The sequence below is a fragment of the Corythoichthys intestinalis genome, chromosome 7 (genome assembly GCF_030265065.1).
Source record: "Corythoichthys intestinalis isolate RoL2023-P3 chromosome 7, ASM3026506v1, whole genome shotgun sequence".
NCBI lineage: Eukaryota > Metazoa > Chordata > Actinopteri > Syngnathiformes > Syngnathidae > Corythoichthys > Corythoichthys intestinalis.
In genome coordinates this window covers 7,489,993-7,562,081 of record NC_080401.1, presented here as the reverse complement: position 1 = coordinate 7,562,081, position 72,089 = coordinate 7,489,993, and positions in this window count along the sequence as shown.

The window sequence follows — 72,089 nt, the reverse complement described above, 5'->3', positions numbered from 1 at the left end:
CCTGTGTCCTTAGACTTCTCACTGCCCCTGACCTTGCCTACGCTAGAACTGTGTCTTTGCCAGAATGTAGTGTTGGTGTCCATGATGCCCGCCAATGGACGTGCTCCCCCTGCCAACTGACGTGGAGGTCTGTAGCTGACTGCAGATATGGAAGATGAATGAGTGTGTGTGCTTCGCTCTGAGAAACATTAACAAAAGTCCAAACACTTCTGGTTTTAATGTGCTAAGTGCAAAGTGTGCATCAAAAACACGCTCTAACAATCCACAGCACTTACGGTTTTATGGAACTTGTGTCAAAATAAATGCATGTGATTCTATCAATGCTGTATGAACGGGGTGAAAGTGGGCCAGAACGGTCCAATATGCTATTCCGGTAAAAGATTCGGGGCCGAAATGGTGCTTTGATCCCAAAAATAGGACGGCAACTGTCAAAACCTAATGCTAAAAAACCTGCCTGATGCCACATAACCATCTCGAAGAAAACAATCTACTAACATTAGATTTGCATACACAAATGTTAACAGGCAGCCTTATAAAGTGATTGTGTAGCATAATCCGTTTCCACTGAAATATCTTATTTATTCCGCTGAGTTTTGTCTGTCTCTATCTGACGAGTCACGTGGATGTGCGCAGTAAACCAATCTAGACTCAGTTTTCCATTCAATTGGCTGAAAGACTCATGTGATCAGCACCGATAGTTAGCAAAGAAGAGAATGGAAGAGGCTTATTTTATTTCATTTGCTCTGATGGGGAGGTTCAGAACATCTTCACGGTTGATGTGCACATTTGGACTTATTTTTGTTCATTTCTGTTAGGGTTATTTATTTCCTTATAATTTAAAAAAAGTTTGTTTTATGTCATTTAAAAATATTAATATGTTTATAATAATATATAGTGTATTATTTCAATGTGCATAATGTAAGTCATTTGTATTTTTTTAAAACCCTTTAACGCGTGAGCCTATTTTGTCCGAATTTGCATGCCTTAGATTTTGCCTTTATATTTTAAAGAAAATTTGTTCACAATGGCCTGTCTGGGGCACTTTTTTTCAGGACACCATAAACTTCATGTCCAAACTGTTGTTTTCGTCACCGACCAATTATAATCAACATTTTGGATCCAAAAAGACAAAAAATCTCCAAATCATTTCACGAATCATTTCATGCTCCACGAAACGTTTTGAAACTTGATAATACGTATTCAACTTGTTTGGATAAACATTAAACAGAAAAAAAGTAAGACTAAATAGTTTTATATTTCGACAATTCAACACAAACAGCAGGTATGCTATAGGCGTTTTTGGCCTTTACACATACTATGGTCAAAACAGATTGTATACAGTAGACCAACAGTGCAAAATAGTGAAAATATACAGTATACATATACTGTAAATACATACTAGTATATATCATGTAACACAAAAAGGGTTTGGAGAATATCTCTTTGTGAGGTTAGGTATTGTACCATCATCTTATCAAAAGTATATACATGCAATCAAGCTTCTCGAACACACATCTATATACAAATTGAAAATAATGATAGTGAAAAAAACAAATCAAATACAACATTGAAGAAAAGTATTTTCAAAAATATTGACAATAATCTTGTTCAGTTCCATTTTTTTCAGGCATGCCACTCAGTTCCCCCATCACATACTCACGCAGCCCACTCTTCCCAACTTGCCGACAAATCCAAAGAAAATAACGACAAATCTGGTCCATCCTCTTCCTAGAGTTGATGAAATATTGCATTAACTTGTGCTAAATTTAGTTTTCTATTCATTTTGCATGTTTCAAAGTCGCTGGCTCAATCCAACCGGCTGTCGCTTGCTACCTCGCCTCCCTCTCCTTAGGTGGCGCCTCGCTCAGCAATTTATTAAAAAAGGTTTACAATACGACTGTCCTCCGTGACCTCACAATGGCTCCTGGGATATGTAGTCTTTCGCGGTGCTTTCAGCTTTGAAAAAGGACAAGAAGTGATTGAAATATGGACATAAACACATTGTCCATGCAGCGTTTTAATGCATATTAATGAGGACAATAAAACTACAAATTACAAATGAAATTATCTCCCGTTTTACATGGTCGATTGACTTAAGTAAAAACGGGCGTGGACCTCAACTTCAGCACTTTCAAATGAGACCAACCAGTGGCACGTGGGTGACGTAATTACAGTTTGACAAGGCTTCAAAGATGATATGCGTAAACGTGTCACCGCCGACAAATCCGGTGTTAAAGGGTTAAAATATGTTACTTATTTCCTTATCATTTAAAATAATCAAATAAATAAAACAAGTCCATGTTTACATTGTCTTCAATTTTAATGTGCACCCTATGTTCTTATGTTCTAATGTAGATAAAATTGAGGTTTTGCATTTAGATATGAGGGGAAATAACATTTAGGAGATGGACTGCTGTTTTTGTTAACTTATTTTGCACATTACTGAAAAAGAATTTTGAATAAAAGTCAGATTCTCGTGTATGCCTTGTTAAGTGTAATGCAGTCGTCTAATGCATGTGTAAAACCTGCTTTGTTTTATTGTGTTTTATTAGGTATAACTGTGCCTCAAGCAGTTTTGTTTGCATTTAGATGGTTTTAAGAGGTCTACATTATACAGTATATTACAATACATTATAGGCATGGAGTGTCACATTCTGCTGCTGCTCAGATTTTGTTTTGTTGCAGAGCCGTCTGTGGGGGTGTTGCGACGTCGCACCTGCATCTAATCCCAGCTCAGCAACAGTTTTTTAAAAATTTATAAACGCAGGCTACCCAAGAGAAGGGCGCCGAGATATTATCTTGCTAGTCACCATTCGACACTTGAACTTTCGAGTCGCTTTGTATTTTGGTAACTTCGCCCTGCCTTGGGTTTTGGTTGTCCGCTGCTTTCATTTTGAATTTCTCTACCTTGTGCAGGTATTTGAGTGTATTTAGTTGTTTTTGGCTTTCTGCCTACCACTTCGGTTTACCCTCACGTTTATAGTATTGATCCCCGTCGACCTTCTGTCACGGACCCGTTTTGTTATTTCCCCTTGTTCCGCAATCGCGTGTTTGGTTTTTTTTTTGGTATTTAATAAACCCCTGGAACGCATCCCTTGGTTGTTTGTTGTCTGTTTTGAGGTCCAACTAAAAAACAAAGTGATAAAAAGGGCTTCACTTCTGTTAATCCAGAATAGCGTACAGCATGAATGCTATTTTTAGTCACCATTGTAAACCGGAAGGGGGTCATCATAGAAGCGTGCTCGCATACAACCAATGCTAGTACTGCTTGTTTTCTCCCGGTAATCTTTCAAAGAAGAGTAAACACTGCTGCTATTGAACTTGTCGAAACGACTCTAGACATTAAGACCGTCTAGATATGAAGGATGTTTTCTTCATACGTTTCCCGAAGCCGAAAACTGTGAAAAATGTGAACAATGGATTAACATGTGTAGATGTCCAAAAGACCAGTTTAACGCCAGCAAGGTTAAGCCATTCACCTTTATATGCAGTAAACATTTTGTTAGGAGCCAATGTCCTACGCATTGACAACCCTGCTCCGAAGAGGTAAGCCATTTTACTTATTTTTAGCGTAGCGTTTTGCCGTGCTGCTCCTTTCTGACAATGAATAACCTGAAAAAAAAAAAAAAAAAGGCATCTGACTGCCACTGTTGTTACCATTTCTATTGTAAAAAAAAGAATGAAAAAAAACTACTTTAGTATAGGTGAAATGTAAATAAATTATAGAATAAAGATTTGTTATTAATGAAAAAATTCAAAGTGTTCGTTGGCTGTCACTGAGTGGTATTTTGCGATCGCTACACAAAAATAGCAATATAAATGACCCCAAGCAGAGGCATCGCGTCCTATTAGGCAAACCAGGCAATTGCCTAGGACCCCCAGCCAGCAGAGGCCCCCAGAGGGCCAACAGATTTAGCACACGCAGCTTTACTGCACTGTCGCAGCGGCAAGTGTAGGGAGTGTTTCAATACCATGGAATCATTTGGCAGATTATCTAATGATTCTATGATCAATCCCAATCAGCATTATCTATGTCACATAGATTATAAATGTTTAAGAAAGGCCAATCAGCTATTGATACCACATGATTGTTTAAAGAGTGACTCACCAAGTACTCTTTGCAAAGTCCTTGCTGAGTTGTTTCACGTTGATTTTCACAGGCCACCTGATTTTTTCCCAAAAAGTCTATTAATGGGTCTATCGTATTCCTCGTCGAATACATACAATGTAACATATATGCATCTGAAATAATCCTAAACGATTTTATTAGCAATTTTAATACTCCTTTTGGCAAAGTTCCTTGGGTATGCGTACGTTCCCATAGCAACCAGTCCTGTTATTGTCCTACGCCACAAGAGCTGCGTATTCTGGGAGCGAGAATAGGTGTAAGGTGCGCATTTCGAGCAGAGGACGGCCACCTGTTAAAATGTGTGCGTCCATGAACGAATGTAAGGAAGGAACTTTTTTTTATTTATTTTGGTTATTTTGTTGCTCTGCGATTGGCTGGCAACCAGTTCAGGGTGTCCCCTGCCTACTGCCCGTAGTTAGCTGGGATAGGCTCCAGCACCTCCGCGACCCTCGTGAGGAATAGCGGCATGGAAAATGAATGAATGAATGAATGGTTATTTTGTTATATAGCTTTTAGATTGGATTTTAATTTTAACAGCATTATACAGCACTTTTTGTCGACACCTTAGAAAAAAGCTGGGCTCCACTTTTGCACTGAATATAGAGAAGCGGTTGTGGTTACAATAGAAGCTTACATCCACTGAGTGTGGAGTGAATGAATAATGCAATGGGGGTGTGCACTTTGAGTGTTCTAAAAAGCACTCTATGAGAGCGAGGCGTTATTAGACTTTTATTAAATATGCTATTGCTCCAAGTCCAATTGTCCCACTTACTTGCACACGCTCGAAGGGCCCCATGTTGCTTGTTGCCTGGGGCCCCCGGGGACCCTTCCTACGCCTCTGACCCCAAGAACGGTCAGAGACGTAAGACAAACAGGATGTAATATATTAGACAGACAGGGGATATGGTGGTAAAGGATAGCTTGTTGAAACAGGAGAATGTCATTGTCAGTGGCGTGAGGCAATGCACACAAGAAAAAGCTGTCATTAAATAAGCTACCTCTGCATCAGGTCGGCTCTTTTCAGCCCTCGACACTCAAGCCATCTCCTTAACTGAACATTTGTATGTTCTTCCACATCATTTTCGGACATAATTGGTAGGTTTAGCTCAACAAACATCACGTTTGTAGACTATTTATACGCATCTAGCATGAGGTACAAATGAAAGCTTGACCCCCCCTAGCAACAGTTGCTAACGTCATGAATATTAATGAGCAAAATTGACGTGTTGCGTGCTGGATGCTATAGGAATTTAACTATTTGGGGTCACCATAGTTGCACGTTACATTTAATAGATATTTTTCTGCTAATTTTTGGTTGAAAATGTGGTGGAGGAAAGCATAATATTTTTTCTCGTTTCTTCTATATTCATAAGACAGCAACATACCTTTTTATCAATAATTACTAACAAAACAAAAAAAAAAAAAACAGCTTCTCAGAGGCAGCATAAATAGACTTAGCTCAATACAACATTTTATTGCAATAACAGAATACGCCTTGAAGTATACGTCCACAAATATCCTCTGAAGTTTGTGTTTCAAGTTAATTCCAGAAATAACCCTGCCATGCAGTGCAATAAATAAGACTGCTACAGATCAATTCTTCCAGGAAAAAAATACATTAAGCTGAGCACTCACATAGTTGTACATAGGGGGCTTGGTTTACTAAGATCCCAAATCTTGTGTGATAAATTGCGTGCCCGCACACTCAGATTTTATGCATTTATACGGTTGCAAAGATGGTTTTGCACTTCAGATATCTCTGATGGTTTTATAATACCAAAGTGGGTTAACAAATAGATCAAAATGATGGAATTGGAAGTGTTACTTCAAAACAACCACATATTACTGAGCTACAGAAATAAATATATTTGCTCTGAATTTGAGCTGTCCAGCAGGCTTGAAAAACCACTCTGACAAAGCCTAGCACCATACAATTGTCACAGCGTGCTAATATGCAAAGTTAAGTTTCGTGATAGGCACCTGACATGACTGCTTAATGGGACTGGCTCAAAAATCAGTGCTTAGTTGATTTAGAAGCTCCATAAATGCATCAATTTCCCCTTTAAAGAGCTCTTCAACAACATTTACAACATTCATTTTTGCAGATAAAAATATGCTCATCTAAACAGCCCAGCTGCTTTGGCAAGTAAAGGAAAAGTGTGAGCACCTCCTGTTTAGAGACTGCCATAGAGGTGTGGTGTTTGTCGACTTGACCCTCAGTAAGTGACCTTTTTACAAGCCTGGGGAGCATGCCACAGAGCAGACAAAAAAAAAGTGAAGGTTGACATAGAGGTGCGGTGTCAATAAATGTGACCCTCAGTATGTGACCTGTGAACATGCCCTGGGACCATGCCACAGAGCAGAGGGGAAAAATGATACAGTGCCTTACCCCTCTACAGATGCATAATGGAGATAACCTGCTCAATCAGAGCCATGACGCTTACTCACTAAGATGATTGTAAATGAAAAATATTTTGACCACAGGCATGGTTCTAAATGTAGTTCGGAATCTTACCACACAGAGAGATACAGTAAATCACTTGCCCATTTAAAAGGTATGAAATAATTACCAGTGAGACATATTATAGCCAATTAATGTATCCAATTTTGTAATCGTGCCATTCTCCCAATTTTTATATACAAAATACTATACGATAAACAGGTTTAAAATTACAAGAAATTTCAATATATCGAATACAGTGATCCCTTGCTGCTCCGCGCTTCAAACCACGCGCCCTCAGTCCATTGTGGATTTTTTCCAAATTAAAAAAATATAAATACAGTATTTTATTTAAAAATGTTAAGATATATGCACGTACAAATCATTGTTTTCTCCATATATATCATAATTATCATATTTGCAGTGCTTACAAACCATTTATAAAAATATACATATAAGTTGGTGTTTTTTTATTGTTTTTTTGGGGAAATTATACTTTGGGGAACAAAGGGAAAAAAACATCTTATATTTACCTCTTTCCATTGCTGTTCAATCTGAACAAATACACTGAACACACACACACACAAATAATGATAATGTGAAAAAGCTCCGCCTCTACTTTGTGGATATTTGATTTTCACGGTCCCCATTAATCGCAAAAAATGAGGGATCACTGTATATTATCAGAACACATTATTGTCATCGAGCAGATGCCCTACAAAATTAATATGACAGCAGCCATCAAGGACAGTGCAAAAATAGTTAGATAATAAATGTAAATATAAGATATGTAAGTAATAATGATAAATGATGTATGATTCAGAGAATATATTAAAAAGTGGCCTCTTGCCAAATCTAAATTCTTCATTATAATTGTGTGGTTGTATTAGACCTTGGCAATAAAATGATATACTGTAAGTAAATAATGAGGTTTTTACTGTAGAAGATTGAAAGAAAACAATTCAGATTTTGCCCTCTCGTTTCACCTCAATGAAAGGTCCATTACACACCAAAGGGTAGCTGCTTTTTTTCTTCCCTAATATAATATATGTACATAATTGTCTATTACTTTACAGTAATAGCCGGCAATTAAGCAGAAGACAAATACACACAAGTGAACACTCAAGATGACCATCGAGAGCAAAGTGCTCAGTAAGACTGTAGTTAAGAAAAGTATGTATGCAGGGAAAGGAAAAAAAAATGCTCATGCGCCCATCTGTCAAATAGGAAGAATAAAAAGTATTTGGTACAAACACACACAATTTCACGCATAAATTACATCGAAATGACAATGTGATCTGGTTACATTTGTCTTCCACAGATTTGATTGCAATCCCTTTTGTAAATTCAAATCGGTCTGCAAAATGAGCAGATTTGTGATGTCACACAATGCCTTATGATGCAAGTACCTGCTTGTTTCGTGCTTCCTACACACCCACTCATGGCCAATGGCAATGCAGGAAACAGTTGCCCACTGACACACCCGTTCGCCAACGGCTAATCAGAGCAAAGAGAATAAAATAAAACATTAAATATTCAAAGTTGACACACTCAGTCAGATGTAAATGATATTCCCGCTGTGTGCAGAGGCGATCAAAAAGGAACAAATTATATACAGTAGCTCAGAAAACAGGACATTCTGAACATTTGCAGATTAGATTGTTTTGTAAACATGATAAAATGACATCAAAACTATGAAAATTAACAAATAAGCAGCTCGGAAAACGAATGAATGCTTAAAAAGTAATGCAAGATCACAATTCAGAAGTCAGGAACATTAAGGAATGGGGATCAGGCAAGTTATTCATTGGTTCATTGGGGTCTGAAGTTTTTTTTTCAGGCTCATTATCACTCCTGACTGATGAGAGTACAGGGTCGAGTAGGCCCACAACATAAAATTGTAGTACCCAGATCAAAATGACCAACAGCAGGGTCAAATAGAAATTACTCGATTGGCACAATTATGGCTGTTTCACTAGCGGCAGCCAGTGTGAAAGGGTGCGCGACAACCCATTCATTGTATATGTAAGAGGGCACTTCCTGGTGAAAGTGAACGGTGGCGGACGTTTTGGAGGGAGCAGCAAGTCTTACGTGAATTTTCGCCGAGGGGCAGGACCCAAAATGGAAACTTGCCGTGCTGGCAATGCATCCAATAGCTGAGGGCAGGCGTACTGATGTCTATACTATCAGGCTATTTCAGATACGCATATATCACTGTTGAGGAAACCTTGATAATGCGCTTGTTTTTTTGTTTTAGTTTCCCTGACCTCTTGGACACAGGAAATATAGATCCCACACCTCTCTTTGCTTAGATTAATATCATGATTTGCGTTGAAATGTAGTTCAGAAATAAAACACGCAAAGAAACAATTCACCTTCTCACCGAAACGGGTAAAACTTTGTGGAGACAAGGAAACGAGGAAATGTAAATAGTTGAAAAGTAACCAAGAAAACACAACCTGAGCTGGTTGCAAGCCAATTACAAAGCACATGTAGACAAACAACCTTTGACACTCACAATCACAGCTACATGTAGACAAACAACCTTTGACACTGACAATCACAGCTATTGAGAAATTAAGTGGGTCCAATCAGCCTACCATGCATGTTTTTTGGGGATCTCAAAACTAGAGGGCCGGGAAAAAACCTACACAAGCACGGGAAGAACATGTAAACTTCACACAAGAAGCCGGAGCGTGGGATTGAACCTTTTATCTCATAACTGTGACGTGCTGACCACTCATCCACTGCGCAGCTTACACTTAAAACAAACTCATCATAAATCAACCACCCACTACTTTTTTGATGCAATGAATAAACAAAATATTCGTTGTTTTTGGAAAAACTGTTGTATGTAGTATTTTTTTCTCTCAAAATCATATATATTATGATGAAAATATTAATTGCCATCATAGGTAATAGAAACATTATACAGCAAGTATATGTGGTTTGCTGTGGATAAATAGTTCATGTCATTTTTTAGGGTAAAATAAATTCCAGTCACTTGATTTATGATAGAAGAAAATTTCATTTCACATTATCACAGGCCATAAATTATTAAGCTGTGATATAAAACACTTATATATGTGGACTTGGCTGGGCCATTCTGCCTTCACTGCAATTGCATAACTACGAATACGAAGGGAGATAAGTAGGAAACTGTTGAAAAGCATCCAACATTCCATAATAAGAGTGAATACAAGCAAGTGTAGTGGAAAAGGAAATTAAATTAAAACAATTAGCCATGACCAATGTCTTATGTTACTAATGTCTTTTACCACGCAAAAGTATACATTTTGTGTTAGTGTATTATGTAAAATATGGCTGAAGATAAGTGACAGACAATAGCTTTTAAAGATTCTTTCTAGGTTTTGAAATTCGTTACAATGTGACGTCTCATTGTTCCTTATTATGCAAGTACCTGACCTCTTCGTTCGTTCTACATGCCCACTAATAACGTGAGTGCTCAGCGCTGACCACTGGGTCCTCCCCAATTTCTTCTTCAAAAATGGGCCAAACACAGTAGGGATTCACTTGCCGGTTGAGGAAACCGTTTTAGGCCAGAACTGGCCCAAAGTAGCATAAACCACAATGTATGGCCCGGATAAAAAGATTACTTTTTTGAAACAAGCAATTCCACATTAAATATGACACAGTTTTAGACTGTAAACAACATATATTATTTTTTAAGGTTCTGGGGTAATAATGGGGGACCAAAGCAGAGCGACGGGAGGCAAACTACCAGTGGTAACAAGAGCTTATTGAAAGTTAGACGTAGTAGCAGATTGGGTTGGAAGAATCCGGTGGGCAGTTTTGTGATAGAACAGGTGTAAACATGAATGAGTTCCGCATCAAGATCACAAGACTCTTTGTTAGCTGAAAGCTGGAGTCACAAACTTGTGAAGTTCAGTTGTTGAGCTGGCAATGATGTGAGGTCAAGTAAGCTGCTAATTATGATCATCAGCACCTGGTCCCAGGCTCACTCATATGTTCAATTATGCGATAAAGGCAGTGAAACACATACACAAACACAAGGAGGATGAGCGGGTTCAGGGTGCAGTGCAGTGGTCCTAACAGTATTCCAACAATGAACAATTTACAGCAAAGTAAAGTAAATTTCTCCCTCCATATGTTGTTCTGCAACAAATTACAAATTACTCAACTTGCAGACATGTCAAAAAACGTGAATACACCGGCCATTAAGGGGAAAGCTCAAAGGTTTCACAAGATATCGAACAGCGACAGGTTCTAAGCTGTAGACCTAAGGATGCCAAATATTTGTGATTACATATGATTTAATGATAAAGGACTATAAAATAAAATAATGAGTTGTGGACCGTATAAACACATTACAGTATGATACATTGAACAAAATGGACCCCAAATTTAATATTAAAAACAGTTTTGATACAAATCTGGCCCAGTGCTGGCCCAGGTATGGCTAACATGTTTTACATATCTGGCCAATAATGTGGTTTCTGCTACTTTGGACCAGTTCTGGCCCAGACTGTTTGTTGATCTGGCAAGTGAATCCATACTGAGTTGACCCATTATTCGAAAAGAGACTGGGGTGGACCAGTTTAATTTCAGCGAAATTTGAAGTACATATTGCCCATGTCAGCTCCAGTTGTATTTTGCTACCTGGGTAACGTTAACGCTCGATTGAATAACTCGTTTAACAGTCAAGCAGTGACTTCAAAATGCGATTATGATTTTCAATAAACCACTCACTATTAAAATTTGCCGCCTACCAAGATGTTGGGTCCTGACTCCTGCATGTTCTCCTGTTTAGTGTCACACTGCGGATGCCCGCTTTCGGGGTGCACGCTGTGACGTCACACATTGACTGTCAAATACAGTTTCTGAGCACATCCGGTCTGCAAACCCCGCCCTGGAACAGTGCCTAACCTATCATTTGGACTGTCAAATTGATGATCATGGCCGCATGTAGTGCAATGATGTTCAGCGGGCGTAATTGCTATGTAAATCTGGCGAGCTGAGGCTGGATCCGGAACGCAGTCACCTGCTATAAGGGTTGGAGAACCCTTGCAGAGAGGATTAATTGTCTACTTTACCAATGGAAAAGTGTAAATGACTGTTCGGTTCAATTATTTCTCATCTGATTCCAACTTGGTGTTGCCGTACTAAAATGCAGTGGTATTTGAGGACACTGATATTTAACAATTTTAATATACAAATTGGAGACAGCCCCATCCAATTCCCACAATGGAGGGATCAGGGGATTAACTTGCTTGGTTATATATGTAATGGTAATGGCTTATGCCCGGGGTTTCAAACTGATTCCACAAATTGATACAGTGGGTTCAGGTTTTCATTCCAACAGATCCAGCACAGACAATTTAAACAATGAGGTTTCTGCTAAAACAAGCAGCACCTGACTGAAATCATGACAAGCAACAAAACTCACAAGGGCACTTAAAACGACAGAAAGCCATAAATTAGAAATGGACTGCATGGAAGATTAAAGGGAAGGTGTTCGGCGACAACTGTTTAGAATAGCTAGGTATGTGGAGGAAAATGTTCAGTTGACCTACATTTTATGGCTCATGGAGGATGTCAATGAAAGACTTGGCCAAATATTATCCCCCAACGGTAACATTTCAAGTGTCCTCCTGAGTCTCATCGCTCAGTTGACGTCACTTTCCTCCAGGTAAGCTAGAGTAATCAGTTACTGACGACTATTCCTAGTTGGAAAGCCCTTCCCAACACCATTTGATTGACAGAACATTGTTGGTGGTAAAAGCAGAGACAAAAGGCAAAGACCAAAGAGAAAAGCAAAGGCATAGAAAAAAAATGCCATTGTTTTTTTCGGTTTGTGTTTTTCGATAACAAAAGTAAAAGTCAATGATAAAATATACCTTTTTATTTACATTTATATATTTGTTAATTTCGGCTCTCCTGTGATTCAATATTGCAGGGGTTACGCCTGACGGTAACTGAAATGACAGCCATGTGGTTTCACTAAGAAGGGATAGATTTTGTTGGCCATGGAACTTATTTTCAAAAACAAATGGTAGTTTCCTCTCCTCAATTTCTTCCAGAAACCTCAATACCGGTACTTCTCTCCCTCAACTGCTTGTGTAAACTTCACCTTCATTAATCCCAGTCTTGTCTCTTGGAATGCACATGTGAACTGCCACTTAAAGCTGTATGCCCTCCAGCTATTTTACAATAATGTACATTCAGCTGATGACACAAACTAACATTACGTCAAGGCAGTAATGAGAAAGATGGCTGATTAAAGTGAGGCTGAAATTGAAAACCCATGTAAACATTTACAGTTTCTCTCAGTCACTTTATTACATTTCTCACGGTTCGAATCAGAATTGAAATTCTCAAAACTACTCATTCAATCTCCATAACACTGTGTCACTTGTGCACATCATAAAAGCAGTTTCTCATTTCTTTGAAGAAGTTTCAAATAAATTGGTACATCCATGCAAATTATTGTGTACAATTCTCTAATGTTTCCTGCATTATCGATTGCTTATGTCACATCGTTCAAGAGAGTCCTTTGAAAATACATTTTGAGCAGTCTCACCTCCCACAATATTTAGGTGTTAATTTATTGCATAAGTCTTTACAGGAAAAATGGCTAAACATGTTTTCATCATATGTGTTTTACGAAATTCCTTTAAGCAATCAAAACTCTTACCGTTGACAAGCGGGCGGAGAGCCGACACCCCAGTCGAGCTGCAGGGGAATATAGGCCGAGCGATCTGTATGACATCCACGGGGGAGGGAAATATCCCCGGCTTTTATAGTGGTGCACCACGTGAGAAAAGAGATGGCCAGCCTCTTCCATCAGCTGACGAGCCACTCGCCCAATGGTATCGTTACCCATGTTTTGAGATTCAATGGTTTCGTTATACGTGGTTTGACACGTTTTGTAATCACACATCATAAAGACGTCAAAGTGGCGAGGAAAACAAGGTAAAGGGAATCGTGCATCATAAGGACGCCAAAGTGGCGAAAGGTAATCATCACACTACAGTCACTAAGGGAATCAACGCAATATGCTGATTCATTCCGGGTCATGTTATATTTATCCCATCAATATGTCAAGCATATCCCAAAGCATCCTTCTCCTTTTATTCGTTATTTGTTCATTTTTTGGGGGGAGGGGGGTGTTGGGGGATATTGTTATATTTGTATTTATTTATTTTCCATATTAGTGTTACGTTTACAGGTGAATTGTTTTCGAGATTTTCATTGTCATATATTTACCCTTTTAATTTTTTTTTTTCTTTAATTTTCTTTCTCTTTGTTTGGATCGATTGTCATCTAAAATATTGGGGAAAATGCGACAGTAATGAAAAAAAATACAATTAAGTTATAGTTATGAGGTAGATATCCGTGACTTTTTTACAGTCGCAATTTTTTTCATTGTGACGTAATTTGTTTAAAAGTTTAAAATATGCAAGTGAATAATTTTTCTAAGTCTTTTTTTTTTTTAAAATAAATATTAGATGTCAATTAATGATTTTAAGCAAAAAATGACTGACATTTCGAATAATAAATACGATTATTTACCTTTTTTTATGGCTAGGATGAAACAAAAGCGGGTGCACGACATCTGTAAACGGGGGTTTCCAGGGTAAAACGGACAAATTAAAATTAAAATGCGCCATGAATCTGCTATGGCAGCATATGGACATATTGTTCTATCAAACACAACAGTTGTCTTGGTTTAAAATACAGCAGTTTATTTTAAAGAGGGGTGCAAGAGCAAAAACTGCTTTATCAGCCTTGTCTGTGTTTTCCGACGTACTGGACTGTCTCAGAAAATTAGAATACACAATATTCTAATTTTTTGAGACAGTCCTGTATATATACACAGGACTGTCTCAGGAAATTAGAATACACAATATTCTAATTTCCTGACTGTCTCAGGAAATTTTCTGAGACAGTCCAGTATATATTTATATGCTGTATTTTTATATTTTATCATTTTATAATCTGCACAGCCCCCGCCCCCTCAAAAAAAGGAAAATAAAGGGTGTCGTCTAGTGCCTTTTTTTGGGGGGGGGGGGTTTGATGTTAATTGTAACTACAACAATTTCAAAAAAGCCTATTAGAACATCTCAACCTTATTTGGAGTTAATCAGAGGCACTTTGGTGGATGGTATGTGCTGACTCCCATTTTAGCATGAGTTTGAATGTGATTGGTTAATTGTAAAATTCACAAAAACTTAATTTAGAATGAAGAACTCTTTATATGCACTAAGCTGTAGTGCTCTCACCTCAAGGATAAGAACTAAAAAAATCAGAGGCTGGTGTGTATTCCACAAACTGCAGATTCAGTTAATCATCCTATTACAGTGGCAGGCACAACAATTTTATCACCTCTTTTCTCATAAACCCTTTCACAAGGTCAGGAGAATCTCATTCTCACTATCTCCATGACTGCTTTTACCAAGAACCTAACTCTGGCATGTATCCTAGTTAACTCTATTTCTGTCTGAGACTCAGGTCATCATGACATTTGTGAGTTTAATACAATTTAAAACCCGTCAAAATTGAAGCACAGTTGTATGAATTGATGTGGAATTTGTTTATACATCTTGGACTTGCTCGGCTTTTCGGTATTTTTACTCACTGCTCTTTCTAATCTGCATGTGACACCTGTGGTAATGAAAACTACAATTGTATTAAACTCAGATAACATAAGAAAGTGTTTGGGAAAACAGCTCAAAAGAATTTACCCTTATGAGCCTGTTAAAAGCAGCCAAGAGCTTATGTTAGAAGCAATAGTAGCAGTGGCTCAATCCAGAGAAATAACCTTTGCTGTTACAGACGTCAACCTTGGGAAGCCTGTGTTGCCAATCTGCATTGAAGTCACAGGGGTCATCATCTTTCCTCAGGATATGCCACAACTGCCTTCTTAACTGTCAGAGAAGATCGAGGTTCCAAGTCACTTCGGGTCATAATGAATCATACATTACTATACAATGAGCCAAGCAACCATGTTACTTATCTCATTAAGATTCATTTGTCTCCCTTTGCAAAGCACTGTCTTGATGGATATTTACTTCAGTTTTTTTTTTCTTTTTAATTGAAGTAAGTTGTTTTAAGGTCTTACTGTTGGAATGTGTGAATACATTTAGAAAACAACATTTTGCAACAAATCATTGGTTGTATTAGGGCGATGACCATGCAACACATTTTCGTCACTTTTCTAATCATATTAAATAAAACAATTTATTAACTTTACAATCTAACATTAGAAATTGTCAAAGTATCATGTCCCCAAAGAAAAAATGTGATACCATCATTTTGATAAATACATAGGCTCAGAACTCATACATCGACAACCAAGATTTTGATTGCATAGCACAAGTCTGAAGAAGATATACATATATATGATATGCATACTAATATAGTGGCATATACTGAGAAGTTGTTTTTTCATTTTTTGCCTTGCTAAGCTGTGGTCAAAAGGAGAATTTGTACTTCAATTAAAACCAGTACCAGTGTTGTTTTCGTCAACGGTGACAATAATGAAAATATTTAGTCGACGAACACTTTTTTCATGACGACGAGATGATAACGAGCTAAAAACATGTTTTGGAAGACTAAAGGGCCGTTTACATGGTGACACTCCGAGAATACGACAAATTTCAAATTTGCCTTTACATGGTTCCGTCTCCATTCGAACAATGTCGCAATTCCGCGTGAAAACGATGTAGTATTCATGTCAGGCTCTAGGTAGTTCAGATTAACAAGGCGACAGCTGATGATGCACTTTGACACCAACAACCTCCTCAGCCCGGAAGACACCATACCCGCCCACTCCAAGCAATGGCATTTTCCTTTTGCTCCTAAAGGCACAACAATGGAAACATTCGACATATTTAAATTAAAAATATTATAAAAACAGTCAATTAAAGCCGACATTCCGCCATATTTGCTGTTTTTAATGTTTAGTACCACCACTGTGCACGCCCAATGTGACGTGTGCGGGTGCTGACGTTATCAGCGCCAGAGCTTTCCATTGATATGGATGTGGCGCAAGCCCCCTCAAGGCTCCGCAATCAAATCCTTCCACTTTGGAACCTGGATTCAAAGGTTTGCGTCTTCGCCTTACATTTTCACCGACACCATATAAAGGCGAGGCCATTCCGCAACACAGTCATTGCGTCTTGGTGTCGCAGAGTCGCCATGTAAACTGCCCCTAAAACATAACAAGCCTAATGCCAGTTTTTCTTCTGACCGAGATGAGAGCGAGGCGAAAATGGGCAATTGTTTCAGTCCCATGTTAACAATATGTGACATTTAATGTGTAGTTAGCCTGCATTGTAGTTGTCTGCTTGTGTCACCCTTGTGACGTCCTCAAACACTAAATGTAACTCATACCATTAGCATAGCATTTGCGTATAGCATATGTAAAGATCATTGGAGACAAATTAATACACTTGCATGAAAGCATTTGGGCAAAAGCTGACAAAATTCTTTTTAAGAATATTTCAACCACATATTAATACAGTGCTTCTCCCAGGACCGTTCCTAACCAATTTGGTACACTAAGCAACAAATTTGTTGGCGCTCATAGCTATTTTCACCACAAATATTTAAACACTCACATTAGAAAAGTACATTAAGTACATTGAAAATGCTCTAATAGCTATTCAAAAACAATCAAAAAACACCAATCAAAAACACTTAAAAACAAACAAACATAAATAAATAAAATGAATTACAATTTTTATTACAATATGATTAACATCCACCCGCACAAACCTATATAAAGACACTGTTTTACCGTAACCTATAAACCTACTCGCCGTGTCTTCACTGATGCAAAAGCATCTATTGCCCTATCATCTGATAGCTGTTTTTGGAAGGTGCACTTCTTTCTCCACTGGTAGTTTGTGTGTGGGAAGTTACTGGACTTGGCTGGCTTGGACTTGGGGCTGATGTGGATAAGTTGGCTGTAAAATATGGCCTGGGATGTACAGAGGTGGAAGGAAAATATTTCAGAGGAGTATCTACAAAGAGAAGAAAGTGGAATGTTACAATATAGTACCTGTTGATTGTGAAACCAGCATAACATAACCATAATGGCACCTAAATTCTTGCAGTCTACTGTACCTGTCTACTATCCAGCCACTATCTATGACAGGCGTAGTTAAAAGAAAAATAAATTCTTGAAGCACTGCAACTACACAGGACTATCCAATAATATTGAATTAAATAATATCAAATAGCAAATAAATTCATTGATTTTTTGTTTTTTTTTTACATGAACACGATTGCCATTTTAATGAATTAATGACACATTTAATAACAAAGGTTTTCATTTAAATCCATGGCACCTTTAGTCCCCCTTATTACAGAACTGTGAAATTATTAATTGCATATTTGATGGTGTATTTATTCAACTAACCTCGGCACTTTTAGGCAAGGCAAATTTATTTGAAAAGCACAATTTAACACAAGAAAAAGTGGTTCACATCACATGAAAATCAGCAAGACAATTTTAGTCCCCCATACACTTTGTCCAGCTTTCTCTAAAATGGGAGGGGGAGTAAATTTAACTGAAACTAATCCACAGCTGGCTGGATACTGAAAATAATTCTAAAACAACAGCCTGGCTAATGATAGAGTAAAATTTAGCTTGATCAGTATGTCGCATAAACGCGATGGAAATAATCGCTGGCTTGCAGTTGCACTAAGTATACGTGCTTATGCTGTTGAAATGTTTTTTTTTTTTTTTCATCATAACAAACCTCTCTTTCTTTACTTTTATGCTCCTCTTCTTTTTCTTCTCTCTAAAATGTGACCATCACCGTAACATCGCTCAATTGTGGAGGCTAAAAATAGCCCCTTCAGGTAGCTCGTTGCTTTACTGGGGGGGTGAGTGAGACTATTCTGTGGTGAAATTATCGCATCACAGGAAATAGTGAAATGGGCATCATAACTGTAAAGATACACTCAAGGTACATTTTTTGAAAATTTGATATTGAAAAATAAAATGTAATTCAACAAATAAATAATAATGAATTCAAATTGATTAGCAACATTAACTCATAAGGACAGTATGCCAAAAAATTTGACCGAAAAAACAAAAATTAATAGATTAAAAATGACAGTGTCATTGAACAGAGGGACAGTTTTTATTTTTGCTGCAAGCAGTATCAGCTCCTTTGCTATGATGTGGGGGTATACTGTAATGCTAACAGTGCTCGCTGGTTTACTGATGTAACATTGACAAAGCGGGATGATTGATGGCAATATTCGGCACTTTTTTGTTGAAAAGAATCAAGCAGCTTATCAATGTGATTGAGGTCTAATGTCTTTGAGTGACATCTTAATTGATTTGGCTTCTTGGTGTCCGCTGCAACCATTTTTAGACAGAGTAAAAAGACTGGTCTTAACCCATCTCCCACTGTATTAAAAGTATAAGCGATACGCTAAATACGCTTTGTTATATTTCCTTGTCTTAGCTCTTCATATCTACAGTGCTCTTTGCTGTGTGCTTTTTTTTTTTTTGTGCACTCTGAAAATGGGAGAACCAATGAGTGGATTTGCAATGACACTTTATTCTAGTACGGCAAAAAGTAGGTTCCCTAAAATCACATTTGCCATCCCCAGCACCACTCTGCGCACCCCTGTGGAGAGGTGCGCTTCACTATTTGAGAAGTATTGGGTAAATCTAATTATTCATTACATAAGTGTTACATAAACAACCTTCAGTTTTCTGACAGACATTAGTTTGTTCATTGATGAGTAACTGTTTAATGCCACCGTCAGCGGCATTGATTTATGTTCGTTCATATCCTGATTTATTTTGGTGGGTTCCTCTGTTACTTTGTGTTCACGATGTCAGCTTTTTTTTCGTCCCCTAATTACCTGAGCACCCACACCTGTTTATCATTAGCCCTACTCCTTAGGGCTACGTCTACACTAGAACAGATAATTTTCTATTTTGCCGTCTATTTTTATACCTGTCCACACTTACGTTTAAGGTGCGTTTAAGGCCCGCCCCCCTCTTCTGCAAGGTACGCCTGCATTTGTGCAAACTACGCATGCGTAGAAAGGAGCAGCCTCATATGTTACGTCATCGCCCGCGCGGTTTACCTCTCAACCGGAAACTCATTACTCGCCGGCGGAAAGTTTCGAAATTACCACACCTTCTAGACTGTCATTATTTTGTGATCAACGTTTTTTTTTCGTGAACGCAATTGAACGGATCACGCAGGAGCCAGATTGAAGGGAGTGCACGCTCGGCTCTTATAAGCAGTCGCCGAGTTGTGATTGAAATAAATCTTTAGAAAACAACGACAGTCTGACACCGTTACTTGGGATGTTACAATCGGTGCTCAGTTGCTCTCTTACCACTTGGAGAATAACAAATAGAAGCATATGGTGTGGCATTGCTAATATTTCCTGGAAGCCGCAACCAGGAGTGTTTGAGCATAACAGTGGGGATCCTGGAAGTGGCGACAGTTTTGACAGGCAGAAATGTCATGAAAAAAAACTGATCACGCGCCTCTTTGGCTGGGGGTACCACGCAGGTTACTTTTCGGGGTTTAATTTTCCTGTACGCATTATCACAAACTCATGTTCAGTCGGCATTGAGTTGGGGGGGCCAGTCCTGCGGCTGGCTGATCGGAGACAACGTGAGCGACGAGCTCCCTAAAAAACGCTCATCTCCGTGTCATCCGCGATGGGAGGACCACAAATGGGCACTGAATTGAAGCATATTATTGCAACGTAGTTTGAAGGTTCAACAAAAATGTGTGGAAAAGCAAAGAGGAGCAGGAATGCCACGTCGTGATCATCAGCCTCCATTTTTTACGATGCCATCATGCCACTCTAAAAATGGTGACGGCATGAAATCACTTCCTTAGTATACGATTGTTGTACGGAGACGTCAGTCCATATTAACCCTTTAACACCGAACGTTTCGGCAGCGACGCGTTTACGCATATCGTCTTTGAAGCTTCATCACGCTGTAATTATGACACCCACGTGCCGCTGGTTGGTCTCATTTGAAAGTGCGGAAGTTGCTGTCCACACCAGTTTTTATTTTAAGTCAATCGACCAAGAAAAACGGGAGATAATGTCATTTGAGTTTTATAGTTTTATTGCACTCATAAATATGCATTAAAACGCTGCATGGACCATGTATCTATCTCCATATTTCCATCATTTCTTGTCCTTTTTCAAAACCGAAAGCAGCACAAAAGACTACATATCCCAAGAGCCGTTCTGATGTCAAGAAGGACGAACCGAATGTGATCATTTTTAATAAATTTCCGAACGAGGCGCCAACTAATGAAAGGGAGGCATGCGACGCAAGCAACGGCCGGTTGGTTTGAGCGAGCGACTTTGAAAATTGCAGAATGAATATAACACTACATTTAGCGCAAGCTAATGCATTATTTCATTAACTCAAGGAAGAAGATGAAGTATTTGTCGTTGTTTTCTTTGCATGAGTCGGCGTTTCGGCGAATAGAAGTGACGGCAGCACGCAAACGGCGAAAGAGTAGGCTGTGTGATGTTGTGTGTGACGCAGCTCTGTGACCTGTTCAAGCTTTATTGAGTGCGCAAAAAAAAAAAAAAAAAAAAACTTTATTGGGTCGCATGCCTGAAAATTTTGAATTGAACTGAACTACTTGTCAATATTTTTTAAAATACTTTTTTTCAATGTTATATATATTTTTTCTTTACTATAATCTTTTCAGTTTTTATGTAGATGTGTGTTCGAGAAGCTTAATTGCATGTAGGTATATACTTTTGATAAGGTGATGGGTACAACACCTAACTTCACAAAGAGATATCCTCCAAACCCTTTTTGTGTTAGATGATATATATTTTTTTTTTCTCACTATTTTGCACTGTATATAACCTGTTTTGACCATAGTATGTGTAAAGGCCAAAAAACGCCTATGACCATACCTGCTGTTTGTGTTGAATTGTCAAACATAAAACTATTCAATCTTATTTTTTTCTATTGAATGTTTATCCTAACAAGTTGAATAAATATGATCAAGCTTCAAAACGGTTGGTCAAGCATGTTTGGTTGTCAGTGGGACGTCAACATTGCAAATTTTGAAAAAAGATTTTGGGATTTTTTTTGTCTTTTTGATTCCAAAATGTGGATTAAAATTGGTCAGTGAAGAAAACAACAGTTTGGACATGAAGTTCAAGGTGTCCTGAAAAAAGGGACCCAACTTGGCCATTGTAAACAATTTTTTCTTTGAAATATAAAGGCAACATCAAATGCATGCAAGTTCAGCCAAAATAGGCTTAGGTGTTAAAGGGTTAAGCGGCGAGTAATATTACCCGCCTACATTATCCGTTTAACAACTAATCCAGATAATAGACATATTAGTGTAGCCAACATGCCGTATAGTCCAACTAATTACACGCGGAAGGTCATTAACCGTTTTAGTGTAGACATAGACAAAATGCCCCTATTGTTTCTTGTCCTGTGCCAGTGCGTTTTCTTTTGTTGGAGAGCAGTAAGAAGCTATGTCACCGACTTTGTTTTTTGCCTTGTGATGTTTTTATTGGAACTTTGAAGATGTCCTGTTTGAATAAAACATTCACTGGAATGTGCCAATCTTACTTGTCTCGTGCATTTGTGTCCAGCAGTGTGTGCACCCCATTATGACAGTAAAACAAATACACATGGAATAGTTCAAATCTGTCACACTTTATCTTCCTTCTAGCTATATTTTGAGTCATTTTAGCACCACTTCAAATCCCTCTCGATTTATCCTTTTTGGATGCATTTCTTATCTAGGGGACGTCAAGCTGCTCATATTTGTAGCATGGTTAAAACATATCCTTGGTTTAAAATAATATCTACATATTACAGTTAAACTACTGTAGTAAGGCAAAGTTAAGAGTGGTGAAAAATAACAGTTTGGAAGTGTGAAATAAGAGGAAAATACACAACACTGACAACAAGATCTGATATTCTACGGTCAAAAATGTGATGTCCATAATGACGTATGTAGTGTAAAAATGGTTTACGATAACATAAAATATAATACAATTCAAATTCCATTGCTGGGACGTTGACAAAATTATATTGTTTTTTGGTCTACACTGGGTGTCCAAACCTGTCCTCAAGGGCCACTGTGGCTCCTGGTTTTTGTTCAATCGAGCACAGACAGTTGTAACCAATGAAGTTTGTGCTAAAACAAGCAGCACCTGACTGCAATCAACTGATTACACTTGTGAGACACCAGATTGGTGAAAAGATGTCGTAGGAATGAAATCCATCACCCACTGCGGCCCTATGTGGAATAGTTTGGACACCACTGGTCTACATAATACCAAATTGGATTTAAAATTAAAACAGATGTATATCAAGTGAAGGGATTCCAACAGTTTGTGATTAAAATGTGGCCCCTACTTTTGAAAAGGGGAAAAAAGTAATGGAGAAATCGGCTGCTCAGTCATTCCATAGCTGTGTCGGCACTTGAAGTCATTGATGTGACTGCTGACAAAAGTAGCAAAATGAATACTGAAATGTTTTGGGCATTGTCTTTTGATATTAAACCAACAGCTTCAGAGCAGTGGATGGATGGATGGATGGATGGATGGATGGATGGATGGATGGATGGATGGATGGATGGATGGATGGATGGATGGATGGATGGATGGATGGATGGATGGATGGATGCTTCAGAGCACATTGGACAGTGCTTTGAAGTGCAGTTAATGATACAATGGTACAAATCAACAACTAATGTCAATGTTCGCTCATCATTGAAAATTACCAAATTTACAGTACATGAACTCTACTTCAGTCACTGGTTATTAATTGGTACATTAATGTCAAGAAAATCTCTTATCTGAATGTGACTATGTGAAGTCATCCTTTTATACAGTCATTGAGCGGTTTTGATGACAGGCATTGGAACTAATGATTGAAACAAACTTCAAAGTCTTTCTAGAAATAGCTGCGGGCCATGCCCTCATCTTGAATGCAGTTCTGCCTGCTCGGCACATCATAAAACAAAGGGACACGTTCCAGTATCTTCATCCATATGTATATTATCCTTTGAGCTCGATTTTCCATGAGTTATTTCCCTCAATACCTCAGTTATAAATGGCAATTAATTATTAAGAGAGAATACCATACTGGCAGTACTAACACATACCAATGACAGTATCAATAAGATTTCGTATAAATCAAGGAAATCACAAAAGGGCAGAAAGACACACGGTTTTGACCGATCAGGACAGAACTCAAACACACTTTACTGTCATGTCGTGATGTCACGAGGTGCGCCGAGTCTTCGAAGCGTGTGTCGAGTATTGAGGGGACTTTTCCGCGAAGCGCGTACTGAGGCTCACTTCATTCAGGGGAGGTTCCGAAAATGATGACGTCCGAAGCCTCGCTGCCAAGCTGTACCACGTGATCGCTTCATGGAGTGCTTTAGATTTGCTGCGTGGTTTGATAGCTCGCTTCCGTCTATCAACACCTCTGCCTGCATTCAAAATGTGGGTGTTAGCAGGAGAGTTGTGATCAGGTGAGAGTTTGGATAATTTGGAGGTGGTTTGGAGAGTGAAAAGTTTAAGTGAGTTGAAAGAAGGGTACAGTAGTTGATACTAGGATGAAGCCAGCAAGAAAGGGGACTTTCTCTCTGTGGAAAAAAATAAAATAAAACAATGAAAATCCCCACCATCCCGTCGCTACATCAAGGTCCAAATTGCACAAGCATCATCAGTAACCTTTTTCATGTTCGAACATGTTTACTGTTTTCTCTGATTACGTGTAACGGGTTCACGCAAGTCCGCTGTGGCGAAACCTCCCTTTCCTCATGTGGCTGCACTGGCAGGCAAAGTGGGTAGCCTGGACTTCTGGCTTGGTGGTCAGATGATCCGCCTACCGTGCTGGACGCGTTTTGCTAGTGAGTTCGAGTTCTGTCCTGGGTACGGATTGCGTCGTGCGGCCCGGATCCACGCAACACCGGCGACATACGCACATGTGATTATCAGAAAAAATAACATTGCACAACCTACCACATTATGATAATGCCATTAATGAAATTATTTTCACACATACACAGACTACATTAAAAATATTTACATATATTGTAGGTTTTACATCATGTGTGACATATGAGACTTTCACTGTATGTGGCAACTTCTCTTACTGGACCCAAAAGTTCAAACTTTTATATGTATAATTTGTTGTACGTTGATTTTTGGGGAGCTGCTTGGCACTGCTGACCTACAGGAGACATCATATCATATAATTTATTATGACTGTTTTTGTTTCATACGTATAGGCCCCCCGCCCCCCATAATTCAGGGGGTACTCCCCCCCCCCCCAACCGCCATCCCCCCATACATCATGGTCACTCAGGTTATGAGTTTGATCCCATTGCTGAAGATGTATGCCAAATTTAACTTCTGTGACTGGAAAACAATGAGAAGAAAGTTGAAGAAAAAATATATACATTATACTTATGTGATCATCTATGTACATCGAGACTTTGGTCAGACAATATTTTGCTAAATAATACCTTCCCAACAGACACGCACACAAAAATTAACGAATCCCTCATGTGGTTGGGAGACAAATGATTGTTATTATACAGTTAGCCAGTAGGTGGTTCCATGGACACATGAAGCTCCAAGAAATGAACCCTTTCTCGAACCAATTGGCTCAAGTGGTGCAGTGCCTCATGAGGCTTCATCTCACCATCACTACTGTCATGCCTTAAGTTCTGTTAGGTTTGTGCCCTAGTGTGTCTTGTCATGTGATTACCCGTTGATTTCACCTGTTGTGGCCTGCTCCTTGTGTCTTGACCAATCCGCTGCCTCTTGTAGCAACCACCTGTGTCTCATTGTCTCATTACCCCATGTCTGTATTTAAGTTTCCCATGTGCTTTCTGTTCTTGTTGGGTCATCGTCTATCCAATGTCTTTTCATATGGCCAAACCCTAATGTTCAGATCCCCTGTTAGAGTAAGTTTTGATTTGTAATTTGTGTTTTTGTTAATTAATAATTAACACCATCAGCCACCTTGCAGTCCTCGACAGTGATGGTGAGATAAAGCATCATGAGGCACTAACCCACTTGAGACAATTGGTTCAAAAAAGGGTTTGTTTACTCGAAGCTTCATGTGAGCACAGAACCACCTACTGGTTAAGTGTATGATCACAGTCCATTGTCTCTCAACCACATGAATGAGTCGTTGATTTTGTGCATGTGTGTATGCGTGTCTGTTAGGAAGGAACTAATTTTCAAATTATTGTTTGACCAAATCATCTATGTACTGTACATAGATTATCACATATGTATATACAGTGATCCCTCACTTATCACTGTTAATGGGGACCGGAACCAACCACGTAAAGTAAAAAAAACGGAAAATAGCGTTACACCCAACACCCCCTCCCCATTTTTGACATACATTTTTTGTGTATCTACAATATCAATAAGTGTATATAAAATCTAAAAAATACATATACAGTGGTACCTCGACATGCGATCGCTTCGACACACAATCTTTTTGACATTCGACGTATAATTTGACTCGGCATTTGTTTCTACATGTGACGACATGCTCTAAATACGACGATCCATGACAGCACCGCAGTCTCTTTGTTTTCCCCGCAAGAAGGACGCACGCATATTTTCTTGCGAGAGAAATCAACATTGGTTCCAACCATGTTAGTGCTGGTGGTGAAAAAAAGGAAAAAAGTGGTGCTTACCAATGACATGAAGATGGATATAGAAAAATATGAGCGTGGAGTGCGCATCTGTGATATGGCTCAACAACAAAGCCGTAGATGGTCTTTGATCTCGGCGGTCCCCACCTCCGTTCACCAGTCTTTACAAGTTAATTATTATTGTGGTAAAATCACCAAAGAAATCGTCAGCCTTGTCAGGTTTCTAATCATTTATTCCAGCAACATGTACAACACAATAGGATTCTGTCCCCCACTGCAAATAAACAAAACGAAAGTAAAAAGGCTTCGTCGATGCGTTCAGGTACATAAAAAAGCAGCCGCCACATTAGAACCCGGTTTGTTTATTATTATTATTATTCCTATTATATTATTCTTCCAATTGTTATTAATAATTTATTTGTTTTGCTCTTTGTAATTGATATTTGAAATAGTAACATCAATATTTATTAAGAATTTAGTGTAGGTTTTAGGGCTGTGGAACGAATTAATTCAATTATAATGTATTCTTATGGGAAAATCCTGCTCGACAAACAACCATTTCGACTTACAAACAAGGTCCTGGAACGAATTAACTTCGTATGTAGAGGTACCACTGTATTATCATTAGAATATTAAAGAAGTTTGAGACATAAATGAAATATTAATAAAATAAATAATATACACAATGTATGAATAATACATAATGTACATTAATTCTCTCATAGGATACGTGTAACGTGTGCGGGGGTGTAAGTGTGTCACACTTAGACAAGATGAGCGGACTCAGATGCAGAATTCAGTCTTTTAATAACTTAAAATGGTCAGAGGCAAGTACAAACTGAGGGCGCTCCAGTAGAAGGAAATAACAGGCTATGAAACAAAAATAATAAAAACGAGAAACAAGAGAGCAAAATGCTCTGGAGTATACAATTACAACAAAGGGCTATGCATGAGGCACAAAATAACAAAGAGCTATGGCAGAATACTGTGAACAACTTACAACTTAGAATATCTTTGGCTATGGACTGGCTTTGGTGGCAACGAAGGGCGAAGGCGCAAGACTAGGGAGTGACAAACAATTTAAGCACATGAGGAATGGGGCACAGGTGGGAACAATAGCTAATCATAATCAGAGACAGGTGAGACACCAGGAAGGGTGAGTGGTGGAAACAGGAGGTTGAGCCTTCAAAATAAAGCAGGAAAAGACAACAATATACCAAGACATGACAACCCACACCCAGGCGTGACAGAACCCCCCCCTCTAGGACCGGATCCCAGATGGACCAGGCATCTCAGGATGGTCCCTGTGAAAGTCTGTGATAAGGCTAGGGTCAAGAATGAAGCGGGAGGGCACCCATTGTCTCTCTTCAGGGCCGTATCCCACCCAGTCAACGAGATACTGGCGACCCCGGCCCCTGGACCGGACCGCCAACAGCCGCTTGACCTTGTAAGCAGGACCACCGTCAATCTCCACCGGGGGTGGCGGGGGCGGAGTTGGCAGCACGGCACTCTCCACCACGGGTTTCACCTGGCTTACGTGGAACGTGGGGTGGATCCGAAGGGTGCGAGGAAGGCGCAGTCGGACGGCCGCTGGCCCCACCACCTTGGAGATGGGGAACGGTCCAACAAAGCGGTGTGCTAACTTGTTTGATGAGGCTCGAAGAGGGAGGTCCCGGGCGTTGAGCCAGACCCGCTGTCCTGGCTGGTAGGCAGGCATCGGGCGACGTCGACGGTCCGCCATTCTTTTCATTCTGTCCCCCTGTCTGGCAAGGACCAGACGGTCAGCCTCCCAGATGCGCCTGCAACGGCGGACCAAGGTTGGGGCGGAGGGAACGGAGGCCTCAGGCTCCTGGATGGTGAAAATTGGAGGGTCATAGCCAAACACGCATTTGAACGGCGACATACCCGTAGCTGAGGTGGGCAGCGTATTATGGGCGAACTCGACCCAAACCAGGTGGTTGCTCCATGTTGATTGGTTCTGGGACACCAGGCACCGGAGGCCGGTTTCCAACTGCTGGTTCAGGCGCTCTGTCTGGCCATTGGATTCCGGATGATACCCAGAGGTGAGGCTGGGTTTGGCTCCGATCAGTTTGCAGAAAGCCCCCCAGAACCGGGACACGAACTGGGGCCCCCGGTCTGAAACAATGTCTTTGGGGAATCCATGGACCCAAAACACCTACCGCATCATGATCTCAGCAGTATCTTTGGCGGAGGGCAGGACAGGCAGAGCGATAAAGCGGGCCATCTTCGAGAATCTGTCGATGACTGTGAGAATAGTGTTGTTGCCTTGTGAGACCGGGAGTCCTGTGACGAAATCCATGGAAATTTCTGCCCAAGGCCTGGAGGGGATAAGCAGAGGCTGTAGCAGACCCATGCGTGGGCGGTTTGAGTTCTTGTTCTGGGCGCAGAACGAGCACGCCCCAATTTACTCCCGGACCTCCGGCTCCATGCCCGGCCACCAGAACCTCCTGCAGCTGGCGTGCATTGTCCGCCGAACTCCCGGATGGCAGGAAAGCTGCGAGGAGTGAGCCCATTGAAACACCCGGGGGCGTAAGTCGATCGGGACAAACAAACGGTTCTCTGGACACCCCCGTGGTGAAGGCCCCCCCATTAGCCAGCTTAACCTCCTTTTCTATTTGCCAAGTCACCGCCCCTACCACACAGTTCAGAGGTAGGATGCGTTCAGGCTCCTTGGCCACAGGCTCAGGGTCGTAGAGGCGAGAGAGCGCATCAGCCTTCTTGTTTTGGGACCCTGGCCTGTAAGAGATGGAAAACGAAAAGCGGTTAAAAAAAAGCGCCCGCCTGGCCTGACGAGCATTTAGTCTCTTAGCAGTCTTGAGGTATTCCAAGTTCCTGTGGTCTGTCCAGACCAGAAAAGGGTGCTCCGCCCCCTCCAACCAGTGACGCCACTCCTCTAAAGCGGTCTTCACTGCCAATAACTCTCGGTCTCCCACGTCATAGTTCCGCTCAGCTTTGGAGAGTTTCCGTGAAAGAAAGGCGCCTCTCGGATGGGTTTGGTCAGACCCTCTGGAACTCCTGCAGCCCATGGTCTGACCGAATGGCTAAAGCAATGAGGGAGTCGAGGTCGCCCGGTAGGTCCAGGGGAATGAGTTGCTCTCGGATAGGAACGGAAAGCCCCTTCAGAAAGGTGTCATAGAGCGCCATGTGCCCCCTGCCGCTTCCTGCGGCCAGGGTGCGGAACTGGATAGCATAGTCATTGACGGAATGGGTGCCTTGCAGCAAGTTTCCCAGTTCCCGCGCTCGAGCCCGTTCAGTGCAGACAGGGTCGAACGTCCTGATTAGGGCTTCTCTGAAAGCAGTGAGTGAGTAACCAATTGGAGAGTCGCGCTCCCACTCAGCCATTGCCCATGCCCAAGCTCGGCCAGTCATATGAGTGATCATGTATGCGATTTTAGCTCGGTCTGAGCTGAACTCGCCCGGACAACAGTCAAAATGTAGCGTACAATCAGTAATGAATATTTTACTGGTACCAGCTTCTCCAGAGAAACACTCCGGTGGCGCCAACCGAGGACCTCCCCCAGAGTGAGCGGAAAATGCTGGTGAGGGGACAGCAGTTGCCGCAGGAGGTGAAGTGACAGGCTGAAGCCTACCCGCCAGGACGGTTAGTTCAGCTGTGAGCTGGATCAACTGGGTGGCCATGGCCGTCTGTAACTGCTCCTGATGCTCGAGTCTGTTGTCGTGGCCCTAGAGCGAAGTGCAAAGCCTGGCAAATTCCACTGAGTCCATTATGGCCAAAGTGTACTGTCACACTTAGACAAGACGAGCGGACTCAGATGCAGAATTCAGTCTTTTAATAACTTAAAATGGTCAGAGGCAAGTACAAACTGAGGGCGCTCATGTAGGAGGAAATAACGGGCTAAGAAACTAAAATAATAAAAACGAGAAACAAGAGAGCCAGGCAAAATGCACTGGAGTATACAATTACGACAAAGGGCTATGCATGAGGCACAAAATAACAAAGAGCTATGGCAGAATACTATGAACAACTTACAACTTAGAATATCTTTGGCTATGGACTGGCTTTGGTGGCAACGAAGGGCGAAGGCACTTTGGCACAAGACTAGGGAATGACAAACAGTTTAAGCACATGAGGAATGGGGCACAGGTGGGAACAATAGCTAATCATAATCAGAGACAGGTGAGACAGCAGGAAGGGTGAGTGGTTGAAACAGGAGGTTGAGCCTTCAAAATGAAGCAGGAAGACACAACAATATACCAAGACATGACAACCCACACCCAGGCGTGACAAAGTGTTCTGTAGGTAAATAGGTAAATAAAATATCAAGTGCACATAAATATGGTTTTAGCACTATTTTTATTCCTATAACAAGATTAAAAAGTCTGCGATGTGCTGACTGTGTGAAAACTGAATCATGAGGTAGTGAGGGATTATTGTAATAAATGGGTCATTATCAATATAAAGTGCCTTTTGGTGTCCTCATCAGAAACACCCTCTTATCATGAAAATGTATACAAATAAACTCTTATATCTTATTATAGGAGGACACATTTTTTTTTACACATATCTGGACAACAATATGTCTCTTAAAATGTGTTTCCTTTATTTTATGTGTATTTTTTTCCTTTTGATATTCTCCATTTTAGCATGTCCCACACAATGCACTGCTAACTTCAGTGTGTGTAATAAATGGTTAAATGATAAATAATGAAAGATATTTACATATGAACTGATTTTCACTACAAGTTATTCAATAGAATTGGTAATTTTTATCATGTATAACCTTACTTTCATATTAATGTTTAACCCCCCCCCCCCCAAATACATTGTCCCTGAAAAAACTGTCCACCCTGCCATTTAGGCAAAACTGCCTCTTTAAGAAACGTGCTGATTTTTTCAGTGATGTCACAACACCAATTTTGTCTTCCTTTATCAGTGACTGAAACAGAGGCTAGTTGTAGAGTAAATATTTACACTTATTTTTCACAATTTTTAGCATATTGGGTGTGTAGTCAGATGTTGTCAAGCTTAACATGTCAACTCTGTCATTATGAAATATCAATTAATATAAAAACATTTGATATATGTGAAAGATATATGTTAAAAGGTCCACAGTCTGCTTGCTAAATGAACCATTTTGCTTACTGAAGGTCCACCGTGTGGTTATTAAATGCTAATATTAGACAAAAATCTCCACCTTGTCATGGTCCTCCCTGTCAGCAACCCTTCCATGAAAGGGTGGACATGGGTCTTAAAAGTTTAAGCCACATAATGATAATGTTGACATGCTAATGTGATCAGAGCTATTACAGTGTCTGTTTCACGTCTGCATGGAAGTGCGTGTCACAGTAACTAAGAATTGAGCGATGCCGTTACAGGAATAAAAAATGTTTGGAGATGTGTCTTATTGTTGTTCATTGTTCATTTTTCTCTCTTCAGATCAATCATTCTTCACTTTAGCAATTTACCATCTAACTGTATAGTTCAATGTTTGGCTCACTCGGCAGAATCATCCACGGAGTTTAACTGTATAATGCCACAATAATGGCTCATTTTGGTGTTTTGGTAGGTTCTGGTAGTTTCCATCTGAAGGGAATAGGACCTTGGTATATATTTTAATGTAATTTCTTTGATTCATTCAACGATCTTTCACAATTTGTCCACTCTGTCATGCTATAGGTCCACCCTGTCAGGTTACTGTCCACTCTGTTATTTTTATTTTCTAAGGGGAAAAAAAATTCACAAGTTAGCAAACTATTTGTGTGATTTCTGCATGAACAACTAATGGCCTTATTGTATCGGTTGAAAATTTGACCACATATCTTTGTTGTCAGATTTTATTAAGAAAATAATGTTGATTTTTTTGCTGATTTTAAGGAGAATCAAATCATTTGCCCTAATTTAATTGCCATCCAAATACTTTTCCAATTAAAACGCAGGGGTGAAGAAAAGGACAAAAAAAACCTTTCTTAAAATATACATTTTATAATCGGTATGTAAACAGAATGTATTTATTCTGCTTTGAATTTGTCCATGACAGAGTTGACATAGTTTGCTGTTTACGTGTACTTTGTCTGCTTGTAGTTATTATTAAAAGAAATTGCAAGAGCTTGACCAATGTGCATTTCTAACAGTATAACAGCTACTTGATACTATACATGTGAAGTTAAATGGAAAATCTCAGGTATTTTGGGGGGAAGTTGGGAGTTCTCAAAGGCACCGTATATTGTTCATGACCCAGTTTGGTGTGTAGTGTGTGCATGTGAAAATAAAATGGTATCATAATATGACAGGTTGTGCAATGTTTTTTTCTGAAATTGGCATGAGCGTAATCAGGCAGAGGACAGAAAAAGTGCGGAACTGTACCTTGAACATTGATGTACAGCATGGGGGTTCATTCATTTTAATTCAAAACCAGTTTTTGCACATAGGGGAAAGTCCTTTTACTTGCTGGCTCCATCGATCAACTACTGAACCTTTCAGTCTCCAAACCACCTCCAAACTATCAAAACCCTCACCTGAGCGCAACTCTCCTTAAAACACCCACATTTTGAATGTAGCCAGAGGTGTTGATAGACCGTAGTGAGCTGTCAAACCGTGCAGCAAATCTAAAGCACTCCCTGAAGCAATCACGAGGTGTAGCTGGGCAGCGACGCTTCGGACAACATCATTTTCGGAACCTCCCCTCAATGAAGCAAGCCTCAGTACTTGCTTCGCGGAAAAGTCCCTTCATTACTTGACACACGCTTCGAAGGCTTGACGCACCTATGACTATTAATTATCATTAAATCCTTTTTGAGTTCACCTCCACCTTGCCTCGCCTCCCTGTTTCCCTGCTTTTGGGTCCAACTTGACCCCACATCCCGACACTTTACAATGATAAATGGACACATCATCAGTGATAAACTTAGTAGTTGGGTATGATCTAACCATTTTCTGTGTCCAAAGCAATATAAAGCTTTTTTAACATTTATTTATTATTATTATTATGGCAGCCGCTACGTTTTTGTTGTTGGCATGCCTTTAATGTACTCCTCTAATCTTGAACAGTGGCACAAAAGATAAGATTTTTCAAGCCCTAATTTTATTTATTATATAAATATGTTTATACTGTAATTTGCATTTGCAAACAGGATATGATGTTTTATGACACTCATTAATAGAGCATATCTATCAGTCAGAAATTAAGAATAGTAGTCCTTCTCAAAAAATTAGCATATTGTGATAAAGTTCATTATTTTCTGTAATGTACTGATAAACATTAGACTTTTGTATATTTTAGATTTATTACACACAACTGAAGTAGTTCAAGTCTTTTATTGTTTTAATATTGATGAAAGTCAAGGAAAAGCAAAATCCCTATTTCAAAAAATTAGCATATAATGAAAAGGTACTCTAAAGAGGCTACTAACCTAATCATCTGAATCAACGAATTAACTCAAAACCCCTGCAAAAGAATACTTAGGCTTTTAAAAAGTCCCAGCCTGGTTTATTACTGAAAACCGTAACCATGGGCAAGACTGCCGACCTGACTGCTGTCCGGAAGGCCATCATTAACACCCTCAAGCAAGAGGCTAAGACACAGAAAGAAATTTCTGAGCGAATAGGCTGTTCCCAGAGTGCTGCATCAAGGCACCTCAGTGAGAAGTCTGTGGGAAGGAAAAAGTGTGGCAGGAAACGTTGCACAACCAGAAGAGGTGACCGCACCCTGAGAAACATTCTGGAGAAGGGCCGATTCCAGACCTTGGGGACCTGCAGAAACAGTGGACTGAGTCTGGAGTAGAAACATCCAGAGCAACCGTGCACAGGCGTGTGCTGAAAATGGGCTAGAAGTGCCTCATTCCCCAGGTCAAGCCACCTTTGAACCTGCAACAGCGGCAGAAGCGCCTGACCTGGGCTACAGAGAAGCAGCACTGGGTCCAAAGTACTTTTTTCAAATAAAAGCTAATTTTGCATGTCATTCGGAAATCAAGGTGCCATAGTTTGGAGGAAGACTGAGGAGAAGGAAATGCCAAAATGCCTGAAGTTCAGTGTCACGTACCCACAGTCAGTGATGGTCTGGGGTGCCATGTCAGCTGCTGGTGTTGGTCTACTGTGTTTTATCAAGGGCAGGGTCAATGCAGCTAGCTATCAGGAGATTTTAGAGCACTTCATGCTTCCATCTGCTGGAAAGCTTTACGGAGATGAAAATGTCATTTTTCAGCACGACCTGGCACCTGCTCACAGTGCCAAAACCACTTTTAAATGGTTTACTGACCATGGCATTACTGTGCTCAATTGGCCTGCCAACTCTCCTGACCTGAATCCCATAGAGAATCTGTGGGATATTGTGAAGAGGAAGTTGAGAGACACTAGACCCAACACTGTGGATTAGCTAAAGGCTGCCATCGAAGCATCCTGGGCCTCCATAACACCTCAACAGTGCCACCGGCTGATTGCCTCCATGCCACGCCGCATTGAATCAGTCATTTCTGCAAAATGATTCCCGACCAAGTATTGAGTGCATAGCTGATATGATTAATTGAAGGTTGACTTTTTTTGTATTAAAAATCACTTTTTTGTTTGGTCGGATGAAATATGCAAATTTTTTGAGATAGGGATTTTTGTTTTTTCTTGACTTTTTTTTTTTGCCAAAATCATCAATATTAAAACAATAAAAGGCTTGAACTACTTCAGTTGTGTGTAATAAATCTAAAATATATGAAAGTATATTGTTTATCAGTACATTATAGAAAACAATGAACTTTATTACAATATGCTATTTTTTTAAAGGACTAGTATGTACAGATCATTTTCAAACGCCAGTTCTGTAATCAATTTATTTGAGCTCAGACTTATAACTACCTCCTCTCAACAGCCCAGGCGTATTGTTTGTGAGAAATTCAAGGGCATCTGACAGACGTCTTGGCATCAAATTCTGAATCATAGCACAGCATTTAATGGCTTATTAAAGGAGGGAATGCTAAATTAAACATTAGTGCGTCAATAAATGTTTCATGACATTAACCGCACATTGCTTCATAAATTGCATTTTTCCACAACCAGCCATTTCCTAAACCCTGACTTGTGGTGTCCGACTGCATGTCAATTAACACAAGTTCAGCTAAACTATAAAAAGCAGCAATCTTAATTAATCACAATACAGCCTACATGCATTAACAAGAACAACAACCACGCCCAATGTGATATAGAGGAATATCTCCAGGAAAGCGGTACGACTGACCATGCAGAGTTGATTCAAAGAGACTTTTCGAGTTTCAGACAACGCCGATAACTCAGTCAAGTTTCTCTTTGTATTTACCACAAAAACAATAACACAACCGTTGTGACCGCTCGGATGTCTGTTGCTAAAAGGACCCTGGTGCAGACATAAAAAATCTCAGTCAGAAAATATTATTTCTTTATTATTAACAAAAATGTTGAGCAGTCCGGATACACCCTCTACTGGCAAAAGAAAGAAGTGCATACATTAGAAATATGAGCAGTACAATAAATCATATGGTCAAATTTATACTTATTCACAGTGTTGTCAGTAATGCGTTACATTACTTTCTTTCAGTAACGACCAATCTAACGCGTTCATTTTTCTAAGACAGTAATCTGATTAAAGTTACTTTCCTTAGTGCCTGTGCGTTACTATTTTTTTATTGCCTCATATTGTATGTAGAATGTAGAATACTGTTGTCATGTACGAAGAGCATTTGAATAGAAAATATTGCTCTTGAGTTTGAGAGTGACATCACATCTCACGTTTTCTCATTGGGGAAAAAAAACGGGTCACGTGTATTACCATGCGAGCGCTGTCTGCCATGGCGGTCAACAACCTCGCTGCCTCGTCAGAATGCTAACAGTGATGGCAGGAGATATACCAGAAAAGGCTGCATTTGCTCATTGAAAATACAACCATTACTTATCATTTCTGTCCAGTAACGATGACAAAATTATCTCCGTGCGTTGCAAACTTTGCCCTGGCTCAAAAAGACTGTACACAGCTAAATACTCAACATTTAATTCAAGGAATCACTTGGAATTACAGCACAACGGGATAAAACTCGAAACAAAGCCTACAAGTTACGAGACAGTCACCACTTCTACAGTTTGTAACCAGCCTTTGTGTATATTTTGTAGTTATAGAGTTTGTAACCATATGCGGCGTTTTACTTTAGTGGGACTGGGGGCAAAACATGTTGACGACTCAGACACAAAAGTCAAAAGTTTGGACGCACCTCATTATTTTTGCGTTTTATATATTTTCACTACGATTGTAAATTCTCACTGAAGACATCAAAACTATGAACGGACATGTGGAATAGCAAAAAAAAAAAAAAGAAATAATTGAAAACAGGTTTTATAGTCTACATTCTTGAAAGTATCCACCTTTGAGGTGTCTCCAAACTTTGGGCCTATACTGTATATACATACACATCTTGACACTGTTCGTGTTCAATCAACTGTTTAAGCTCAGTTGTTGTTGGTAGCGTTTAAAACAGGCGTGGGCAAACTATTCCACAAAGGGCCGCAGTGGGTGCGGGTTTTTGTTCATACTCATCATAAGGACAACCTTTCACCAATCTGGTTTCTTACAAGTGCAATCAGTTGATTGCAGTCAGGTGCTTCTTGTTTCCACTGAAACCTCATTGGTTAAACTGTCTGTGCTGAATCAGTTAGAACAAAGACCAGGACCCACTGCGGCCCTCGAGGACCGGTTTGCCCACCCCTGGTTTAAAAGCTTAGGTTTAAAGAAATTCTAAATATCCATGTTGCCTCCCCAGATGTTGTTTTGGCTAAGCAAAGCACAGGATAGTCTCTAAGGTGCTAGTCACATTATTTGTTCGAAAAATGATTTTGGCCCATTATGAAATACCTTGTAGGATTCTTGTTTATTTCATTCATTTTTGTTGTTTATTTTATTGCTTTACAACTTTATAGACAACATTTTAACAGCTAGGTTTTTTTTCAGAGGGGAAGTTCAGAATTTTTGACATTAGGTTTAATCTTGGAGTTAGCGGGTGGGTTTAATTAGTCGTTAGAGTTGATTTGAACAAATTCTATGCAGTTTCAAATCAAATCAAATCAAATGTATCTATTGTGGCGAGTTAGGAAAGGAGTCGCAGGCGGAGTATCAAACAAAGGCGCTAAACCGCGTTGTTTATTTAACATTGGTCCAGCAACAAATATTAGCCATATCACTGTGACATGCAAGCCGCGGGAGAACACTACTTCCGGCTGTTCCCTCAACAAAATAAGTCCACCCGGAAACCACGCAACGCACCAACATAAGTTCCGCCGGTGAATTCTGTTAACACTCGCTACATATGCCCCCCCAGAATTCACCCATAGACAAAATCCGACCGACGGGGAGGAATGATACGCCGACCCCTGCGAGAACAAGAAAAAGGAGCAGAGGAAGGCAAGGAACCCGAGACCGAACAGTCCCCACGAATGTCAAAAGAGGACGCAGCAGGGCGGGACCCCGGCGGACGGCCACGTCGAGGGGCCCGGCCCAACTCCACCGGACCGGCCACGTCCACATGCGCAGGCTTAACTCTGTCCACGGACACAGACTCCGGTCTGCCGCCCACGTCCACGACCAACGTCTTGTCATCAAAACGAAGCACCCGAAACGGCCCGTCGTACGGAGGGCGCAAGGGACCACGATGGGCGTCGTGGCGAACGAAGACAAACTTGGCCGAGCGCAGACTGGACGGCATGTGAGAAACAGGAGAACCATGCTGGGACGTGGGAACGGGGGCGAACAACCTGGCAGCGTCCTGCAACGAAGAGCGCAGTTTGGCAGGAGACCAGGGAACAGTAGGCTCAGGGATGAACTCCCCCGGCACCTTCAGCACCTGGCCATAAACGAGCTCAGCAGAAGAGCATTGAAGAGCCTCCTTGGGGGCCGTCCTAAGCCCCAGCATGACCCAGGGAAGCTTGTCAACCCAATTACAGTCAGTCAAAGCCGCGCGCAAAGCGGCCTTCATCGAGCGGTGAAACCTCTCGCACAGCCCGTTAGCTTGTGGGTGGTACGCCGTCGTACGGTGTAGTTTGACCCCTAGGCCAGTGGCAACAGAGTTCCAGAGCTCTGAGGTGAACTGGGAACCCCTGTCAGAAGAGAGGTCAGCAGGGGGGCCAAAACGAGCAACCCACGTACTAAGGAACGCCCGGGCCACTTCGGACGATGACGTGGAAACTAGGGGGACTGCTTCAGGCCAGCGAGTCGTTCTATCCACCATCGTCAGGAGGTAGCAGAATCCCTGCGACGGGGGAAGCGGACCCACCAGGTCGATGTTTACGTGGTCGAATTTCCTCAGCGGAACGACAAAAGGCGCCAACGGGGCCTTGGTGTGGCGGTGCACCTTAGCACGTTGACAGGCCACACAAGAGTCGACCCAAACGCGCACGTCCTTCTTCAACCCCCTCCACACGAACTTCTGAGCCACCAACCGCACAGAAGCCTTCCTGCCGGGGTGCGAGAGGCCATGGAGAGCATCAAAAACGGCCCGGCGCCAGCCAAGCGGGACCAAAGGTCTCGGCCAGCCCATAGAGGTGTCACACCACAGTCTGGTGCCGGAGTCACCGACCGCAACCTCCTCCAGATGCAGGCCGTTGTCAGAGTCTCTGAGGAGCTGAGTGTCACGATCGGAGGCCTGATCCGCTCCCATGCCAGCGAAATCCAGTCCCAGCTGCACAGTGTTGACGGCGGCCCTGGAGAGACAGTCAGCAACCACATTTGATTTACCTGCGATGTGGCGAATGTCCGTAGTGAACTCTGAGATGAATGACAGCTGGCGTTGCTGGCGGGCGGACCAGGGTTCGGCGACCTTAGACAAGGAGAACCTGAGCGGCTTGTGGTCGACGAAAACCGTGAAGGCACGCCCTTCCAGGAGGAACCGAAAATGGCGGATTGCTAACCAAACAGCTAACAGCTCCCTGTCGAACGTGCTGTACTTGCGTTCCCTGGGGACGAGCTGCCGGCTGAAAAAGGCGAGAGGTTGCCACTCGCCGCCGACTTGCTGCTCCAAAACGGCGCCAACAGCAAAGTCGGATGCGTCGGTAGCCCGGAATAGTGAGGAGGCGCCGAGCACGTTCGGACCGTGACAGCTCAAAAATCTTGAGCAGGTATGTCTTGAGGCCAGCATATTTATCCAGTTCAGGCGGGGAAGTGATAAAACTCACAGCTCTGGCGGCAGTAGAACTACTAAGGGCAGACACAACGTGGTAATAACGCGTGGCGTCGTCAGTAATTCCGCGGAGGGCGAACTGAGCCTCTGCTTGAGCGAACCATGTGGCCGCGGCCGACTCCCAAAACTCCGGTAGCTTCAGAATGGAAGCGTTCGTCATGTTGTTAAAGTCAATGAAAAGTTCAGCCTCGGAAACTTCGGCGGGACGAACGTCGGGGTCACCACTGTGGCGAGTTAGGAAAGGAGTCGCAGGCGGAGTATCAAACAAAGGCGCTAAACCGCGTTGTTTATTTAACATTGGTCCAGCAACAAATATTAGCCATATCACTGTGACATGCAAGCTGCGGGAGAACACTCTACTTCCGGCTGTTCCCTCAACAAAATAAGTCCACCCGGAAACCACGCAACGCACCAACATAAGTTCCGCCGGTGAATTCTGTTAACACTCGCTACACTATATACCAAATAAAATCACACCTGAGTATAGGTTGCACCAGGCATAAAATGCCCAACGAAGAGGAAAAAAACATATATAAGTCGCGCCGGAGTATAAGTCGCATTTTTGGGGGAAATTTACTTGATGAAATTCAACACATAGAACAGATATGTAATCTTGAAATATAAAAATGTAACAGATAACAACATGCTGAATAAGTGTACAGTATGATAATGTTACATGATGCATGAACAACAAAATGCAAACGTGGCTGGTATGTTAATGTCACATAGCTATTAAGAGTTATTCAGATAACGATAGCATAAAGAACATGCTAACAAATTTACTAAAACATCAGTGTCACTCCAAAACACCGAAATAACATGTGAAATGATATAATAATGTGTTAATAATTTCACACATACTAGTAAGTCGTTTCAGAGTATAAGTCGCACCCCCAGCCAAACTATGAAAAAAACTTATAGTCCGAAAAATACGGTAGCCCTTTTGTCAGTTATTTGTTAGTTTCAGGGCTTCAGAGGGCCTAAGCTTGTGTGAGTCAATTGTGGTTGAAATTGTGTGAGTCAATGGTGGTTGAAATCAACTCTATTCACTAATTAGACCCCGGCTAACGCTAAGATTAAGCCTCATGTGAAAATTTCAATTACATGCAATTTTTGTTGAGGCAGCAAAAGGAGAAACATTGGTAAAAAGTAACTGATGAGTTACTTTTAAAGTAACTTAGTTACTTTGATAATAAAGTAATCAGTAAAGTAACTAGATTACTTTTTTAGGTGAAATCAGTAATTACTTTTTTAAAGTAATCTGTGATAACACTGCTTATTAATCAGTTAAATTGTGTTCGACAAATGAGTAGACAACATGACAGCGCCTAACCAGCGATTGCAGTGTAGTCTTCACATGCTGTTTCCAAAGACATGGGGCTTCCATCCTGTTAGCTCCCCTGGTGTAACCAGGCCTAGTTCAAATTTAGACTTTACTGTGCTCTGAAATTCAATCCAAACAGTTGACCAATTTGAGTCCATTGGAATAGATATTAACACGATTCATCTGGGTAAACATGGTAACGCCCAGATTTGAAGACTTTAAATAGTTGTGTTGACAGCCTCACTTCTTTCTAAGGTCACACCACTTCCACTTGCTCCTCTGTTGAGCTGCTAAGCAAGTGCGCTGCTCCTTAAGCCAATGGGTCTTGCCTGCTTAGCAGCCTGAGGCCAGTCAACGCTCCTGAGTGGATTTGTAAGAACCCACAGCCACTGGGTAATCGTAATTTCCTGAGCTGCTGATTTGCTGAAGTGCCCCTCCCCCACCCAAAAAAGCTTAATTTTAACAAGAAATGTTAAAACCTCATAGTTTGAACAACAAAGTGTGCAATTTACAATTTATGGACTGATTTGCGACAAGAGTTGTTCTAATGACAGAACAAGTCGTTGATCATGTCGTCATATGACTGACTTTGTTGCAAGCAGCATGGGATTGATTCCCACCCAATGGTTTTGAATCAAATGGCTGTCTTTGTATGTTCCATACGACTGACACATTGGCGGATGCTGGTCTTTCAATGAGGGAAACTCTAAGTCCACCAGTGAGTGCTTTGTTATGGTGGAGGGGCTCAGCAGCACCCGCTGTTCGGTAGGGACAAAAAGTGCAGAGCGATAGAAGTCAAGTCTCCAAACGCAAGCAACTACAAAAAAATAGAAGCGCAATTTTTTTGCTAGTAATATTTAACAAAGAAAAAGCCGCTAAGATGATTAGGAAAGTCCCCAGTTCAACTCAGAACAGCAGAATTAAAATTGTAAAAATTCTATCACAATGGCGCTGATTCACTCATTGTGCTGTCAATCAAAAGGGACTGAGACAGATCATCCAATCATCATGCATAAAGTGCATAGTCCGGGCCTGTCAAGCCCCGACCATAGACTCTGAGAGACGCTGAGCGTCCGATGGGTGTTATAAACCCAGCCTTTAGCCAATGGCTCATCATGTTTCACTGTAGTATTGAGTACTGAGTACAATGAATTAGGGCTGCAGCTATCGAATATTTTAGTAATCGAGTAATCGACTGAAAATCCTATTGATTAATTGAGTAATCGGATAAACATATTTTTTTAGGTAAAGAGCAATTATAAATATACGTGAGAAAACAAGACATTTCATCTGACATTGAACCATTTTCAGTCAATCAATTTCTTTATTTTCGATGTACATTGTTGAAAACAGCCAACAATTGCCTCTCAGATGTGACTGAAATAAAAAAAAGACCAATTCACTGCTTGCAAGCCATGTAGAGGTCTGTAATTTGTATCATAAGTTCTCTTCAACTGTCAGGGACGGAATCTAATACAAAAATCCAGAAAATCACATTGTATAATTTTTAGATAATAAATTTGTATTTAACTGCATGAAATAAGTATTTGATACATTACCAACTGTAAATATTTTGGCTCTTAGTTCTTTTTTAAGAACCCCTCCTGTTCTCCACTCATTACCGGAAGTAACTGGACGTTTTGATCTTGTTACCTGTATAAAAGACACCTGTTCACATGCTCAAACAAACAAACTCCAACCTCTCCACAATGGCCAAGACCAAAGAGCTGTGTAAGGAGATCAGGGATAAAATAAGAGACCTGCACAAGGCTGGGATGGGCTACAGGAAAATAAGCAAGCAGCCGGGTGAGAAGGTAACAACTGTTGGAGCGATTATTAGAAAATGGAAGAAGTTCAAGTTGACAGTCAATCTGCCTTGTTCTGGGTCTCCATGCAAGCTCTCACCTCGTGGGGCATCACTGATCATGAGGAAGGTGAGGGATCAGCCCAGAACTACACGGCAGGATCTGGTCAATGACCTGAAGAGAACTGGAACCACAGTCTCGAAGAAAACCATCACAAACACATTACGCCGTCATGGATTAAAATCCTACAGCGCACGCAAGGTCCCGCTGCTGAAGCCAGTGCATGACCAGACACGTCTGAAGTTTGCCACTGACCATCTGGATGATCCAGAGGAGCAATGGGAGAAGATCATGTGCTCGGATGAGACCAAAATTGAACTTTTTGGTCTTAACTCGGCTCGTCGTGTTTTGAGGAAAAAGAAGGATGAGTACAACCCCAAGAACACCATCCCAACCGTGAAACATGGAGGAGGAAACATCATTTTTTGGGGCTGCTTCTCTGCCAAGGGTACAGGACGAATGCACCGTATTGAGGGGAGGATGGATGGGGCTATGTATCGCCAGATCTTGGCTGACAACCTCCTTCCTTCAGTGAGAGCCCTGAAGATGGGTCGTGGCTGGGTCTTCCAGCATGACAACGACCCAAAGCACACAGCTAAGGCAACTAAACAGTGGCTCCGTAAGAAGCGTCTTAAGGTCCTCGAGTGGCCTAGCCAGTCACCAGATCTGAACCCGATAGAAAATCTATGGTGGGAGTTGAAAGTCCGTGTTGCCCGGCAGCAGCCCTGAAACCTGAAGGCTCTGGAGAAGATCTGCATGGAGGAGTGGGCCAAAATCCCTGCTGCAGTGTGTGCAAACCTTGTCAAGGACAACAGGAAACGTTTGGTATCTGTAGTAGCAAACAAAGGTTTCTGTACCAAATATTTTGATTCATTTTGATTTGATTGACATCGATTTTTGTGATGTATCAAATACTTATTTCATGCAATTAAATGCAAATTTATTATTTAAAAATCATATGTGATTTTCTGTTTTGTTGTATTAGATTCTGTCCCTCACAGTTGAAGAGAACTTACGATACAAATTACAGACCTCTACATGCTTTGCAAGTGGGAAAACCAGCAAAATCTGCAGTGAATCAAATACTTGTTCTCCCCACTGTATATATATATACACAGTGCCTTGCAAAAGTATTCGGCCCCCTTGAATCTTGCAACCTTTCGCCACATTTCAGGCTTTAAACATAAAGATATGAAATTTATTTTTTTTGTCAAGAATCAAAAACAAGTGGGACACAATCGTGAAGTGGAACAACATTTATTGGATAATTTAAACTTTTTTAGCAAATAAAAAACTGAAAAGTGGGGCGTGCAATATTATTCGGCCCCTTTACTTTCAGTGCAGCAAACTCACTGCAGAAGTTCAGTGAGGATCTCTGAATGATCCAATGTTGTCCTAAATGACCGATGATGATAAATAGAATCCACCGTTGTGTAATCAAGTCTCCATATAAATGCACCTGCTCTGTGATAGTCTCAGGGTTCTGTTTAAAGTGCAGAGAGCATTATGAAAACCAAGGAACACACCAGGCAGGTCCGAGATACTGTTGTGGAGAAGTTTAAAGCCGGATTTGGATACAAAAAGATTTCCCAAGCTTTAAACATCTCAAGGAGCACTGTGCAAGCCATCATATTGAAATGGAAGGAGCATCAGACCACTGCAAATCTACCAAGACCCGGCCGTCCTTCCAAACTTTCTTCTCAAACAAGGAGAAAACTGATCAGAGATGCAGCCAAGAGGCCCATGATCACTCTGGATGAACTGCAGAGATCTACAGCTGAGGTGGGAGAGTCTGTCCATAGGACAACAATCAGTCGTACACTGCACAAATCTGGCCTTTATAGAAGAGTGGCAAGAAGAAAGCCATTTCTCAAAGATATCCATAAAAAGTCTTGTTTACAGTTTTCCACAAGCCACCTGGGAGACACACCAAACATGTGGAAGGAGGTGCTCTGGTCAGATGAAACCAAAATTGAACTTTTTGGCCACAATGCAACACGATATGTTTGGCGTAAAAGCAACACAGCTCATCACCCTGAACACACCATCCCCACTGTCAAACATGGTGGTGGCAGCATCATGGTTTGGGCCTGCTTTTCTTCAGCAGGGGCAGGGAAGATGGTTAAAATTGACGGGAAGATGGATGCAGCCAAATACAGGAACATTCTGGAAGAAAACCTGTTGGTATCTGCACAAGACCTGAGACTGGGACGGAGATTTATCTTCCAACAGGACAATGATCCAAAACATAAAGCCAAATCTACAATGGAATGGTTCAAAAATAAACGTATCCAGGTGTTAGATGGCCAAGTCAAAGTCCAGACTTGAATCCAATCGAGAATCTGTGGAAAGAGCTGAAGACTGCTGTTCACAAACACTCTCCATCCAAACTCACTGAGATCGAGCTGTTTTACAAGGAAGAATGGGCAAGAATGTCAGTCTCTCGATGTGCAAAACTGATAGAAACATACCCCAAGCGACTTGCAGCTGTAATTGGAGCAAAAGGTGGCGCTACAAAGTATTAACGCAAGGGGGCCGAATAATATTGCACGCCCCACTTTTCAGTTTTTTATTTGTTAAAAAAGTTTAAATTATCCAATAAATGTTGTTGCACTTCATGATTGTGTCCCACTTGTTGTTGATTCTTGACAAAAAAAATTAAATTTCATATCTTTATGTTTGAAGCCTGAAATGTGGCGAAAGGTTGCAAGATTCAAGGGGGCCGAATACTTTTGCAAGGCACTGTATATATATATATATATATATATATATATATATATATATATATATATATATATATATATATATATATATATATATATATAACCTAAAAATGCCATCACGCTTGATAACACACATCACTTAAAAGTTAGGTGTTTTTACCCCGTGTTTGAATTTCCATTGGTGTCAAGCCATTTTTAAATTCTAGTTAAGTTTTAAATTAGTCTAAACTGTAAGTCCTAATAGGATTTTGAGTTTTTGCAGTGTTCAAAATAATGTATTATAACATATCAGGTTACAATATGGCGGGGATATTTGCATGCGTTCCTGAATGCACCACATGACGTGTGGGGTGAGGGAGGTGCGGGAGAGCGAGAGACGTGCCTATCTGTTGTTGTTGTCGTTCCACAAGTTCCCAAAAAAGAAATAATTGCAACCTAACGAAGCGGGTGACTCTACAGTATGATACCTGCTGTATTGGAGCACATTAGGGACCAGTGCTACTTGGTGTTTTATCCAGCAATGACTACTGACCTAAAATTGACAGTTAGCTTTATCATATTTTCATTTTACACCCTCATCACTCTACAGCGCTATGTTTTCACAGATTAAATAAAGCCTGTATGTAAGACACGTTAGCCACGCATCGACAGTGGTCTTAATAGAAAGCTAGCCCTCCCTAACGTTACATGAGCGAGTGACAGTAACGTTAATCTTATTTATCAGCGCTGAGTAGTGTACTGCATTAAGATGGCGGCTGTTTACTAACACCGCTGACTCTGTCATTTAACTCTAGTTCAACATACATGTGATATCTCTTAGACGCATCAGATGCTACCTGCTACCAACGTAGCATCATGCGGGCTAGTTTTTAGCAACGTCGGCGTAGTTTGTAGTGGCTGTCAGCTGCAGAAAGGTTTTTTATATTTTTTTTATTGCTTCTTCCTATATGCACGTGACATCAGCGCGTTGTCCCGCATTAAAAGGAGTCCGGGCAAAACATGATGCTTCGAAAAGGCAAAATTAAACGATTCCTCGAGGTGAATAAAATTACACGGATCAGTTTTTAAACTCGAGTTACTCGAGTTCCTCGAGTATTCGTTTCAGCTCTACAATGTACTCTCCAGAATCAGAAGAATCAGAATCAGAATCAGAATAATTTATTGTCATTGTTCCAACACAGAAACAACGAAATTAAAAAATAGCAGCTCTCATGGACCAAAAACAAGGAAATAAATAAAATAAAATAATAACAGTACTTAAAAGACTATACACTCTATGAGGTGGGGGATATATACACGGGCAAGGATGATTATGAAAAAAAAAATTATATGCATTTCACTGTACATGTGCACATTGATCCAAAACCACATTCAGTGTGAGGCGTTCAGAGCAGCGACGGCTCTCGGATAAAAGCTGTTTTTTAGTCGATTAGTTCTGGCCTTTATTGCCCTGAAACGCCTCCCAGAGGGTAATAGTTGGAACAGGTGGTGGCCAGGGTGTGAGGAGTCTCTGGTGATGCTGTGAGCCCTCCTGAGGCAGCGGGTCTTATAGACTGACTCCAGGGATGGAAGAGGGCAGCCAATCAGTCTCTGGGCGGTGTTGATGACCCTCTGGAGCTGGTTCCGCTCTGCTGCGGTGCAGCTGGAGAACCACAGCGAGATGCTGTAGCTCAGCACCGACTCCACTGAGCAGCGGTAGAAGACCAACAAGAGCTCAGTTTTAATGTTGTTCTTCCTGAGAACCCTCAGGAAGTAGAGTCTCTGTTGGGCCTTCTTCAGGATCGCTGTGGTGTTGACAGACCAGGTCAGGTCCTCACTGATGTAGGTGCCCAGGAACCTGAAGTCTGGCACCATTTCTACCCGGTCCCCATTGATGGTGATTGGCTGGATGTCCGGTTTACACCTCCTGAAGTCGACGATGACCTCCTTCGACTTGGAGGTGTTCAGAGTCAGGTTGTTGATGGTGCACCAGCCCGACAGACGCTCCACCTCCACCCTGTAAGCGGACTCATCTCCTCCTGAGATGAGCCCCACCACCGTGGTGTCGTCCGCGAACTTAATGATGGAATTGTTCGGCTGGGTGGGGGTGCAGTCGTGGGTGTAGAGGGTGTAGAGTAGGGGGCTGAGCACGCAGCCCTGAGGAGAACCGGTGCTGGTCCTCAGAACAGAGGACAGGTGGTGTCCTACTCTCACCCTCTGGGAGCGGTCTGTCAGGAAGTCCATAATCCAGCTGCAGATGTTGTGGGAGAGACCCAGGTCCCCCAGTTTGCTCACCAGTCTGCTCGGGATGATGGTGTTAAAGGCCGAGCTGAAGTCCAGGAAGAGCAGCCTGGCGTAGCTCCCCCGCTGTTCCACATGAGTCAGTGTGGTGTGCAGAGCTGTCGCGATGGCGTCCTCCGTGGACCGGTTGGCTCTGTAGGCAAACTGGTGGGGGTCCAGTGTGGGTGGCAGGCATGCAGTAATGTGACCCCGGACCAGTTTCTCAAAGCACTTCATAATGATGGGAGTGAGTGCGACTGGCCGGTAGTCGTTGAGGCAGTTGATGGAGTTCTTTTTCGGCACAGGGATGATGGTGGAGGACTTCAAGCAGGGCGGGATGGAGCACTGGGAGAGGGACTGATTGAAGATATTGGTGAAGACCCCAGCCAGCTGGTCAGCACAGTCCCTCAGCACTCTCCCAGCCACTCCGTCAGGTCCAGCAGCTTTCCGGGGGTTCACTGCCTTCAGGGTTCTCCTCACCTCCTGTGCCTGAACCGTGAAGGGCTGGCTGTGGAGGGTCTGAAGCAGTGGTTCCCCCGCTGGGGGCACAACCTCGAAGCGGGCGAAGAAGTGGTTGAGCTCCTCCGCCAGTGAGGCGTCCCCAGAGGTTGGGGCAGCGTTGCTGGATCTGAAGTTGGTGATGTGACGGAGCCCCCTCCACACCTGCCGGCTGTTGTTGCTGCTGAAGTCCTCCTCGATCCTCTGCTTGTAGCCTGCCTTGGCTTCTCTGATGCCCCTCTTCAGGGCCGCCCGGGCACCGCTGTACCGCTCCCCGTCCCTGGACCTGAGGGCGCTGTTCCTCTCCCTCAGCAGGGCCTTGACCTCCCTATTCATCCAAGGCTTCTGGTTGGGAAACACCTGGATGCGTTTTTCCACCGTGACGGTGTTGATGCAGTGTTGGATGTAGCCCAGCACAGCAGAGGTGAAAACCTCCAGGTCCTGGTGGCAGAAGATGTCCCAGTCGGTGCTTTCAAAGCAGTCCTGCAGCTGCTGAGAGGCTCCATCGGGCCAAAATGTCACAGTCCGGGTTATGGGAGGTGATTGCTTTCTCACTGGTTTGTAAGCCGGTATCAGGAGCAGCGACATGTGATCAGAGGAACCCAGGTGGGGCAGCTGGATGGCCCTGTAACCATGCTTGATGTTGGAGTAGGCTTTATCCAGGGTCCTAGTTCCCCTGGTGGCACATTTAATGTGCTGGTGGAGTTGTGGGAGCGCTACTTTTAATTCAGCATGGTTAAAATCCCCTGCAACCACATGCACTGCTTCTGGAAGGTCGTTCTGTAGCCGGCTGAGGGCATTGTTCAAGTGGCTAAGAGCCGTGCTAGCATTAGCATCCGGTGGAATGTACACAGCGGTTACTGTGACAGCGGTGAACTCACGTGGAAGGTACAGGGGCCTGCATCTGACCGTGATGAACTCCAGATCTGCGGAGCAGTGGTTGTTGATAGTAGCGGCGTTTGTGCACCAGCTGTTATTGACGTAGATGCAGAGCCCTCCGCCCCTGCTCTTCCCAGAGTCGCGGTTCCTGTCAAGTCTGTGCGCTGTGCGGCCCGCTAGCTCCATAGCCGCGTCCGGGATGGATGAGTGAAGCCAGGTCTCCGTGAACATCAAGATGCAGCAGTCCCTCACGAGCCTGTTGCCTGCCAGCTGCAGCCTCAGCTCATCCATCTTGTTGGCGAGGGATCGGACATTAGCGAGGAAGATGCTGGGTAGCGGCGGTTTGTGTGGCCGTCTCCGCAGCTGAACGAGGACACCGGCCCGGCAGCCCCGCTTTTGCTTCCTCTCCTTGCGCCGCCTCCTCCTCCTCCCAGCCGGGATGAGTGTCCACGGGGAGCCCGGTGTTCGGGCTATGCTCGGCGGGATGTTGTGATCCGAAATAAAGTCATCGGTAACGGACTGTTTGCTCCGTAACCCGATGCGGAAAAGTTCCTGTCGGCTGTAGGTGGTGAGCGCACGACAGGTGGGGCAGGAGAGACAAACTAACAAAAACAGTAAAAAAACACACTGGCTGTGAGAGGAGCTCTGAGCCGCTGCGTCCGTGCGCGCCGCCATCATACCTCTCTGGAGACTTGGCGCAGTGCCCACTGTTCAAAGAACTGTGAAGCTGTGCAATTGAATGAAAAGCAAGCCGCATCGTAACCAGTGGTAAAAAGCTAATTCTGAACAAAAGTTAGGTGCATTGTAGCACATATCTAGTCAATGACATGTACATACAACAGTATACATTCAATCACTTCAGACTTCAGACACACTTTAGGGGATACAGAGCATTTTTATTTTTATCAACAGTGACGATAAAAAAAAAAAAAATTGTCAACGAACAATTTTTTCATGACGATGATGTCACGATGACGAGCTAAAAACATGGCATTGGAGACGAGAACATAACGAGAAAAATGCCAGTTTTTGTCAGACGAGACAAAAATTAAACACAGTTTCTGTAAAATTTTCACAATGCGTGCCATTTTCATATTGTACGTGGAGTACGTCAGCTTGCATCGTAGCAGTGTTGGGGTCGTGACACTCATGTAAGATGTACTGCGCCCCTCCATCACTCTCCTCACTGGAGTTCAGAATATGTCTAAAGCTAGGCTGTGCTCCATCTTGCTTGTTTGGAGACATGGTAAGATTTGTTTTCTTATCTATGCAAGAGAGAATATGCAATGCTGCGATAGCTTTGAAAGGTCTGTGCTTAGTGATCATCAGACACTAAATGTAATTCCTAGTGTTAGCATACAATTCGCATGAGCATTAGCTTCAGAATGGCGAGCATCCTCTTAAAACACTGGCCAGTCTAATGCAGAACTACATGGCTTTTCTGGTCAGTAAGTATAGAGGGCAGCCAGCTGGTGAAATTACATTTAGCTAAAAGCCCACTTTAACTGACGCTCAGAATAGCAAAAAAAAAAAAAAAAATCTTTCCAGTGTTAAATGCTTGGGCAACACCAAGTTGGTGTTGTCCTTGTAGATGCTACAATATGTGCTCGTCTGTCCCTGTTCATTCGAAATTGATGGAAAACTTAATTTATTTTTGGACTAAAACTTTTGAATTTTACAGGCGAGCATTTTGAGTAACTGTCGACTAAAACTAGACCAAATTTGTATGAGATTTCGTCAACTAAAATTAGAAGAAGACAAATACATCTAAATGATTAAAATATGACTAAGATTAATAAGTATTATCGTACAAAAGACTAAAACAAAAACAAAAATTAAAAGAGGTGCCAAAAACAACACTGAAGCTGAGCTTCCTTTACAGTATTAGAGCAATTGCCACTGGACTCACAGTTTAGGGAGTGGTTCGCCTTCTGCCCAAAGTCAGCTGGGATAGGTTCCAGAACCCAGTGACCCTGAAAAGGATAATCAGAGTTGAAAATGGATGATTTAAAGAACACTCATCCATTCTAAAGGATGGTTCTTCATAATCCTCATCTTATCCTGACATAAATGTTGCCAAAGCTTTGTTGTTGGGCCCCTTTTGACAGAGCAAATGGTGGTGACTCATTAAAATTCCCTTCTTGCATAACAGCAACTATATAAAGCTAAAAAGGAATGGATGAAGTTCTGCATAATCCTTATTTTATCCTGACATGTTGCCATGGCATTGTTAATGGAACCAGCAAATGGTGGTGACCCATTGAAAAACACTTCCTGCATAATGGTTAACCCTTGGTTCCAAACACATTTGAAATAAAAATCATGTAAAAACTTGTTTCACAGTTTTGATGAGTTGCACTTCAAACTGCATACATAAAGTAAATAGGGAAAAAAAACTATTTGAACTATTCACTGTATTCTCCTAAGATTAAGGAGAAGCAACTGCACACTTTCACAAATTCATACACTAGCTTCTATTCTTTGAAAGGAAAAGGGGTGCCAAATCCTGATGCACTGTGACAATTGAAATAAAAAACAACTTGAGTATCAAAGGACTATTTGTAAAATAACCACACAATAAAGAAACACTAAGCACATTTGCATTAGTTTTAATGCAAAATGAACAATAAGAAATATGAGGAAAAAAATCTTTGCAATATAATCGATCCCAATCAGGTGTTGACATTTTTTTTCCAAATTGTTTTTACACAGGCAATTCACATGACATATAGCGGCCATTTCAAACATTTGTTTTGTGCATAATTCATTGTCAAACTAAAATAAATAAATAATTAGTAAATTAAATAATGAATAAATAAATACAAACTAAATCATGCACATTTCGCTTTTCAAAATCTCGCTAAGACAAAAATCACTAATAATTAGGATAATTTTGTAATGGCGTTGATACTATTTCAGTCCTAATTAGATTTTTGCCAGGAAAAATTTGTTTTTGCTGTTTCACATCCATTGTATATAAAATGTTCGGCCAGTGAGGATCCCTAGTTACGATATCTTTTTGTCAACATTTCATTGTTTTGAGCACAGAGAGAGAGAGAGGCTAGACAGCTGCTGAAGCATTCATCCACTATCCTAAAGCCCTGTCACTGCTATAACTGCATTTTGGGTCCAGGCCAGAAATGTTTGCCAGTATAGCGAACAAGCAACCCACCGGTGCTCATTAAGTGGAAATACTGCGTGCTTGGGTGGATATGACAGTCCTGCAGCCCCAGAGGTCTGTGTTTGCTCAGGTCATGACTGTGAATTAGGTGGCACTGCTCTCCTGCGAGCCATTACCAACTTCAGTGTCAACATACTGTCTGCTTATATCTGTCTCCAACTGCCATTGGCTAGTCATGTTGGAAGTGACAGTAATTTCATCCCTCAACTGCTCCAAAAACAAGCATAGAAAGGCAAACAGACACGGACTTGGTCAGTCTTTGAAAACAGGGAAACTGGTGCGATCAAACGCCAAAAACCAATGTCAGAAAAGTGAGAACAATCGTACTTTGCTGAATAGTCAATATATTATTCCTGCTCCAAAATCTGATTTAACATAATCACAATATTCACTGAATGTAAGTGTCGAAAGTTGATTGTCAAGATATGCCCTGTGATTGGCTGGCAACCAGTTTAGGGCGTACCTAGTCCCATACCATCAGAAATCGTAGGCTCCCACACCAATGCGACCCTCGTGAGGATAAGTGATATGAATGATGAATGAATGAATAGAATATTGCGATTGGCTGGCAACCAATTCAGGGTGTCCCCTGCCTACTGCCCGAAGTTAGCTGGGATAGGCTCCAGCACCTCCGCGACCCTCGTGAGGAATAAGCGGCATGGAAAATGAATGAGTGAATGAATAGAATATTGTACAGCACAGGATCTAATTCAGGAACTTTTAACTATAAAATTGGCTTGTGAATATTTTAAATGTTGAATCTTCAACAGCCATGATGTATCAGGAATAACGTATTTTTCAGACTATAAATAGCACCTGAGTATAAGTCGCACCAGCCATAAAATGCCCAACGAAGAGGAAAAAAACATATATAAGAGGCACCGGAGTATAAGTCGCATTTTTGGGAGAAATTTACTTGATAAAATCCACGACATAGAACAGATATGTCATCTTGAAAGGCAATTTAATATAAAAAATACAATAGAGAACAACATGCTGAATAAGCATACAGTATGATGTTACATGATGCATGAACAACGAAATGCGAATATACTGTCCTCACCAGGACGCTACGGCTGGGTCCTGGCTATAGACCCTACTCACGTGACGTCACAGCCACGCCCCCGCGCCATGATGTCCGCATACTCGCCATAGAAATGCATTAGCGCTTCGTAAATTCTTCCTATTATTGCACGTTTTACTGCTCGTCAACATTAATACTCAAAATGGTGAAGTCGTGTGTGGCGGTCGGTTGCAAAAACAGAGAAGATAGACGGAGAGACTTGAATTTTTACCGTATTCCGAGAGACACGAAGAGGAGGCCGCGATTGACTGCTGCAATTCGACGAGACAACTGGGCTCCAAACGACTACCACAGATTGTGTAGTAGTCATTTTATATCTGGTAAGATGCATTTAATATATATTTAGAGGGTTTCGGGCTGACAACCACAATTAAGATCATTGCTAGGCTAATCGCCGACAACATACACGTATGTATGTAGTTAGTGCTATCGCTAAACCATATAAACATTAAAAGCCCTAGCTCCATTGACAAATGACATGAAATACATTAGACTTGACAGTGGATGTTAGCAAGAACAAAAGATTTTCAATTGAAAATTTCGTAACTCACCTTCCGAGCACAAGATTCCTGCCGAATTTTCGTGTACGAGGACGTGTTTCACCTAACCAGCAACGTAGCATTTATAAGCCTCCAAGCTCTTAAAGTTTTTCAAACTTTCGTGAGAATAGGCTGATTTTGTGTGGGTATCAGATGTCAGGCGAAGCCAGCGGGTCGAAAAACATCGATTTAGGCATCAAATACGGATCTGGCGAATGGATAAACTGAAGCTTTTCCACGTAACGCCTTTTATGCAACGGATCCAATGAGTTTACAGCGTCAGATAACACCGGGGCTTCCATGAATTGCTCTATAACTTGCTCGACTAATAGAAAACAATGAGAATAGGTCTGAAAAAGAGGTACAATATGGCGGCCGGAAACAGCGACACGCCCATTTTGTGACGTAGGTGAGTAGGGTCTATACAGCGAGCTAAACTCCCATGCTGGACGTCCGTATAATTTGCTGAATCAATTTTGTCCTCGATACCAAACAGGTTCGCATCAACGTAAATAAATGATAATTAGCTACTATTACAGCATGACACAAATGGTTAGCATGTGTTTGCTAGCATTAGCACATCATTGAAAAAAAACACACAACTGGCTCTAAGTGTCTGATCGCGGGTGGAAAACACAACAACAACAGAAAAGATGATACACACAGGTGTTGCCTATGTGGAGATATTTTATAAGCATAAAAAAATGAGCGTAGGTTCGCAGCCGTGTTTCTCTCTCGCGCCCACTCGCTCAGAGACGCTGCATAGCTGTCTTCTTCGGGCGTGTGAGCACTCTTCTTCGTGTAAACAAGTGCGAGTGCGCCCCCACTTGGGCATGAAAGCGCCACAAACTAAAAGCATGCATTTCAATATTAAAAAGTCAATAATACAATTGAACACACATTGCCAAAGGCAGAACGCAAACGTGGCCATCGCTATCGCTAGTTATTCAGATAACTATAGCATAAAGAACATGCTAACAGTTTTACCAAACCATCAGTGTCACTCCAAAACACCAAAATAACATATGAAATGATATCATAATGTGTTAATAATTTCACACGTAAGTCGCTCCTGAGTGTAAGTCGCACCCCCAGCCAAACTATGCAAAAAACTGAGACTTATAAAAATACAGTACTTTTTATTCAACATGTATTTTGTACTAAATAATTATGAAACAATACTCAAATAACAACACAGTATTAATGCAGAATGATTGCAGCGGCATTCGGGCGATTAATAGGACGTCACTTTTTAAAATTACCCTCACACAATTTAACGTCAAGTTGTTTTAGGCATGCTTTAAGTAACAATCTCTTTGCACTTTATCTCCTACCTTTAGGATCAGTTATAAAAAAACATAATATCTCTTTTCATTTTTATGCTGATGACCTGCAGCTGTATCTCCCCCTAAGACCCAACGAACAAACTGCTCTCACTATATTAATGGAGTGCATATCCGATGTGAAGCAGTGGCTAGCACAAAACTTTTTACATCTTAACGAAAGCAAAACTGAATATATTACTTTTGGCACACCTTCTTTGTTAAATGCCCTTGAGCCCAACCCTGGCACTCTGGCTCCATTTTTTAAAACACATGTTAAACATCTCGGAGTGATATTCGATTGCAGGCTGCACTTTGAAAAACAGTTTAGTTCTGTTGTAAGAGCAAGTTTTTTCCAGCTCCGTCTCTTGGCCAAAGTGAAGCCTCTTCTTACTCGCCACGACCTGGAAAAAGCAATTCACGCTTTTATAAGCTCAAGGCTGGATTACTGCAATGCACTTTATGTTGGTCTTCCCAAGTCCTTAATTTCTCGTCTCCAACTTGTTCAAAATGCTGCTGCTCGATTTTTAACAGATACACCTAGACGTGAACATATTACCCCCGTGCTATCATCGCTCCACTGACTTCCAGTCCATTTTAGAATTGATTTTAAACTTTTACTGTTTGTTTTTAATTCTATTAATGGCCAGGCTCCTTCTTGCTTATCGGAAATTTTAACCATCCGTAACTCTGGCAGGACTCTTACCTCTACCGGCCAACTTCATTTGCACGTTCCGAGGTCCAAACTCAAACAGTGGGGAGAACGATCTTTTGCGGTTGCTGCGCCCAGGTTATGGAATAGTCTTCCCCCTGAAATCCGCACCACTACAAATTTGGGCATTTTAAAATCTCGTTTAAAGACACACCTTTTTGACTCGCCTTTCCCCAAGATTAGTTTAGCCTGGTTTTATTTCTTTAGGGTTTTTAATGTTTCCGGATTTTATCTGTTTTATTCTTTTATTTGCTGTCTGACTTTTATCGTGATGCGTTATTTCGTTTCTTTTTTCTTTTTTTCTTCCTAATGTCATTGTATAATACTTTCCTGCATTTTATTTACTATGTGCCATGTTTGTCTTTGTTGTAAAGCACTTTGAGGACCTTTCGGGTTTTGTAAAGGGCTATACAAATAAATTTGATTTGATTTGATTTGATGAACATATTGGATGACAATTTCCTTCAAAAATAATATTTTATTACAGCTTCCTGACTTAGCTGTAGTCTAGAACTGTACTGTACTGTTTTTTTTGTTTTTTGTTTTTTTTTTTTAAAGAATTTCTCAGTACATCAATCAGACAAAAGTCATGTTCATTCAAATTAGAGTTCAAAGTGCTGCAGAATGAATGCTGCAATGAATTAGCCCCAAATCCCTGCAAAAGATTCTTGAGGCTTTTAAAAACTCCCAGCCTGGTTCATTACTCAAAACAGCAATCATTGGCAAGACTGCCGACCTGACTGCTGTCCAGAAGGCCATCATAGTCACCCTCAAGCAAGAGGCTAAGACACAGAAAGAAATTTCTGAGCGAATAGGCTGTTCCCAGAGTGCTGTATCAAGGCACCTTGTGGGAAGTCTGTGGGAAGGAAAAAGGTGCCGCATTCCCCAGGTCAAGCCACTTTTAAACCTGAAACCGCGGCAGAAGCGCCTGACCTGGGCTACAGAGAAGCAGCACTGGACTTTTGCTCAGTGGTCCAAAGTACTTTTTCAGATGAAAGCAAATTTTGCATGTCATTCGGAAATCAAGGTGACAGAGTTTGGAGGAAGACTGGGGAGAAGGAAATGCCAAAATGTCTGAAGTCCAGAGTCAAGTACCCACAGTCAGTGCCAATGCCCTTGTCTTTAGTTTGTTGTTCACTCCTAGCTGCTGCATACTAGGATGGACTCGCAGAGGGCACCAGGGCAGTAGGGGAACATTGAAAAGCGAGCGGGGCCACGGCGATCACGTGCGCAGGCATGCACAGCGCCTTCTTTATCCAAATAATTTATTTTATTTGACATCCATACATCGTTTTTGTATAAATATTAGGGCTGTCAAACGATTAAAATTTTTAATCGAGTTAATTACAGCTTAAAAATTAATTAATCGTAATTAATCGCAATTAATCGCAATTCAAACCATCTATAAAATATGCCATATTTTTCTGTAAATTATATACTGGACTGTCTCAGAAAATTAGAATACACAATATTCTAATTTTTTGAGACAGTCCTGTGTATATATACAGGACTGTCTCAGGAAATTAGAATACACAATATTCTAATTTCCTGACTAATTTCTAATTTTCTGAGACAGTCCAGTATATATTTTGTAAACTAAATTGTTGGAATGGAAAGATAAGACACAAGATGGATATATACATTCAACATACGGTACATAAGGACTGTAGTGGGCATTTCACTCTACTGTCATTTAAATCTGTCTATGCTGTCCTCACTCCGAAGCGTCTACTTTTTCCAAAGCTAGACAGCTAGTGAGCAACGCCTTAATAATCAGACTTCTTCCTTTTGCATCTGATTTATTAATAAAATGGCCTCAAACCATTGTCCTCTTTAGACTGTCGTAAAACTACAAAAAAGTACACAAGCATTGCATTAGCAACAACGTTAGTTTAGCACGCTATACAGGTTCACTAAACATAAACAAAACGTGTCTCATGCAAAAAATATAACATTTCGCTTACTAACATAATATGTACATTCTTTACAACAACCATGCTTACGGACAAATCTTGTCCAAGGATCATATAAGCACAACATTACAACGTAGGCGTCAGCCCGAGACGTCGTGCAGCCATATTGAACTGAAAAGAAAACAATAAACCATGTCGCAAAGCGACCACAAGGGTTCGCTGTTGGACAGCACAAAAAGCCTTGCTGTAAATCTTACCAAAAGGCAGAATACTGTCTGAGCGGGACATGTGCGTTAATTGTGTCAAATATTTTAACGTGATTAATTTAAAAAATTAATTACCGCGCGTTAACGCGATAATTTTGACAGCCCTAATAAATATATGAATATAGATTTTTTTTTTTTTTTTTTTTAAGTTTGCGAAAAAGGAATCCGGGCCAACCCGATCGTAAATAATCACACATAAGTTGCTCCAGAGTAGAAGATGCACCCTCTGCCAAAGTATGAACAAATCTGCGACTTATAGTCTGAAAAATATGGTACCCCTTGTCTGCCATGTCAACTCAGGCAGGCGCTGTCACCCAGCGGTCGGAGGGATTCTCTTCAAACTGGTCCCGTGATAAATCATGAAAACCAGACATTTTCATGAATTTATAAAACCTGGCCGGACGATACGGACAGGATGTGAAAAGTTGACATGGCTGGCCAAAAGAGGACGTTTGGTCACCCTAGACTAAGCTGCTATGTGAATGGGTATATGTGTGTGGTTTCTTTATAAAAAGAAATGAGACAACTTTACTGTCTAACAATAACTCAAGTGCTAATATGCTTCTGCAAAACACAATACAAAAGAACACTTAAGACACTGATGAGCATAGTCGCTAAATAGCTTAGTGCTCCATGCTAAGTAGTTAAAGTTAGTAGGCAACCTTGAATTGGTGTGTCAGTTTGGATTTTAAAAGAGAGGGGGGTGTGGTCTAGATGAATGAATAACCTGAATAACTTTTTTTTTTTTTTTTCACCAAGAGGGTGGTGGTCAGATGTGATGGTCAGGTAAATTGTGTCAAAATTAAAGCCCACAACATGCTGCCTTGACATCCTTTCATCAAACTTTTTCAAAAGTGTTTTTCATTGCATAGCTCTAGACATACATCAGATCATAAATACTTCTTTCCAAACAGGAGAGTTTCCACAGACTTTAAAAACTGCAGTAATAAAACCTCTTCTAAAAAAAAAAAAAAAACTAATCTGGATGCCTCAACCAATAATAATTATAGGCCAATATCAAATCTGACATTCCTGGGGAAAATTATTGAGAGGATTGTGTTCGAGCAGGTCCAGGTTTTTATGATGCAAAACAATCTTTTTAACTCATTTCAGTCTTGATTTCGGCCATGACACAGCACCGAGACCGTGCTTATCAAAGTCCTAAATTATATTCATCGGAATACCGATGCAGGCAAATCATCTGTTTTGCTTCTATGGGATCTTAGCGCCGCATTCGACATGGTTGATCACAACATACTACTCAGCAGATTGGAACAGTGGGTAAGGTTTACTGACACTGTTCTTCAGTGGTTCACATTTTATTTACAAGATAGGGATTTCTTTGTGTCAATCGGAAACATTCAGTCAGAACTAACCAAATTCACGTGTGGAGTAGTGTTGTATCGGTCGTGAACGATTCGTTCTTATTGAATGAATTGTTTGGGTGAACGAGACCGAACTAATCACCTTCTGCACTGATTCGTTCTATGAAGTTGGGGCCTGTTAGTTGCGTGCATGGAAGGGCGTTAAGCGGCAGTGTCTTCTGACATTGCACACGACCAATCAGACGCCAGCCTCATCGCGGGCAGGGGAGGGAGCGGAAACAGAATCGGCATCTGTCACTCACTTCCACGTGTGGCCAATGAGCAGCCAGCGTACACGCAGGGGGCAAGACTGAGTTATGTCTCTTCCCGTTCACTTACTCGGTCCTCCGACTCCTGACCGAGCTTGTTGCTAACTAGACTTGCCAGTCACGCAGTGAACGAGTCATAAAATGAAAGGAAATGACTGTCACATATTTGTTAATATGGAGCCAATCATATGTTGCTCAAACAGACAAAAACACCACGCAAACCTTACGAGCATGGTTTAGTGTACTACTTTTCTCGACAGACACGGGACTACATGTGAAGACATACTATCAAATTTACAGTAGTATAAAACTTTTTCGCTAGTCGCAGGCAAGCAAAAGCTGAGCAGCGGACACGTCACGGCAGCGCATGGGGGGAGAGAACTGTCAATCTATGGAGGCTTCGTGGCAGCGATATTTACCTTATCTGTGCACAGCAAAATGAATATTTAGTATGATCACCATAATACTGATTTGCTATTAAACAGTATATACATGTCATTTTTTTCCCGAGTGTTTTATTTTTTTCGTGTCAGAGCGTGTTGGGTATTGGTTGGTTTGACAAATTATGTCCATCCGTCCATCATGTGCTACTCAAGCGCCCAAAAACAACGCACGTGGGCACGGGAGATCTCGCAATATGTCTACATTTTCTTAACAGACTAATGAGAGTAGAAAGGCGAATTCGTAAAGAGCAAACAATTACTTCTCGTCAACATTTGACGATCTGAGATGAGGGGATGACAGGGGAGCTGACCGGATTATTTTATTTATTAATACCAGTGCAAAAATTCAATATGATCATCTTTATACTGATATGCAATGAAACTGTCTAATATCAAAATGTAGTATTGCTTTCATTTCACAGCAACACATTTGACAAATAGCTATTTACACTTTAGCTTTAACAATAGTTACCAAAAATAATAGTGATGAGCGTAAAAACAAAAACACAACAGAGCGTGAGGTAAATATGATGTGTTGGTCGTTCCATATTTAGAAATTAAACTTTCGATTTATTTTTATTTTCGTGTCAGCAAGCATGCCGTGTTGGCTGGTAGCAGCAGCATTGTATATGTGATCAAGATCATGCGCCTCTGACCCCAAACCCCCACTCCCACCACAAAAGGAAAATGTTTAACCGTGTCCTAAATTGAAATGCAAGCACGAGCCATGACTTTGATCCCATAGAAAAACGACAGACAATGCGGAAGTTCTCCCTCACTTTTACAGCAGCGGGAGGGAGACGAGGCTCGGAAAGCAGAATGATATCGTCTGTCACTCATTTCTGAAATAACGACGAGCGGTCAATGAGGAGCCTGTGTGCAAGAGAGGGAGGGACCAAGCAATGTCACTTCCCGTTCAGTTATACTGTGAAGCGGTCTTTGGTGATTCGTTTGGCAACATCACTTCCCGTTCACTAACCGAACGATTCATTTGGGCGGGAAGGGGGATGATGATGAAGGGGGTGAACGATTCGTTGAACGATTTGCTTGAACGAGTCTTTTTACTGAACGAACTGGAATGGATTCGTTTCCCCAAGTGAACGACAGATCCCGCCACTAGTGTTGGAGTCCCTCAAGGGTCAATTCTTGTACCACTCTTATTTAACATCTATATGCTTTCCCTAGCTCAGATTATAGAACAATATGACAACTCGTATCACACCTATGCAGATGACACACAACTCTACATTTCTGTGTCCCCACATGATTGTAGTCCCTTAGTCTCCCTGAGTAAATGCATTCATCAAATCAATGAATGGATGTGCCAGAACCGTCTCCAGTTAAATGTGGAAAAGACAGAAGTGATCATTTTTGGGCCAAAAAAGGAAAGGTCAAAGATAAGCAGGCACCTTAGCACATTCTTACTTACAGCTACAAATCAATTCAAAAACCTTGGCGTAATTATTGACTCAGACCTAAAATTTGATAGCCATCTAAACTCTGTCACTAAATCTGCTTATTACCACCTAAAAAATATAGACATATTTAAGGGGCTTCTGACTCAACAAGACATGGAAAAATTTACGCATGCATTCATTTTCAGCAGATTGGACTATTGCAACGGAATATTTACAGGTCTTGATTGTTGAATTGTGCTTTATAAATAAATTTGCCTTGCTTAACCTAATGTAGAAGGGGGGTTAATGCTGGAGTGGCAATATGGAGGTTGCGCAGATATAGATGAGCAAGGTCATGGATGGCCTTTAAGGTATACGATAGCAGTTCGAATTTGATCCTTATTTTAAACGGCAGTCATTGTGATGTGAAGGAGTTAGGGGGAGTTTTTCAATAAACAGTGCATGATGTGGAGGATTTGTGAGGGAGTTAAAGAGGAAATAGTTGTTGTTATAACTTATTAGGGGGGCGACAAAGCAATGGACAAGGATGGGCGTGCGATAATGGAGGTGTGCAGTTGGTTGTATTTGCTTAAGTAGAAGGAAGAAGACTGGGCTATATTGTTAACATAACAATTGAATGATAGTGTGCTGTTAAGAAGGACACTAATGACTTCTAAGTGAAAGGGTAAAAAAAATCCAGGGTACTTAATCCAATCGTGAAGTCTGATGTAAACCAGGAGTTAATTACTAATAAGTATGTGGAGGAAGAGTTCAACTTAACTTTACTTCTACTACTTTTTCATAACAGTCCCAGCAAAATGAAAGTTATTTACAGAAGCACAGACAAAAGTTGAGCTCATGAAAGATGTGTGGCCCATGATATCTGCCATGAAAGCAACATTTCATTAGAAGAACATCATACACACAGTCGAACCTTGTGATGGCAGTGGTCTTGGGTTGCTTCATGACCTGGATAACTGGCTGTGATTAATGGAACAATAAGGTCTGCTGTCTACCAGAAAACCCTACAGGCAAACATCCAGTCAGTTTGTGTTCTTTCGTGTTTTGCAGCGGGACAAAGACACCTTACCAACATGTCCCTATTCAGATATGTTTTAAGCATTATAAGTGCATTTTAAGGGTTTTCTTTGTGAGATGATAACATTGTTTTGATCATCTTAAACACTATCACTGGTTAATATACAAAAAATACGTCAGATTAAGGCTATTCGAGAAATCGATTTTGAACCAAAAGACTTTTCTGGTTAAAATGATGTTAAAAACGTTGAAATCAGTACGTTTGATTTTCAAAACAACACCATTTTATGTTTATTCAAGCCAACGTAGTGAAGCCTACCTGAACTTGGCTAAGTAAGGGTGACTGGTTGAATGGCAGACTGACCTGCTGAAGGGTTATTTTACAAACGTTAACGGTTTGCACTTTGCTTATTCACTTTTGTTTTATGAAGAGCAGAGATACCTGACGTCTATTGTAAAGATGAGGTGCTCATAATCCCAAACAAAGAGAATTCTGTGTTTTGTACCTCCACTGGCACTTGGGATGCAATTTTGTTTTTGTTTAGATAAGGTGATTATCACCTTCCATATACAAAGGTATTCAAAAAGTAATAAACCCGACTTTATTATGTGCAAAAAAATTATAATAGCAACATGTTTTATACATCAAAAGAAAGGTACAAGTGTGAGGATTACATTTTTACTCCTCCACATAGTCTCCACCTCTCTCAAAAGCTACAGTCCACCTATGAACGAGGGCATGTATACCAGTGTTGTCGAACTCAGCCGGTTGATCTCGAAGCCAATTCTTGACAGCAGTTTTCACTTCATCGTCATTGCCATATCGGTTGCCCCGGAGTCCTTCTTTCATTGGCCCAAAGAGGTGGTAGTCTGACTGTGCCAAATCAGGAGAATATGGTGGATGTGGTATCACAATCCATCCAAATGAAGTAATGACTTCCATGGTCCTGGTGCTTGTGTGAGGACGTGTGTGCATTGTCATGCTAGAGGAGCACATTTGCCATGTCCAAGTTGGGCCGAACACGTCGAATTCTTGCTTTGAGTTTCCGAAGAGTCTCAATGTGTACCTCAGGGTTAATGGTTTCCCCCTTCGGCAAAAAATCCACAAGGATTACACCTTGAGAATCCCAAAAAACGGTGGCCATAATTTTGCCAGCTGACTTTTGGGCCTTGAACTTTTTGGTCCTAGGTCAATTTGGGTGACGCCATTCCACTGATCTCCTTTTAGATTCAGGGTGTCGTTTCATCTCCAGTAATAATTCTTTCCAGAAAGGTGGGGTCTCCCTAGTGGTGTTCCAGAAGCTGAGTGCAGCAGCGAACTCTTTCAGTCTTGTGGTCCTCCGTCAGCTGTCTGGGTACCCAACGGGCACACACTTTTGAATACCCAAGGGACGCCATGATTGAATGGACACTGCCTATGCTTACATCAAGCTTGGATGCCAGCTCCTAACGTGCCTGTCAGTTCTTATCAACTCATCAGCATAAGTTGTCAGGATTGACAGAGGTGGATGGGCGACCACTACGGGGCTTATTGACTATGCTGGCATTACCCACCTCTTCATGGTCTTCTGTTTTTAAATTGCTGTACCCTTTTTTTTTTTGTAGTACTATAGTCTATGGTATCATCCTTGTAGACATTTTCCAGCCGGTTGTGAATCCTGAGAGGGGTTTCTCCCTCTGCAACACGGAATTTGATCACTGCTCTTTGTTTCTGACGAGCTTCAAGAGGGACAGTCATTTTGGAAGCTAGTTTAAGCTTTAAAAACCTGAAAATAAGAAAAACACATATGGCAATCGCAAAAAGGTGTGTCCTATCATGTGTGTGCCAAATATAAACAAGATTGGTAAAATCCTGTTGGAGCAATGCACTTCAGTGCATTACTTTTTGAATGCCCCTTGTGCAGAGGTGGGCAGAGTAGGCAAAAACTTTACTCAAGTAAGAGTAGCGTAACTTCAAAATAATACTACTTAAGTAAAAGTTAAAGTAGTCATACAAAAATGTACTCAAGTACAAGTAAAAACAGTATTTGGTGAAAACAATACTCAAGTAATAAGTAACGTTTCAAGTAACTGCTTACGATGTTTGATTTTTATGTTTTGAAACAAAGTTTTTTTTCAGCACAAAGTTATCCATATGAACTGTTATTATTATACTTAGAAGAAGAAGACTATGAACCACTACATAACCACATTAAGCCTAAGACATAAAAAACAATTCTTTGAATTCTGACGCGAGGAAAAAAAAAAAAAAAAAACAGAAATTAAGCATCATTTGTCCAAAGTGGAACTAAAAGGATTCTATCTCCGGTTTTCTGCGGTCAATCGGTGGCAACTAAAAACTGGGAGAGAGGTTAAAATCCACACTTTCGAGTCATGTTGACGGCAGCGCTGTACAGTATGTCAAATACTTTTTTTTTTTTTTTTTTTTTTACTGTGCTTTAAAGACAGCATGTGATTGAACAGGCTGGTGTGATCATTGAACATCAAAATTGAGTCTGATTGGTATCATGCAGTCATGTGATTATTGTTGCGCCGTCTCTTTGGTAAAACTGGTAGCGACACTGTTGGTATCTTTGGCAAAAAAAAAAACAAAAGTAAAATCTTTTTTTTTTAATAAAGAGGAAAAATGTAACGACTAGTGTAGCCCAAAGTAGAGGAGTAAGAGTAGCGCATCTTCTGCACAAATCTCAAGTAAACGTAAAAAGTATGGTTTAGTAAAACTACTCTTAAAAGTATATTTTTTTCAAAAAGTTAACTCAAGTAATTGTAACAGATTAAATATAAGAGGTTTGAGAGAAAATAATTTTCTGGTGAGGCAAAAATCAAACAGCCCTAAGTCAAATATCAATGAGGAAGCAAATACTTTTTTTGTGGCTCTGTAAGACCTAATAATGTCTTGTCTGCAGCTTTCTGCTTTTATCGACATATCCCTTGGAATAAACCCAGATTACAGATGAGAATGGAAAGAACAACAACAAAATGAGACTGAAACTAGAATAAACCATGATAACACTATCTTCAATTAAAAGGAAACAAGGATTTTTTTAGATGGCAATAGCTTTTTCTGCTGAAATAGTTTATTAAAAAATGCCCAAGTGCATCTGTCTGTGGCCTGCAAGTTACACCCCCATTCAAGTTATGCACTTCTTGTAAACCGCAGACAGATCCTACTCCAATAGACCACTAGTGACCCAGCTAAGCCTGTTTGTTTCATACGAAGTATAAAGTTTCTGTCAATCAAGGCTATCCGCTACAAACCCTATTGGCAAACACAAGAGAAACGCCATGCAAAAATATCAAAAGAAAAAATGATTTCATTTTCTGTTGGGATCAGATGTGGTGCCTTGGACAGCAAGAGAGTCAGTGGTGGCGAAGAGAGGAAGAAAGGTCAGAGTCTTTTCAAATTGCTCTTTCTTGCTCTACAGCAGAAGGTAATCAACATGCCACTGGAATATTTCATTGAGGAAAAAGAAACTGGTAAAGCCAATGCCTTTTCTGAGGGTCAGAACTGATCAAGCATAGATGTCTTTAGTTAGCGAGCATTTCGGTATGAAATTGAGCTGGATATAGAGTGTGGCCCTGTGAACCACATTTGTCACTACGAAAAGAGAAGAATTACAATTTGAAACCCCGGACAACCATAGAATCTAAAGGTTGTACAACACATGCTTGTGACCTTTGAGAATGATAAGGGCCATAGCAGGACATTTGTAGCAATGCAATGTAATCATAAAGTTTACACACACAGTTAGAGAAGAGCAAGCTACAACTTCCACAAAAGTGAGTACACACCTTGCATTTCTGCAGATATTAAAGTATATCTTTTCATGGGACAACACTGACAAAATTACACTTTGACACAATGAAAAGTAGTCTGTGTGCAGCTTGTATAATAGAGTTCATTTATTTTACCCTCAAAATATAGCCGTTAATATCTAAACCCCTGGCAACAAAAGTGAGTACACCCCTTAGAAATTACATACATCCCTAAATGTCCAAATTGAGTACTGCCTGTCATTTTCCCTCTAAAATGTCATGTGAGTCATTACAGGAGTGCTGTCAGCATTGCTGCAGAGATTGAAGAGGTGGGAGTCAACTTGTTGGTGCTCAGACCATACGCCGTACTCTACATCAAATTGGTGTACATGGCTGTCACCCCAGGTGGAAGCCTCCTCTGAAGACGGTACACAAGAAAGCCCTAAAACAGTTTGCTGAAGACATGTCAACAAAGCACATGGATTACTGGAACCATGTCCTATGGTCTGATGAGACGGGTGGGATACACTGTATACAAACAGTGATCCCTCACTAATTCGCGCTTCAAACTTTGCGCCTTGAGTCCATCGTAAACTTTTTCAATTAAAACAATCATAATATTTTACTGTATTATTTTTAATTGAAAATACATATTTCAATAAATACAGTATTTTACATATTCTTTTAAATATATACCTTCCCAGTAGAGCAAATAAAATATAACAAGCCTCTTCAATTCTTCCCTTTCTCTTAAAGGGATCCACAGATAGAAAAGACTTGTAGTTCATAAAAGATAAACGAGTTAAAATAATTTGATATTGAAACCCATGTTGATGTTTTTCTTTTTTATACAATTTGTAAAATTAGTTTAACTAGCAGGTCGCCATTGTTGTTGACGTCACAGGGTGGTGACGTCACATGGTTACGCATGGTTACGTTTCCAGAGTATGACTCTGGTGACATAAACATGTCATCTTTTCTACCCTTTCAATTTGAGCCCGAGAGGAACATTAATGAGCATGACAGGACTGTCGATATTTCACAAAACGCGCAGCAAAACAAAACGAACAGGAAAGAAGGGGTGAGACGAGAGTAGGTACAAAAAAAACCCGGTTTTGTGCCAAAATGTGCTACACTGGCGAAACGTTCTACAAGAGGTTAATTTGACACCCAAAGTACTACCGTGCACTTTCAGCTTTTTTGTTTAGATGCATACAGACAGAACATACTAAAGATGCCTCAAGAAAATACTTAATCATACTGGTAGTCATATCAAATAAGGGTGGTTTAAAGGGCAGCTGAAGAGCTTTTTTTTTTTGCACTCCGTTAATGGTCCCTTCGCAAACCCAGAAGTGTGAGTGTAGATTCCCCGACGCAACAGAGAAGACTATCCACAACTAGCATAGCGGCAACAACGATGTCAGTGATATTTCCAACAAAGGTAACCATTCAGGATCGCTGTTTCGTGACGCTATTGATGGCAAAGGCTTCCAGGAAAGATGATATACAATTAATCCCTACAGGTTTGTACCTGAGGCGTCAGATGATGACGATTTACTTGACACAGCAGACGTCGTCATGACGCCAATTGACAGCTCGACACTTCACGAACGGGAGAGTGGTAAGCCTATGTCTGGCATCGTGATTTTTCTATTTGAGAGAATGCGATTACATGGTTGTATATACTGTATTTTCCATGCTCCCACATAGCTGAAACTGGATATTAGGTTATGGGACAGCTCCTACCCATCTAAATATGGTAAAGCTAGCCCAAATGTGGCTAAATAAATGATTTATGGTATCGATTTTTCAAAATAAACGACAAAAAAAAAAATATTTTCCAGGTGTTGCAGTAAACCTTCAAGTAATGACCCTTCCAAGAGAATACCTGTGTCGTGAGGAGATCCCGGACGTGAGAGCCAAACTTGAGGAGGCTGAAGCACTAACAGGCATGAATTACATTAAAACAATAAAACCATAAATTGTAAACAACACTGACATATTTTGTTGATTGTTTAATGTACTCTATTGGAATATAATATATTGTAATTATATTACATTCTGAAACAATATTCAATAGGCCACAATAATAACAATACCAGATTTATGTTGAATCAGTATCAGCTTTCACTGTCAGATTGTGACACAACATGGAAAGCTAAGTTATACCAAGTAAACAAAGAACGTAAATTTAGTAAGCGACACAAAGTTAGGATAGCAACGGACTAGCGTAACATTGAAAAATAATAATGGCAGAAGACTGAGAAGCAGTTTATTGTGGGAAAAAATTTATTTACTCTTTTCTGTAGCATTAAGTGTCTGCTCAATACAAAGATAAATCATTATAATTATTAAAATATGAAGGTAAATAGATTATTGTTTTAAAAATATATATTGTATATATATGACTACTTTATGATTTCATTTCATCAAAATTTGCTACATTTATTTCTTTTAAGTCATCGTCATCTGAAAAAACTTGGTATCTGAGGCCTCTGTCATCATCGCTGGACTCCTCATCACTTTTCATCATTTGACTCGACCCACTCTCTTGATTTCGGGAAACTGGGTGGCGACTGACTTGCAATGCTTTATTCGTCGTGTTGAGGGTTTCTGCCGCTTTATTTTTTATGTTTGGCATCCTGAAAAAAAAATCACAGTAGCATGAAAATACAGTATGAATCCTAATTTTGATTTAATAATTTTTAATAATGTCTCCTTGTGCCCTGTGATTGGCTGGCAACCAGTTCAGGGTGTCCCCTGCCTACTGCCCATAGTTAGCTGGGATAGGCTCCAGCACCTCCGCGACCCTCGTGAGGAAAAAGCGGCATGGAAAATGAATGAATGAATGAATTTCTTGGTGATCAAATAATAATGCCCCGGTCAAAGCAGCATCTATTTGACGCTAGTGTTTCCTCTTCAAATAGGCAGACCTTGATGTTGATGCTGTAGTACAATAGTCATTGTTTTATTGAGATATATTTGGTACATCAAAGCCTGGCAGGTGGATTGTTTTATATATAGGCTTTATATTTACCCTATGACAGGCCAAAAAATAACTAGCCAAGGACTTATTTGGTGCTGGGGACATTTTAATCTACATAATACCTTTTGATATAGTAATAAAATCACATGAGTAGACGACCTGTCAGCAAACCTACGTAATTATGACAGGCCAACAGCAACAACAACAAAAAAAAGTCGCACTTCAACAAACTGGCAGTATGATTTATTTCCCCACGTTTATCAACAGAAGTGCATCAAATTTTAAAATCAGAAAAGCCAGCAAGGGTCTGCTTATGTCCTTGTAAAACCAACGTTGCATTATTGTAGGTTTTCAAAGCTGTCATCGCTGAAATGATGAAAACAATGAGCCGATTGGGGACCTGTATGCATGCTTCAGATTCAGAATATTTATTGTCATTGTTACAAAGAAAGCACAACGAAACTTTGTTTGGAGCATCCATCCAGCTCATACAGCTAAGTTGGTAAAGTGCAAAGTGCAAACCCATAAAATAAATACCCATCAGTACCAAGTGTAAACATTGACACAGTTTTGGACATATGTACAGCAAAGATTCAACAGCAGCATGAGGTCGTGTCAGTGCTAAAGTGCAGAGCAAAAATATACCAGTTGAAAACAGGCAAAAATCAGTGCAAAACCCAGATAAGTTAATCGAGTATAATCAAGTACAGCCTACTGGTTGTCAACCAATGGGTAAGTGTCAGGGAGGAGGAAATAGTGGATAGTGACATACTGCAACAATGCAAACCAGCTCAGAGTTATTGTTGTTGGTGGATGTGGATTATTGTCCGTAAGAGGGGTGCAGAGAGGGGAGAGGGGCAGAGTTCAGTAGCCTCACAGCCTGTGGGTACAGACTGTTGGACAGTCGTGATGTTCTGGCCTGTATGGACCTGTACCTTCTCCCTGAGGGCAGCAGGTGGAAAAGACTGTGAGCAGGATGGTGCTGGTCTCGCAGGATGTTGTGCACTCTTCTCAAACAGCGAGTGGAGTAGATGGTGCTGATCTCAGGGAGAGTCATTCCCTTACAAAACGTCATGCTTACAAAAACGGTCCAAACCTTTGCAGGAGAGGGTTTTTTGGACCACTCATAGAGTCTCGAGTCTTCCTGTGAGCAATTCATCGCTACACATCGAGATGGCATGACAAATCTCGCGAGTAAAACCCAGAAAATGTCTTCAATATATGGCGAGGATAGCGTGGTGCTATATTTCCATGTTCAGAGTGGTGGCGAGGCTCCCTGGAAGCTACGTCATCAGGTAGCGGTCGGCAGGGCGGCGCATCCCTCATTGCTAAGGTGTTGCTACTATTGCCGTAACTTAAAGAATACGCGATTATTTATTTATTTTTTTTTAATGTGACTTTTTGAGACAGCGAATGATGCATTTAATACAATTCAACCGAGTAAAACACTCAAGAACGAAATACGAAAAGCTCTTCAGCTGCCCTTTAAATATGCTACGTGACTAATGTGGTCAACAGAGCAACAATCAGCTTTAAAGCTACCACAACAAAACACAATGCTTAAAAGTGTGAGAGAGAAACACACGCAAAAAGTATTTTGAGGAATGAAAAGGTAATAATAGACTTAATAAAAACACAAATAGTATGAACTCGTTGCTTTTAACCAATGAGAGCATGTATTGGACGTCTCGCCGCGTAGAAGAAATTGCAGTAACCCGGTAGTATTCGTCGAATGAGAGTAACAATCTACATCATCACCCCGAGCGTCCATTGCGCGCTTAAAACATGGCGCCCTCCGTAGGTCAAAACATGTCTAAATATTATAGATTTTTGAATCAACTGCAATATTTGATGTGTTTCTAATATCATAATTTAATAAAACGGAATAATTGTGGCTTATTAGAGCCTAAAAGTCTTTAAGTCCAAAGTTCCCTTTAAAGATCTGTTCCAGAAAAGCATTTGCATTTGCACCAGTCAGAGCTAACTATCCATGCTGATCACATGTCAGCCATTTGAACGGACAATTGAGTCCAGAGTGGTTTGCTGCGCATATATAGACCCCACTCACATGACGTCACAATCACGCCTCCGCGCCATATTGTCCGTCAGATCGTCGTGTTTACGCATTACCGCTAGGTAAATTCCTCCTATTACGGCGTGTTTTTCTGCTGGTTAACATTAATAATCATAATGGTGAAGGCGTGTGTGGCGGTTGGTTGCAGTAACAGAGAAGATAGACTGAGAGACTTGAAATTCTACCGTATTCCGAGAGACCCGGAGAGGAGAGCGAGATGGACTGCTGCAATTCGACGAGAAAACTGGGCACCAAACGATCACCACAGATTATGTAGTAGTCATTTTATATCTGGTAAGATGCATTTAATATATACATTGGGGAGAACAAGTATTTGATACACTGCCAACCATTGGCAGTGTATCAAATACTTGTTCTCCCCACTGTATTTAGAGGGTTTTGGGCTGACAACCACAATTAAGATCATTACGAGGCTAATCGCCGACAACATACAGTTTCAAATTCAAGATGCTTATTTCTTCCACCATCATTACATTTTGAATAATATTTGGCTGTTACCAAGTGAAAGAAGCTGGCCTCATCTACGGATCATCAGTTAAACAGGTGTGTCCAAACCTTTTGCAAAGGGGGCCAGATTTGGTGTGGTAAAAATGCGGGGGGCTACCTTGGCTGATTTACATAGAACAATATATTTAAACAAATTTTAGCAAGCCCTTCTGTGTGTCACATTTGCTATATTATTTTTTTAAATTCATAATTTCAACAGTCTCGTCTTTGTGGCGTTCTCTTTCGACACTCGGGCTCTTGCGAAATACTGCTTCTGTGAAATTAAACTAGCT